Source organism: Tenrec ecaudatus, chromosome 13 (assembly GCF_050624435.1).
Source record: "Tenrec ecaudatus isolate mTenEca1 chromosome 13, mTenEca1.hap1, whole genome shotgun sequence".
NCBI classification, from domain to species: domain Eukaryota; kingdom Metazoa; phylum Chordata; class Mammalia; order Afrosoricida; family Tenrecidae; genus Tenrec; species Tenrec ecaudatus.
In genome coordinates, this window is record NC_134542.1 from 131,718,472 (window position 1) to 131,790,560 (window position 72,089).

The window sequence follows — 72,089 nt, forward strand, 5'->3', positions numbered from 1 at the left end:
TACCGTAGATGCTCAAGAAGTCGAGACCATTAGAACTATTTTACTTACAATTATTCTAATCTTAATTGCCTTACCCTATCTATGCATACTTCATAGAATAGATGAGATTCATAATCCTGCCCTCAGAGTAAAAACCATAGGACATCAATGTTACTGAAGTTATGAACACACTGATTATATAGACTTAAATTTTGATTCCTACATAATCCCTTCTGACAACCTTAAGCTTGGGAAAATTTGATTATTAAGTTGGATAATTGCGTTGTTCTGACCATACTTTCTATCCAAATATTAATCTCATCAGAAGACGCCCTACACTCGTGAGCAGTTCCATCTCTAGGTCTGAAAACTGACACAATTCCAGGATGTCTAAATCAAGCTACTCTTACATCTACATACCCAGACCTACTCTATGAATAATTCTCTGAAATTTATGGTTAAAGCAATACTTTTATAACCATCGTTATTAAGAAGCTAATTTAGCATTAACTTTTTCAGTGAAGAGAGATTTTCCCTCTCCTTAACGATATGCCACAACTAGATATACACCCTGATTTTTTACTATTGTATCAATACTTATTCCCCTATATATCATTTCTCAAGTTAAATTCTAAAAAATTATTATTCTCCAAGACCCTAGTCCTAAAGTACTTAAAACTACAAAAGAGTCTAACCTTTGAAACAATAAATGAATGAAAATCTATTTGCCTCATTACCACTCCAGCGCTAATAGGACTACCCCTTATTATTGCATTTCCAATTTTATTATTTTCAGTGTCTAATTGTTTAATTAATAACTATGTAGTTGCCCTCCAACAATGAATTATTCAACTAATCTTAAAACAAATAATATCTATTCACAGCAGGAAAGGACAGATATGATCTCTTATGCTTATTTCCCTTATTCTATTTATTGGGTCAACAAACCTCTTGGGTCTCCGTCCTCATACATTTACTCCCACAATTCAATTTTCCCTTAATTTAGGAATGGCCACCCCACTATGAGCTGGAGTAGTAGTACTCAATTTTCCCTTAATTTAGGAATGGCCACCCCACTATGAGCTGGAGTAGTAGTACTCAGATTCCGTCATAAGACTAAAACTTCATTAGTCCACTTCTTACCTCAAGGAACACCTATTCCACTAATCCTTAAATTAATTGTTAGCAAACTCATAACCTTAGCTGTTTGCGTAACTTCCAATGTTACAGCTGGCCACCTATTAATTCGTTTAATTGGTGGGGCTATGCTTGTATTAATATCTATTAGTACTAACGTCTTTATTATTTTACTAGTCTGCTTCTTCTTACAATTCTAGATTTTGCTGTGCATTAATTCAGGCATATGTATTTACTTTTCTAGTTAGTCTTTATCTATATGACAACATATAATTCATGCTTACCATAGTTAACCCAAGTCCATGCTTACCATATTTAACCCAAGCCCATGCCTCCTTATAGGATCCCTTTCAGCACTTCTAATGACATCAGGCCTCATCATTTCATTCCATTTTAATTCCATATAACTTCTACTCATTGGTTTAACCGTGAATACATTAACTATATACAAAAGATTATGAGATATAATATGAGACAGTACATTTCAAGACCATCATACACCTATTGTTCAAAAAGGCCTACCCTATGGCATAATCCTATTTATTATTTCGGAAGTCTTTTTCTTTGTGTTTCTTCCTGAGCCATTTATCATTCTAGCCTAGCCTCCACACCAGAATTAGGTGGGTGCTGACTTCCCACAGGTATTTCACCTCTAAATCCATTAGAAGTTCCTCTTTTTAATACTTCTATTTTATTAGCTTCTGGAGTCACTATTACCTGAGCTTACCATAGCCTTACAGAAGGGAATCACAAACAAATGATTCAGACTCTGTCCATTACAATTGTACTAGACCTCTATTTTACTTTGCTTTAAGCTTCAGAATGCTATGAAATACCTTTTACAATTTCTGATAGTATCTACAGCTCTACCTTTTTTTATAGCAACTGAATTCCATGGCCTCCACTTTATTACTGGTTCCACATTCTTTATTGTTTGTCTTTTCTGCCAATTATTATTGTACTTTATCTCAAAACACCACTTCGGCTTTGAATCCACTGCTTGGGTCTGACATTTCATTGACATAGTTTGAATGTTCCTTTAGGTCTCAATCTATTGATGAGGCTCTTATTCTTTTAGTATAATTAATGCAGTTGACTTTCACTTACCTAGCTCTGGTATAAACCTGGAAACAAATAATTAACCATATAGCTACCCTTTCCATGAACTCTTTCCTGGGCTTCCCTTCTTGTCAGAATTGCATTTTGACTTTCTCAACTTAATATTCATGTATAAAAACTAGCCCTTACGAATGCAGGTGTGACCCTGTTGGTTCCACTCATCTTCCTTTATTCTTAAAAATAAAATTGATCACTATTACATTTCTTTTGTTTGATCTAAAAATTGATTTTCTTCCCCTTTCTTGAGCTTTTCTAACTCAAAACCTCAAACTCACACTAATAATAGCCTTGTTTGTAGTTTCCCTTTTAGCCCTTGGATTTGCTTGTTATGAATAAACTCAGAAGGGACCAGAATAAATTAAAAATGATAAATAGTTTAATAAATATGAACGATTTAACTCCTTAGATTATGAATAGTCTCATAACTACCATCATGTCTACCATCGATATCAACATTTTTTGGCTTTTATTATATCCTTATTAGGTTTACGAATCTATCCCTCACATCTAATATCTAGGCTTACACTTTTAGTATAGTTTCCAATACTTACGGATTAGATTATGTTCAAAACTTGAATCTTCTACAAGGTGAAAACTTATTTTTCCTACTTTTATATTAATTCCCTTAACATGACCATCAATAAACAAGACATTATGAATCAACATTTCACATCACAGTTTTCTCATTAAACTAGTTAGTCTTTTCTTTTTAATCAAACTTCTAATACTGGCCTAAACATGTCAATCTTATTCTTCTCGACCCCCATGCCACACCCCTCCTTTAATTCTCAAAACATGGCTTTTACCATTTATGCTCTTAGCCAGCCAATTTCATCTTATAAAAGAAACTCTAGTCCAGAAAAAGGTCTATAGCTCTGTGGTAGTTACATAATCTGTTGTCAATTTGAGATTCGTGAGTGAAGGGGTGGAGTTTAGCATGTCAATAATAGTGCAGCTTGCTGATCTCATTTGAAGGTGTTAAGGATATAAATAGCTCGCTGGAGGCGGGGCACATGCTCACTTCCTGGGAGACATTGCAGCTGCCAAGATACATGGAGCTATACTAGAGCCCTGGAGCTGAAGGCGCCACCTGGAGACCCCTGCCAGTACTGAGATACCTCTACCGCCACTGGATCCACATTACCTATCACCCACTGGGCTGTGATCATCCTGCATTCGGCATCATTGCATGTGTTTTGTGAGTCTGAAGAGGAATTCATGGATTGGTATCAGACATGTGGGCTAATACCGGACTGATGGTCTTGATCTGTAATGAGCTGGGCTGTTTTCCCAATATTCAGCTGGTCCTGTATATAAAGTGCTGTCTTATACACATGAGTCTTCCTAGATTTGTTTCTCTATTCCATCCAGGCTGACACAATTTCTATAATTTTCTTACAATTTCTTTTTCATCATAAATTTTTCTTTCATTGAATTAATCTTTTTTTTCCCTTTTTTTATTTTAACAATTTATTGGGGCTGATACAATTCTTTTCACAGTTCATACATATACATACATCAATTGTATAAAGCACATCTGTACAGTCTTTGCCCTAATCATTTTTTCTCTTTTCTTCTTTTACATTTTATTAGGGACTCCAACAACTCTTACCACAATCCATACATATACATACATCAATTGTATAAAGCACATCCATACATTCCCTGCCCCAATCATTCTCAAGGCATTTGCTCTCCACTTAAGCCCCTTGCATCAGGTCCTCTTTTTTTTCCCCCTCCCTCCCCATTCCCCCCTCCCTCATATTCATTGAATTAATCTTATTATATATTGTATTTAAAGACACATTAATTCCTACACCGATTGTTATTACTCGTTGAGGTAACCAAACCAAATGACTAAAATGCTATTTTAGATGTTTGAGTATTTTATTATTTTTTATTTAATCATTTTATTAGGGGTTCTTACAGCTCTTATAACAATCCACCCATCCATCCATTGAGTCAAGCACATTTGTACATATGTTGCCATCATCATTTTCAAAGCTTTTTCTTTCTAGTTGAGCCCTTGGTACCAGCTCCTTAGCTCATTACTCTTATTAGTAGCTTTAATTCATATCCAAAATATTTTAGGTTCACTTAATATATTGTTAATTCAATAGTATATTCAGTTTCTTCTATCATTATGATCACCTAAATTTCTGTGACCAGCCTGTATAATAGCATTGATAGTTATAATACCACTATATGGCCTCCTCCTATGATTACCAAATGCCCTTGTAGAAGCCCCTATTGCAGGCAATCTTTCTAAAACTGGATACTACAAATTACTATTCTTCTTGACTCAATAACCCAATCCACAGCATACCCTTTCATAATACTTTCTCTTTGAGGAATAATTATAACTAGTTCAATTTGCTTATGACAGACAGATTTAAAATCCTTAATTGCATACTCATCTGTTAGTAATACAGCTTTAACTATTGTCTTAATTTTAATTCAAACACCCTGGAGTTTCATAGGAGCTACCACCCTAATAATCGCTCATGGCTTAATCTCTTCCATATTATTCTCTCTTGCCAATACAAACTCTGAAGAATCCATAGTCATACAAAAATATTTGCCTAAGGGTTAAAAACACTTCTAATAGCCTCTAATAGCCGCTTGATGAATTTTAGCTAGCCTAACCAATTTAGCTCTACCCCCCACAATTAAGGTAATCGGTGAGCTATTTGTCAGTTCATCTTCCTTCTCCTGAACAAACATAACTATATTACTGATGGGCCTTAATAAACTTATTACTGCCTTATATTCTCTTTATATGTTTATTATAACACAACGAGGAAACCTCTCTTATCATATTAACTTTATTCCTCCTTCTTTTGCTCAAGAGAATATATTAATATCTATGGACATTTTTCCTATTTTACTTCTTAACCCTAAAATCATTATAGGATTCACATACTGTAAATATAGTTTAAACAAAATACTAGACTGGGAATCTAGCAACAGGAAATATCTCCTTATTTACCAAGAAAAATGTAAAAACGACTAATTCTTTATTCCACACATGAAAAATCGTTATCTTACTTTTAAAGGATAGTGGTAATCCATTTTTCTTAGGAAACAAAAAATTGGTACAACTCCCAATAAAAGTAATAAATGTATTCTCTGCCTTAATCTCTATTACGTTTACTATTTTAACTATTCCAATTTTTATAACACTTAATATCTATAACTCACATTCTTATCCAACCTATGTAAAATAACAATTTGATATGCATTAATACCAGTTTAATTCTAACGTTAATATTTATTTCATGAAACAATGAAACTATTATTTCTAACTGACACTGAATAACTATTCAAACCTTAACCTTACCTTAAGCCTCAAACTCGATTATTCTTCAGTATTTTTCCCTGTTGTCCTCTTTGTAACTTTATCAATCATGGAATTTTCAATCTGATGTATGCAATCAGATTCATGTGTTAGCTAATTCTTTAAATATCTCCTCTTATTCTTAATTACTATAATAATTTTAGTAACCGCTAACAATCAGTCTCGACTTAGCGAGTATAGCGTGCTTCTTCTTGGGTAATCATCTCAACCTCACCTTTAGGAGTTTCTTGAGACTTAATTTTAGTTACAGATCTAGAGGAAATAATGGGTGGTGAGGGTGTTTCCTGGGTGCTCTCAGCAATATTTTATAAGGCATCTCCCTCAGGCAAGGCTACTGATGTAGCCCCACCTGGCATTTCAGCTTGATCAATTTGGCTAATCTTCTCAGTTGTGGATTGTTTTATTGATAGTCAATTAATACCTTCAGCTGGGAGTGGTTGATCTATTGTTTCTAGGGGCTCAATATCCTCCTCTTCTGGATCATCAGCTCTTATGTTCCCATCCCATGTTTCAGGGTCCCAACTTTTTCTGATCAATGCCCTCACTTTGGTTTCAGACATTGCTCTAGATCTGCAATTCACCTGATGTTATAATGCAGCTGCTCTGGAACTGGTTCTCAGCAATATCAGCTCTTTTACTAGAGGAGAGAAGGTTCTCCTTTGTAGCACAGGTGGAAACTTTCAAATCTGTTAGTCTGCACCTGAGGCATGCTTCTGAGACTCTGAGACCATCCCTCTCCTTAATTACCCTTTCTATTTTAAGAAGGACCAGCCAACCAGCTTCCCTAGACTTGTCATAGTGACAAAACTCCCAGAAAATATCAAAGATACGTTCACTCAGAGCCTCTCCTTTCACCAGCACCTCATCTATCGGTGGTGCTACTGTAGGTATTAGCTCTGCTATTTCATACCATGGATTACTCAGAGTAGCAGACTTATCCATGTTTTGGGACATAGAAGTAGCATTATTAGTGCTGTTAAGACTAATCAGGCTGCAGAGCCAATTTAAGAAGCCCATATTTATGATTTTATTTCTCTAGGAGCACTCCTGGTACCAAAATGTGTTAGACAGGGTTCTCTAGAGAAACAAAATCTGAATGCTAAAACTAGATAGATAGATAGATTTATACAGATAGATAACTATATAACATAAGAAATTAACAAATTATAAAGCAGTACAAATGGCTGAATGCAATTCACTCCCGTGAGACAGTTGTGAGACACTGGCAGTCCTTCAAGTCTTGAGGGCCGCCGGGTAGTCCTCTATCAAGCAATTCAGGCTATCCGGGCACAGGCAGCAAACATCAAGGCAGGTCACCAACAGTCAGCCAGATGACAGGGTCCGACAGGCCCCAGCTCAAGCAATGTAAATTCCAATGGTGTGACGACGCAGGTCTTGAAGGAACCGCAAATTACAGCAGCACAATCCACCGGCTAGGTGTCCCACAGGTAGTGTAGCTTGCAAATTGAGGCACAGAACAAGCAAGGCAGCCGCACACTGGTCCGATCATCAAAGAGCAAGAGACAAGAAAGGCGAGGCTTATCCCTCCGCCCTTCAATTAATCCCACATGTGTTTATTGTCCAGGTTGGCACTAACTACCACATTCTGAAATAGAAGAAAGTACTTTTGAGAAAGCAAAGATGAAGGAAAAGAAGTTCTCCTAAGGAGGATGCTCCTGGAGATTTTTTTTTCTCCTTCATCAAAAACATTTACAGTTACATTTTAGAAGAATATTAAAGGGAAAGATTAACCATGAGCCAGACATTACCAGGATTTGGAATCTGGAAGGGTGGTTGTCAGTTGTATCCTCCCATCATGCTTACTCAATCTGTATGCTGAGAAAATAATTGGAGAACTTGAACTCTATGAAATTGGTAAATGTTATGAGGAGTGTAGGAAGGCTTATTAATAACCTGTGATATGCACTGAGGAGGACTTCAAGCACTTGCCAACCAAGGTCCGGGATGCAGCCGTCAATACAAATTACAACTCAGTGTAAAGAATACCAAAACACACTCAAACCACAATTGGACCAGTAGGGATAGTTATAACTGGAAAAAAGGATTGACATTTTAAAAGATTCATCTTGCCTGGATCCACAATCAATGCTCAGGTAGGCAGTCGTCAAAAGATGAAATGATGCATTGCATCAATAAACCTGCTGCACAAGACCTCTTTAAGGACCTGATAAGCAAGGTGGTTACTTTGTGGACTAAGGTGCACCTGCCGCAATACATGGTATTTTAAATTACTTCCTTTGCATGTGAACGTTGGGCATTGCATAAGAAATACTGAAGAAAATTTGAGGTGTTTGGATCCTGGTGCTGGCAAAGAGTATTGAAAGTACCATGAACTGCCAAAAAATCCCAAACAAATATGTCTTGGAAGAAGTACAGCCAGAATGGTTCTTAGAAGCAGGGATGATGAGAGTTTGTCTCACATATTTGGACATGTTATTAGGAGATACTAATCTCAGAAAAGGATATCATGCTTGATAATTTAGAATCACAGTGAAAAAGAGGAAGGCCCCACACAAAAAGAATTGACATCATGAATGCAACAATGGACTCAGATGTAATGATTGTGAGGAAAGTGCCACATTGAACAGTGTGTAGTTCTGTTGTGTCTGGCTTCACTATGAATTGGACCCACCTCAATAGGAACTATCAACAACATGGCTTTGTAGCAATACCTATGCTTCATTATATTTATGAGCATAGCAGATTTTTCATGGAACAATGACAAACTTCCTAGCTACAATGAAATACCTTGAAAGACTGAATGACTGATACTGAGAACTCAGAATCAAAGTTTCAGGGGATATCAAGTCAACTGGTGCAATATAGTCCAAAAAGAAATTATTCTATATCCTAGTTTAGTGAGTCATGACTACTATCTAGGGTTCATCTATTGATCTCCCCTATCTGGAGTAAAGACAGTGATGAAAATCAAAGTAGCATGGAAAAAAACTGAAGGACTAATGGACCAAGTCTTCAAAACCCCAAGTCTTCATGACCCCAAGGTAAGGACTGGGTGCTACCCAGCAACTACTGCTAACTACTCTGGAAAGGAGGACAGTAGAGTGTCCTATATAGAGTGGAAGAAAAATATGGAACAAAACCAAAACAGACAAAGTAAAGAAGACAAGGCTGACTGGTCTGATGGAGACTGGTGGAATCAGACGATCTCATTTAGGCATCTTTTAGGCCTAGCACTGAGCTAAGCAGTGGGGCTAAATTTTAAGCCAAATGATAAGGTAGCTCTATGTAGGTGAGCCAAAAGTACGAGTGCCAGGATTCCAGCTCTTAGAAACAAGCTCATTCTGAACAAAAGGTGTTGAAACGTGTCTCTGAAATTATTGGGTACCAATAGACATTTTTTTCCAGTAATATATTTGTCTTGGTCTCATTGAGGTGGCTTTTGAAAAATCCAATCAAAGCAGGAGTTTAAGTCTGAGAGGTAAGTTCAGAAGGTTATGAGAACTCTTTTTTGATGTTATAAGGATTACCTTTAATCTTCTAACCACCCTGTCAGAATAAACTAATACGTCTGCTCCCTTGAAGATTTATATCCTCAATAGTCTTAGGAAGCAGTTCTACTCTGCCCTCATCTTCGTCATGGCAATGACTTTGTGTGGGGTTTTTGTTTGAATTTGATAGCTTTTCTAGAATAACAAGGGTGCTAATGGGAGCTGATTATGACATTTTAAGAAAATTGAAGACTGAATTCTTGACTAAAAGGTGGAAAAATTAAACCAATAAATTGCTTTCCATCACAAGGCGCTAGTTCATTGCTCAAGGGTATTAAGGACTATCCCATGAGAATTTTGTTGGGAAACCTTACCCTATCCATTCTACTGCCTTGTTCTTAACTCCTGAGCCTTCCTGCTGGCCTCAAATTAGAAAGCATTTAAGAGAATAAAATTCGCGTCATTTGAGGATACCAAAATTGCTATTTTTGTTCGGTTTAACAAAAAGATGAGTACAGAATTTATTGAGGAAGGATTTGAGAGATGAAACCCTACCTGAAGAAGCACATAGACCTACACTGAGAAGAGGGCGTGCCAGGAAACGATCGTTTTAAATGTTGATGCTTTTGTTTAATAAATTTTGTATAATTTTAAGAATATTTTCCAAATACTTTCTTATATGGTAAACAGAAGCAATAAAGAGGTACACACTATAAATACGATCTAGGTCAAAAGGGCAGTAATTGCCCAAGAACAGACTTCAGAAGATGTGCAGAATAAGAAAGGAAAATTGAAATAGGAAACACAGAAAGAAGGTAAGAAGAGATATGCTGCATTGTGGGACTTGAAATTAATGTCATGAATCAAAAAATATATAAATTGATGAATGGAAAATTGACTTGTACTGTAAAACTTTTCTCAATTCACAATTAAATGTTTTTAAATTAAAATCCCCAATTTTTTGGTTAGTAGCCAAGTGCATTACATTGCAAATCACTGGAACACAATATAAACACCTCCAACCGAGTTTCAGTGTTCTCCTAAGTTTTAGTGTCCCCCTGTGCTTCGGCCAGCAGGCAATGTCCGTGCACTTGAATTGGTCCAGTTAAAAGTTCCTTCGTGTTATCCTTTTATTTTATCCCTCCTTTTTCTTCAAAATTTGCTGGGGGAGACTTGAGATCTATTTCAACCTAATTATTTTTGACAGGCCAACCATACCAAATAGGATAAAATTATAACCTTCTCAGTTAATTGTTGTGATTATCTACTTAGCATAATGTGCTTGCCTGTCACATTCAGGAGGTTCATGCTGTGGCATTGCAGCTGGTAGTTAAGCACATGGGCTGTGCCTTAAGATTTTATTTTACAATATTAAATATGTATGTGTATTTGGGAATAGAAAGTAAGTGCCTGTGCAAGTGGCCAGTGGAGTGAATTATTTTCTGTAAGTAAATGAATGCCCACATACTCTCTCGCACTGATCATTTTAATTTTTAAAGGCCAAAAAAGAGAAGAGTGAATTAAGAATTTGGGGACTCGTTAAAAGATCATTAGCTATAAAAAAAGAGATCATTGGCTAAATAAATACTACAAACCAGGAGCTAAGTTAGGCTTGGGGGTAAAGAATTGTGGAGCAGGTTATTAATGGATTAGGTGGAACACAGTAGCTAAAGGGACCTAAGATATAATTGGACACATAGCCTTAATAACTTCTTTCTAGAGGCAGGAATGAAGTGGTCTACCACGGCACAGAAATAAAACTAAAAGGAGAACGTGAGATGGAAAAAAAGAATCAACAAATGGGGATAACATGTACCTTGGAGAAAAAACTTTTCAGGGGGTTGCTCCCATCTCACTCATTTTCAGTTCATGACTCTTATGCCTTTATTCTGTTTCAGACATACTTCTGGGAGGAAGGACAATCAGGACATTCATTATTAATTTTTTTCATGAAGGGATAATAATGTCGACATTACAATTTCCATTTCTATTAGCTAAGGACAAGGAGAATCAGGGCTCATCAGTATAAATAAGTCCAGGACCAGAAAAGCTCCTGTCTAATGGCCCTCTTGGTGTTTGCTGTGAGAAACCAAGGATCTTTTTAATGGATCAACCCTTGGAAATATAACCTTATTATAATTGGCTTCTATATTATTCATAATTCAAAGATAATTAAAGTATACGCAAGATCTTAGAGAGGGCAGCAGAAGTCAAACCCTTTCTTATGGCTTTCTGATAAATTACTTCCATGGTGTCTGACCTCAGAAAATGTCGAATATCTTTTGGACTCTGTAGTCTAGTAACCTTGCCTAATTTTCTTAGACTTGATAAGTGTTGTTATTTCTATCTTTTATTACATAGAAGTTGGTCTCAGATTACTTTCCCTCATGTGGGACAAAACAAAAGCTAAAGTAAATTCATGGCTGTGGCTATTTGTTGTTAATTTGGTCCCAACACATGGTAGTTTTATGCAATACAGAAACAAACAAATTAAAAAAAGCCTCTCCCCTCTTCTAGATCATTTTCATACTCCTTGTTATGTGTAAATCCACTATTGTGGTCATGGTGTCAGATGATCTATTATTGGGATTATTCAATATCCCCCTACCTTGTACTTTATCAAATGTGGTGTTCTTCTCTAGAGATTGGGCTTTCCTCATACCAGGTAAGTGAGCTGAAATCTTGCCCAGCCTTACTACCAAGAAGTATTCTGGCTGTAAAACAAATGTACTGGGGTCTAATCGGTCACATTTAAAGAAGTTTCTTAAATACCATGTAGAAGAGAGTGGGTTTATTGTGTACCCAACATAGGAAGCACACAGTACACTTTGTGGGATGTTGTAGAGTTGAAACTCTGAGTATGGAGATTGTTGAAGGCTACAGTTTACAATGGCCACCCTAAATCGATACTGACTTCTTTCTGAACAGCAGTGTAAAATTCTTTGCCCTAAGGAAGACTAAGTTTTCTACAACTTCTCTGGTGGCATCCTGGGTTGTGCATTGGGCTGCAAAGCACATTACAGTTTGAAGCTGCCATCTGCTCAGAGGGAAACAGATGAAGCTTTATTTCAGTAAAGATTTATCGTCTTGGACACTCTTGGAGGTAGTTCTGCTCTGTTCCCTAGGGTCATTGTGAGTCAGAATCTACTTTTATGTTAGTGAGTTTGTATATTTATCTGTTTGTGTTTACACTGGCCAATGCAGGAAGGGGCAGTCGCAAGCTCACTTGGTTCAACAACCAATGCCTATGGAAGCACTGATCAAGAAATTAAACCAAAATTGCTAAGTAAATCTTCTGCAACTCTGCAGCCAAACAAACTGCCATCAAGATGATTCTAAATCATGTTACTGTTGTTGTTGGTGGTTGCCCATTGTGTCAGCTTCGACCCAGAGTCACCTTAGACACGCAGAATGAAACACCCAGAGTCACCTTAGACACGCAGAATGAAACACCCAGAGTCACCTTAGACACGCAGAATGAAACACCCAGAGTCACCTTAGACACGCAGAATGAAACACCCAGAGTCACCTTAGACACGCAGAATGAAACACCCAGAATCACCTTAGACACGCAGCTCCTGGGCTTGGGGCCATTGCTGTACCCACTGTGCCACTCCGTTTTGTTGAGGACTTTCTTCTCTTTGCGGCCCCACAAACACACTAGCAGAATGTCCGTTGCCAGGAACTAATCTCTCCTGAGAACACGCCCAAAGTATGTAAGATGAAGTCCTGCCATCCTTGCCTCTAAGGAGCACGCTGGTCATTTTTTTCCAAGAGAGATTTATTGATTTATTTTAGAGTCTGTGGCACTTTCAATATTCTTCAAATAAATTGATTCTTTGATCTCCCTTATTCAACATGAACTTTCACATGTATACGAGGCAACTGAAAACACCATGGCTTGGGTCAAGTGCACCTTAATCCTCAAAGCAACAGCCTTGCTTTCCAATGCCCTAAAAAGGTCTTGTGCAGCAAGCAGATTCACCCAATGCAACTGTTTTTTTGATCTCTTGACTGCTGTTTCCATAGCATTGATTATGGATCCAAGAAAGACAAAACCCTTGACAACCTCAGCCTTTTCTCTGCTAATCATGATTTTTTTATTGACCCAGTTATGAGGGTTTTGAGCCTCTTGATATTGAGTTGTAATCCACACCGAAGTCGGCAATCCTTAATCTTTATCGAGTGCTTCGTTCAAGTCTTGCTCACTTTCAGCAAGCAAGGTTGTGCCATCTGTATGCCACAGGTTTTTAATAGGCCTTATTCCAATCCTGAAGCCCCATTCTTATTCATATAATACAGTTGCTTGGAACATTTGCTCAACACATGGATTGAATGTGTGTCGGGAGAGCATATAATCCTAATGCACAGCCTTCCTGATTTTAAACTACGCAGAATTGCCACGTTCTTTTCACACAACTGCAATCAAAATATTTATTTGAAGCAAGAATGGCAAGAATTAGTCTTACTTATTCTGATCACATTATCAGGAAAGTTCAATTGCTAGAAAAAGATGATGTTCATGGTAAAGTTAGGTCAGCATACATGTGGGAAATTCTTAATGAGATGGGTTGACATGGTGATTACAAGAATAAGCTCAGTCATATTAATGTTGGTGAGGATGATAAGAGGCCAGGCAAAGTTTCTTTTGTGCAAGAGTTGGGCCTGACTCAACAGTAACTAACAACAATGATTAGATGACCATTGTTCTGATCTCATATAATATCCTAAATTATTCTATGTTGCCTTTTATTACTAAGAACATTCATTCTTGAAACCTGGGGATTTAGCTTTAGGAGAAAGAAATTTAATGAAAAATATTAACCCACTGTGGATGATCTGCCAGCCTGTATATTAGTAATCAAATATAAATAATTTTTGACAGTTAAATACGTAGTTAATGGTAGTAGTTTATAATTGGGGAGAAAGAATGAGGTGACTTTGGGCTTTTTTTCATAGCAGCCCTTTAGGACAAGCTAGAATAGCACTTGTAGGTTTCCAAGATTGTAACTCTTTATGGAATTAGAAGGATCTAATTGTTGCCTGCGAATCAAAATGAAACTGTAATAGTTTATTGTATCTGTGTATACATTATAATGCCCTGGGAAATATAGCACATTTACTTCCATTTGTGTTGATTGGAAGATTTTAAAAGAGGCACTGGATTTACAGTAAAGAAATCTCTCTGCCCCACAGGCAAACAAGTCTTGAAATAAAGTCACTATACATCACCACGTGGTTTATTTACCACCAATACACACCCCTTTAATTAGGTGTTGACTGGGTCAATTTTGAGACAGCCTGAGTCAGGTCAACACTAGACAAAGAATGATGAGGAGCTGCTAGGCACGCAGCCAGTTGTACTCAATAAAATGGAAGTTCATCTTGTGGCGGAAGGAGTTATGTATGAGTTGCCTAGGAGTCAGGAGAAATGGGTAAAATGACCTAAAAACATGAAAAACTGGTCAATCAAAAATAGAATTTTAAAATATTTCTAAAGTAAAATAACTATCAGCACATTCTCATCTGTATGAGTACTGACAATAGTTTTTTAAATGAAAGTAATATTAGATTATAAAGAATGTGATGAGTACTAAATTCTTTGATTTTGCTTATCTTTTTATTCATTGCTTCCCAGTCAATTTCAACTCCGGGGCTACTTTATTATTTATTTATTATTTTAATTGAAAGATCATTTCATTGAGGGCACTTACAGCTGTTATAACAATCCATACATCAATTGTATCAAGTATATTTGTACATATGTTGCCTACCTGGGCTACTTTAAAGCCACAAAGTTGCGGTGAGCAGTGGAGCAAAAAACTGAATTTGCTGTGTGCTTGAAGATTCAAGCTCACAGGGACTTCAACAATTCATGGGGGGAAATGGTATTCAAAGATAATGACATTTAATAGCCCTCTCATATTCTATCAAACCAAAATAGAATAAGTTAAACTCACTACCATCAAGCGGATTCTGACTCCTGGTGACCTTGTAGGACGTGTTCAAACTGCCCTTTTGGTTTCTGAGGCCGTAAATGTCTGTAGGAGTAAAAATCCTTACCTTTCTCTCTCAGAGCAGCCAGTGATTTCAAACGCCAAGCAGCAGCTCCAAGCACAACCCATGATGCCACCGGGGCCTTTTTTAAAAAAAAAAACAAAAAACACGTTTTATTAGGGGCTCATACAACTCTTATCACAATCCATACATATACATACATCAATTGTATAAAGCACATCTGTACATTCTTTGCCCTAATCATTTTCTTTTCTTTTTTCTTTTTTTATTTTTATTGAGGCTTAAACAACTCCAAGACAATCAGTCTGGATGAGTGACACCTCAATAAACGGCAATGGAGGGCCACGTCCACCTCCTCTGGCTTCTCCATTGGCAAGCCGCTGTACGTCATCCTTCTTGATTCTGACGTCAACGGTTGCTCTCAGACCACTCTACATCTGTGATGGTTCAATAGTCGCTTGAAATGGCCACACAGAACTCAGAGGCAAAACTCACACTTAAGGGGGTTTATTAGGGAAGTCAATATGCTACCACAAGCCAGGATCAGCACACAGAACATGCTCTTCATAAGCCAGCGACGTCAATCACTTTGCTATCATGCAGAGTGCATTGGAATGTGGGGTGTTGCAGATGTGGTTAGGTCAAAATGTAACATTTTATCATTGATCTCCCTTTTGATCTACTAAAATTTCCCCCCAGTTTTTCGTATTTTCTCCTTTGTTATTGTTGTTAGTTTTGTTCTTGTGATGTGGTTTTCTGTAATTGAAATCCAGGATAGATGAATATATAGAGACAGTAACTGGATTAATAATTTCTCAGAGGGTAAGGGGAGCTGGGGAGCTAATAACAATGTGTACAAGGAAGAAGAAAATGTTCTAAAGTTGACTGTGGGGATGGTTGTACAACACTTCTTAATAAGATGGCACTACTGAAATATATGATACATTAATGATATGCCAATAAAACTGTTAAAAAATTCACTATTGAAAACTCATGAGGCACTGTTATATTTTATATTAGTCCATTGTGTCCTTTTCAAGGTTTCTGTCCAAGCACGGCAATGTTTGAGACAAAAATAGGGGGGAAATCCATGTGTTCAGAAAAGAACAAGATGTGAAGAAAATATTCAAAGATGATACTGAACATTATAGAATTTAGTTAAGCATGTAGGTCCTTGAAAGGGATTGGCATATTGAGTCAGATTATGAGATATGCAGAAACTCAGAATGATAACATATGTCCTTAGAGTCTTAAAACAAACAAGAATATAAGGTAGGGATCAGCAGATTTTTCCTGTAGAGGTTTAGATAATAAATATCTAAGATTTTTCATCCAAGAAGCAAAATATGAGGGTTTTCTGTAAAAAAAATATTTTGTTAAAAGCATTGTTATAAAACCACAGAAACTTTTACTACACGAAACTATCTAAAGGTGGAGCTATGTTTTAATCTACATATCCTTCATCTGAATGTAGCGTTTCCAGCTCTCTAACTTTTCTCTGAAGAATTCTGTACTCTTCTGTTGACAAGTTGAAATGGCAATATTCTTGATTTCTGTAAGACTCCAAGAACACCCCGTATCATTCTGAGTTTCTGCATTTCTCTTAATCATTCTGAAACTAGTTGTCTGTTTCTGCGTATCTCTTAATCTGATTCAAATTAACAACCCCACGAGGGACTCAAAGCATGCTCTTTGAGTTTAGAGAACAAAATCGAGCTGGAGGGGCAAGGCCAATGCCGTAAGATGGATGAGGTAAGCTTTCTCAAAAACATTCTCTATTTTGGAAAAAAAAAAATTTCCTCAGCCCAACTTTTTCTCATGAATGCTGTTTTCAATGAATTTAAGACATCTTTACAACAAGACCGTGTAATCATGTGTCCTTTGGAAAAACATGCTTAAGATTATTCTTCTGGAATCCCAAAATAGTGGCCATGATTTGCTGAGCTGACCTCACTCCTTCTAATTCAATCGGTCTAGCAGATTTCTCTGGAAGCCTCTCTTTTGATTCGACCCTCTTTGCAGGTAACCTAACATGACTCAACCAAATGCATTGCTGAGGGACCTTGTCTGCAGAGACATGTTTAAACATGTTATGTTTATAATAAACTCATATGTGCATGAACTGGAGTGAAAGGTGCACAGACCTAGAGTTCGAAAAAGGTCCCTTTCTAAGATGGGTTGACACAGTGGCAGCAACACTGGACACAAACAAAAAATAGGTGGTGCCTAACAATAACAATTTATTCTGACAGCCTGCCTTAGAATCTTGTTTGCGTCCCGTATAAGTGCCTGATGTTTCGCTGTCTTAATTGTGAGAAGTCATTAATAACTAAGGCAGTATTTTCTCTATAGTAAGTTTCATATGTGTAAGGAATACTCGTCAAGGGTGGAGGATCTTAACACAGATACGTTAATTCAAAATATTCCAAAGAAATATTTTTTTTCATAATAATGCTATAGGAACAAAGAATCAAAACAGACCTTTAATTGTTAAGTATTATTTTAAAACTTTCCTAAGTAATCAGGAAATTTTCACTTAAGCAAGAAATTTCTAAAGAAATAGCTTTGGTGGATGTACATATAACCTCCTCCCTGGGGGACAGACAACAGAAAAGTGGGTGAGGGGAGATGTCGGACGGTGCAAGATATGACAAAATAATAATTTTTTAATTATCGAGGGTTCATGAGGGAAGAGGGAGCAGGGAGGGAGGTGGGGGAAATGAGGAGTTGATGCCAGGGGCTTAAGTGGAGAGCAAATGTTTTGAGAATGATGAGGGCAACGAATGTACAAATGTGCTTTACACAATTGATATATGTATGGAATGTGATAAGAATTGTATGAGCCCCTAATAAAATGATTAAAAAAACAAATCGCCTTGGTATTAATTCTTATTATAGCACCAGCCCTAAATCAAGGTTTGCATAAACTTCAACATTTTGATGATCTCTTCTGAAAAGCATATATTGTATGTATTCTGATATCATTGTGAACCTTGTCGACCACATAAGCATATTTAAGCATTTGTATCACTAGACATCTTTCCCTACCTTATAGCCCTCGTGGTGTTCTATGAGAGGACATGGGGCTATCTGCCCCCATAAAGATTTACCTGCCATGGATCAAAATTGACTCAGCTGCACTGGGCTTTGTTTTGTTTTATTTGTATGACCACAATCAACAATAACAAATCAATTGTTTTATTATATCCTCTTTGTTCCTTCTTGTCTTTACATTCCCACTCCAGACATGTCCATGTTTTCATGTATATATATAAGCTGGTAATTTTTTTATCTGATAGCTCTCTATTGCTAAATCAATTCTCTGAATGTTCACGTAAGATCTCAGTGATTTGTACCCTATGAAAATACTTAAAATGTTGCTCCAGCATAAGAAAAAGAGGTTTTATTAAGTGCTAAGTATGTGACCTCAATCTTTTCTATCTGTTTGAAGGTGAGTTTCTTTTCTATGGGGAGATAATAAGGTGACTGAAGCAGAAAGTGTCCTTGTCTGGTAGGCAGGTAGTGTTTGAGCTGCTTGACCTGTCTTGGAGAACAGAAAGCCCAACAGAACAATATAACTGAGACCTGGAGAAAAGGAATAGTTAAGTAGATAAAAATGCACCTTCCTTCGTATTGGCTAGTGACTAAAGTTTTTTTCAAGCATGTTAAATTCTTTGATATATATATTATCAAGGAGAATGGCATACTAAAAAATAATATTTCACAAAGGATGATATTTTGACTCCTGCTCTTTTAATACATTTTTATAAAAAAATTAAAGACTATCTGTTACATAGAGCTAGATGCCTTTCCAATGTAGGTGTGTGTTTATTTTTATTGCATTTGTCTAAACAAAAATTATACTAAGCCAATAGTATAATGATTGGTTTATTTAATAGTAGAAAATTATTGGTTTATTTAATATATGGTTTACAAATCAATAGTGTTTTGACTGAGAAGTCAAAAATGTTTTAGAAATGAAAGAACTTCAAAATCTTCTTATAGACATCATCCTGCTAAAGAATTGTGGAACAATGTTAACATGGTAACAATTGAACCAAAATGTTCACCCAGCCTGACCCTGTACTTTCAGTTCTTGAAACTGACTGCAGGTAGATAATCCTTCAAAACAAGCCGTTGCTCAAGATTCAAAAGGATCTCAAGGCATAGCCTGGGTGAATCTTCCTCCAATTCCCTGAAACCAAGATATCTGTATCCTAGGGGAATTAATACTATTTCTCACATTATAAATGGAAAATGTGTGTTGTTTGCAAATGAGTAAAAATTGCCCCTATTTTCTATTTAATTTTTGACATTTAAGATGTATCTAATAATTTATCAGGTCTACGTATTAGAGAAACAGCACCTATACTTTCATTGTAGTAGAAAAATGATTTGTTAGATACTATTTGTAAATCAAAAAGCAGTTCTTTTAATTCAACCTATTTTCCTGTTACATATTTAAATGCAGTTTAAAAGGAGTTTGGTGGCACAGTGGGTGAAGTGGTAGGTTCCTAGTTTAAAGGTTGAGAGACAGTCTTTCCCAATTGACATTCAATCATTTCCAGGGTCAATGGTACTGAAGGAAGAATTCCAAGCTTTACTGAAGATACTAGGAATTCAGGGAATCAGATTGAAATATTTCAACAAGCTGATAAAGGACTAAAAGCACTCATTTGGGTAGACAAAGAAATTTGGGAGATAGCTACCTAACCTGGCCAATTGATTGGAAAAATACATGTTTGTACTCGTTATAAAGAAAGTGAGGAGAACCGGCCTCTCTTGACTTCTTGCTTGCTTTGATTTTGTGTCTCACTCTAGAGTCATGGCCATGTGGCCTGCTGAACATGGGAGTTATGGCACCCTTCCATGCTCCTGCTGACCTAGGTTCTACCCACCAGCCCGTGACCTGCTTTTTCTGCTGACAGCTGTGTGAGGGGTCTCTAGCTAGCATCTGACCTATGGACTTGAGTTGGGCTAGGCAGGATCACTTCCTTGATAAAAATTTCCCTCCTGATATGTTATTATATGAGGGGATAACCCCAAAAAAACCCAGAATTTGTTTCAAAGCTATGTATTTAACCTTTTTACAAAACAGCCTTATCACCTTCCATTGTCAAATCTGTGATTGCATACTAGGGAACATTTTTCAAATTCATCTATTTGGAAGACTGACAGCACCTCCCTAATTATTTTCTTCACCTCTTCTACATCATCAAATTGCTGTCCTTATATGTCCCTCTTCATTTGAGGAAACAAAAAGAAGTTGCATGGAGCGCGGTCAATTGAGTAAGGTGTGTGGGGCCAGAGAGGCATGCTGTTTTTTGCCAAAAGCTGGTGCACTGAGATGGCTGTGTAAGCAAGTGCATTCTGGTGGGAAAACCAGTAGTCCATCTGCCATGAATCGGGCCTTTTTTGTTGCACATTGTTATGCAATATTTTCAGAATCTCTAATGAGAAAGCTTTGTTAACAGTCTAACCTGATGGAACAAACTTCAAAAGCCCAATAAGTCGACATTTCTTGTCTGTTTGGGAAGTTGACTAAACAATTTCTGTTGCATTTTTCCCAAGCTGAAAAGAAAATTCCATAGCCACATACCATTCTCTAAATTGGCCACCACAAAAAAAAATGACGTTCTAGCGAAACTATTTTCACAAAAAATTCACTGTGACTAGACAGAATCTTCCCAGGGGACACCACTGGGTGCCCTACCCCAGAGCAAGTTTCTCCATGCTTGTCTAGGTGGGGAAGTGTGTACTAAGAAAGCTTCTCCAAGTAGAGCTTTTTCCTGTTTTGGGGGGGATACCCCTTTTATATATGTATTCTCTGGTTTTGTTTCTCCAGAAAACTCAGCTTATTGCATTCAAAAGAAAATTAGTCCATGCAATATAATGTAACTATATATTTTAACTTTTTAGTCTTTATAAAAATGCATGCATTAAAATGAATGTTGTAAAATTAACTGTAACTTTATGAGGTATCTTCTGTTAATATTTTGCTGTGTGTCAGATTTTTTACTTCACAAGAAGTTTTGAAGGGATAAATTATATTCTTGTATATTGGTTATTTCCTTAAACATTATTTTCTGGGCATCTTTATATTTGTAAGAAACATTATGAATATTTCAGACAAATGTTTGATTTTGCATGGTTTATATAATAATGTTGCATGGTGCAAAGCCTTGGTGGTGCCTTGGGTTAAGCATTGGGCTGCTAACTACAAGACTGGCAGTTCAAAACCACCTGCTGATCTTTATGATAAGATAAGATGATTGGCATTCTCGTTATCCCTACAAAGGGCCACTGTGAATTTGAATGGACTTGATTATAATGAGACTGTAGCGAAGTGGGGAAGGCTGTACATATAAATATTTTCCTACAATCTCTCCATATATACATAGATTATTTTATATACAGGTTAGTCATATTTTAAAGGTCATACATAATATACAGATATCATTATATACATATATCACTATGTGTTTTGTTGCTGTTTTTGTCATTGAAGACAGTTTCCTCAAAGAATAAATTATCTCTAATGCTGACTTCAGAAACTGGAAAAATCTTCAGTTTCTTCATCTTTTGCTCTATTGGTTGGTGCATCTGTTTGAACAGAGGTTATTGAACTTGCCTTCCTTGTATGTGGATGCACAGTGCCCTATCGCTGCAAGTGTACTTCAGTATAGATCATGAATGAAATGTTATTTTTGACAATGAATACAGCGCCACTGCTCTGCAATTTGCCACTTCAGGCATTTTGAACCATATGCTTCAAATGTATTCAGAATAGCCAACAACAGTCCCTCTCAGCTCACACATGCCCAGGCTATCGATCCATTTTTATGCCTTTCATTTTGTTGACTTCCAAATTTTCTAGATTTAAACTTTGTGCTTTCTATGTTTTAATTATTAATGGACATTTGCAACTCTTTCTTATCACAAGGATATTCTTTCAAAGAGCCTCTCTGGGAACTCAAATAACCCAGTTTTTTTTTTTTTATTTATAGTGTAGCTTTTTTTTTTTTGATAGTGTAGCTTGAACTGTTTGTACTACATAGAAAGTCCTAGAATGACATGGTATGAATTAAAATTACAATTTCAATCATATTCTATTCATGTTTTAGATTAAATAGCAATGTCATGTGGTTCATTACTCTCTCAAAAGTTTTAATGGTATTTTAGAAAATTGTAAATAAATAAGATTTATTCAAAATCTTAAGAGGGGTCTCACATTTATTACCTCCTCTTAGTTTCAAACTCAATATCAATGCTGATCAGTGGTTGCAGAGTCTCCCTGATCACTAGTCTCTTCAGGCCCTTCATATTCTCTCCCTTGATCTGTTAATTCCCCATCCGTGGCTGGCTAGGCACCTTTGCATTCAATTCAACTCCTGACATTACAGTCACACTGTTCCAGATTAAATATACTTACTCAGTATAGTTGTATACGCCTCTGAATGTGGTCCAATTAATCATTAAATTCTGAAACTTATACCTTTTGTACCTCCCTTGCAATGACAGTTATACAAGCCATCACCCAGGATTATTGCAAAATAATTTGAATTGATTTCTCTGTTTCCAAGTCTCTATTCTATTCTTAGCACAGCTGTCAGAGTGGACATTTGGGAGATAGTTTTAGTTCGAGGTTTAAAGAGCATCTCAAGCAATAGTCTCAGGGACCTTTCTAATTTCTTAGGATTTATTAAACCTGAGTTTGTTGAGAATTTGAAGTTCTAGTCCACAATTTTCTTGCCATGTATGAGGAACCATTTGCTGTGACTCTGATCAGGCGGTTCTCTGTTGATAGCTGGGCACCATTTAATTCTGGTTTCAAGGGAAAAGGCTGTAGTTCATACAGAAAATTAACCATGTAGACAAATAACTTGTCTGATATGAGATTTCCTTCTTTTGAATTTTATTCCAGAAAAATAGAGGCCATTATTTGTATCTGACATTACTATTTGAAATATCTTAAGAATCCAGGTACTGCTGACCAAACTAGGATGTTAGGTCATTAACTTCATTAAATAGATTATGCCAATTGACTGACTTGTCCCAGAGGATTATGACAGTAGGTCCTTAAACCAAGAAATCTAATCCCACAAAATGATTGGTAATGCATAAGAGGTACAAAATCTCTAGCCCTTTTTTGTTTATATAGGTACATTCTTTTTCTTGTGTTCAAATTATTGACATCATTAAAATTATTCAAACTGTGCATACTTGAACATGGGTTAACCATATTCGATGCCATGCTTACCATAAGCAAAAAGTGGGTATCAGCTAAAGAATGATCCCACCCCTTGCCAACACACATACACAGTCCTAATCTTTGTTGGACTCTTGTCATTTCATAAAAGTGACCACATAAACTATATGTTCTTCATTCTCTTACTTCACTCAATATAATGTCCTCAATGCTTATTCACATTTTAATATATTTCTAGAACTCAACATTCTTTATGGATGCATATTATTTCCTTAAGGATCCCTGAAGACAGTCTAGTTACAAGCTGGTCTGCTAACTCCAAGATTAGTAGTCTAAGATTGCCAGGCTCTCCTCAAGAGAAAGAGAGGACTTTCTACTTCCATTATGAATTACAGGCTGAGAAACCCCAATGGACAATTCTACCGTCTTACAGGGTCATTATGAGTTGGCATTGACTTGACAGCAGTGAGTTTGTGCGGTTTTATTATTTCATCTTATGTATATTTCACATTAAAATGCATTTAGATATTGATAGGTACTAGGTTATTTCTATGTTTCTGCTATTACAAATAGTGCTGCAATGAACAGTAAATAGTGAAGTAATGAACATGTGTATGGAATTGTTTGTTTCTTATTTTTTAAGGAATTTCCATCTTGTTTTCACAGTAAAATAGGGATGGCACTACTTTACATTCCCACCAACAGGTTTCAATCTTCCCACATCCTCAACAAACACGTATTGTTTTCTCCTTCTTTTAAAATCACTGCCATTTAACAGGGGTAAGGTGTTATCTCATTATTTTGATCAGCGTCTCTTTATACCATCACTATGCTTTGGAATGGAGTAGACAGCACTGGTTTTTGAGAATGGTATTTTGAGTTAATCATTTGACTATTAACTACAAGATCAGTGGGGGAAAAAAACAAAACACCAGCTACCTCATGGGACATCAAACTTAGTAAAGTAGAGAAGGTCAGTGAAAAAGAGGAAGATTCTCCATGAGGGGAAGTGATGATACAGTCCTGGGAGCACATATCATGCTTCGTAAAATAGGGACTCATCAAAAAACATAAAGAATGGTGACAAGATGGATTGACACAAGGGTGCGACGCTGGGTTCAAAGGTATTTACAATTGTGAGGCTAGACCAGAACCAGGCAGTTGTGTTTAAGGTCACTATGAGTTGGAAGCAACTAACGGAAAGTCTACAATTCTGACTTTTTTTCTGCTCTGGACCCATTTTGAGTATGATCACATTTCATTTTTATGAATCTGCTCTCCAGGTTTTAAAAAAATTAATCACACACACAAAGGTGGGGAGGGGGACTTCTGTAATTCGAATAACTTTGGCTAAACTTTTATGGTTTGCCAACTTCCATATTTAAAGTTTCCCTGCTTTCACTATCATTATAAAAAAAACCTAGACGCTAGTTCCCAGAAGATGGAGCTGATGTAGGATCACCTGTGTGAACAGCTCATTTTGAGATCATCAGATTTGCAGGTAAGGTAGCCATGTTGGTTGATGGGGATATGAGATGAGGTCTCCCAGAACCCCAGCTTCCCTTTGGCCAGTTACAGAGAGCCCAGCTCTGATCTTCATGAACATGATGCAGCAACTCCTGCTTTTTTAAATTTCCATTTCTTTTTTTCTCTCCTCTTCTTTTTCCCTTCCTCCTCTACACCCCCATTTCTGGCTCACTCGTGTGGGGAAGTGGCCCAGACTGTCATACCTCAGGGGCATCACACGGACTCCTGAGGGCATCTGGAGGTGGGATATGAGAACCATAGCAGTAGCAGAGGGAGGAGCGCTCCTATTGGTGATAATTCCTAGCCAAGACCCAGCTCTCTCCAGCTAATAAACAGGGCCATTCAGTTGGAGAGAGTCTAGGGGGAAACAGAGGAGTGCTTGGAATACCCCATGAGCAGGTTCTAGGAAGTAATTGGAGGTGTTTCTATTAGGTTTTGAGAAAGGAATCACAGAGATCCTCAGTCTGCCAAAAGAAATGGAACCTGGCATTTCCAGATTTCCTGGCAGCTTTCTTGACACATGCCAGGTAGCCTTAAAAACTTGTTTCCAGACTAAGCTGATCACCTTCTGAATGAAAGCCTCCCTTGCTAGGGCATCCACTAATAGCACATTTAAAACTTAGGACCACATGTAAAGAGTGGACAGTTCTTAGCTGTCCAGGAACCCACTGCTATACGCATAATAACAGGTGGGGTCCATATTTCCTAAATCGTCCATAAGAGACTCTTGTAGATTCAGTATACCTCTCCCATCCCCCAGTCATAATAACCTCCAGAACTTGTTCCCTCCACCTCAGCAACACACAACCTCCATTAGCTTACCAAGTAAAATCACATTTCCCATAACCTCTTCACCAAGTCATTGAAAATTACTAAACCTAAGGGAAGCCTTCCTATGATTAATACCACCACTTAAAAAAGCTACTCCAGCACACCTAAACTCTAACTATCCCTCTCACACAACTAATGCTTCCTCCTCTCCTATGTACAATATATTTATCCAGCATCTACCTGATCCTTCCCTAACCTAAAGAGTCAGCAATCCCCTACACATCACAGAAGATAATGCTCCATCATCAACACACCCAAGATGCCATGCAAGGAACAGCCAATGTCTGCATCTGCTGTAAAAATTCGAGAGAGAAAAAAGTCAAATACCGAAGATGAACCATACATGATGGTTCACACAGAAGAAGCAGCCCTTGAATTGCCCGTGAAAGAATGCTTTAGAATATTTGTGCCATTCAGGAAATTAGGGGATCAATCCCGAACACAAATGAGAAAATAGAAATACTACAACCCTCACACTGAAGGGAAGTCCAGGAATTAAGGAATAGGAAAAAGGTACAGGATATTGATAATAGAGTGGCAGAGCTGGAGAACCATATCAGCAATCTCAAAGATAATCAGGCTGAATTCAGAAAATGAGAGAAACAGTCCAGCCAAAGAGGAAAAGAATTTGAAGAAAGCCTGAGGATGATGTGGGACATCATTAAATGAAACAAGAATCCCTTTTCCTGAAGTTCTCCATCAAATTTGAATGAGATATGAAAGTTTTCTCTAATAAGAATACATTTAGAGAATCATGAAAACAAATCTAGCACAACAAAAAATACTTCTCAGTTCTTTATGGACAGAACAATAACAAATGCAGGCTACAAACACGGGACTGCCACCGTGTGTAACTCCACCCAGAAACCAACACACTGAAAAGAGTAGCCAAAACATTACAGACCCAACAAAAAATGAAGACAAGACTAAACTTGGCACACACACACACACACACACACAAATACAACAACCGATAAAGGAGAACATCAAACACAAATAGTAGATGACAGCTACTAATCCCTAATTTAATTATACTGAATGTTAATGGTTTTAAAGCATTTATTAAAAGACAAAGGGTAGCAAACTGGATTACACTATAAAATCTATCAATCTGCTGCCTTTAAGATACATATCTCAAACTCACAGACAAAAATAGACTGAGAATCAAAGGCTGGAGAAAAATTACAAGCAAATGGCAATAAAAAACAGCAGGGGTGGCAATACTAATTTTGGACAAAATATATCTCAAGGAAAATGACATATGAGAGATAAGAATGGTCATTATGTAATGCTCAAGGAATCAGTAGACCAAGAGCCCATTATCTTAAACATATATGTGCTCCAAAAGACCCTTGAAATTCTCAGAGATTAAAACCAAATTCTCAGAGATGAAAAGAAAAATTACCAGATCAACAATTATAGTAGGTGATTTTTATACGTCGCTTTCAAAAGAAAGATAGATCAATAGGAAACTCAATAAAGAAACTGAAGAGCTGAGGAATATAATCAAGCAACTTTACCTAATAGATATTTTCAGAGCTCTTCAACCAACATATTAAATTTTTAATATGAAAAACTGTCCAACAGCAGAGATTTTGCCTTTACAGCAGTTTCACCAGAGTCCTCCAGCGTCTGCCCATAAGCAGACCTGTAATTGACACAGGTCAAACCAGGCTTTGTCCCACCTAGTAAGACAGGTTAGTTGATCAAATTCTGGGATCTCCTTCAGTCAAGTCCCCAGTTCCTGCCAAGTTGATTTTTGGATATAGGCTTTGCAGAAGGTGACTGGCCATACTACTCTTGAGGGGCCTGCTTGCAGTCAATCCCATGTAATGCCAAAGTTCCTCATCTCAGGTTTTATTTTTAAGGGGTAAAAAGCTTATTAACCTAAATGAAGCTTTAATGAATGGAACTATTCCTAACTGTATTCTGGGAGAAAAGCAGGGAACAACTTTGGATAAAAGAAGAGAAAAAGATCATCCCTTAAGATCTTTGATACAGATGTGACTGTGTGGAACCAGATACATTTGCCAGTAGATTGATATATTGTAATATTTAGTAATTAGATTAAGTTACACGAGTATTAAGAATTATCAAGGGCTCATGGGTGGTGGGGGAGAGAGGGGGAAAAAAGAGGACCTCATGCAAAAGGCTTAAGTGGAGAGCAAATGCTTTGAAAATGATTAGGGCAAACAATGTACAGATGTGCTTTATACAATTGATGTATGTATATGTATGGATTGTGATAAGAGTTGTATGAGCCCCTAATAAAATGTTTAAAAAATTAAAAAATAAATATGTGTCAAAAAAAGAATTAGTATTAAGAATTAGCTTGTAGGAAATACCATTCCTTAGGTCATGGTAATAGATCTCTCTATTGATGTGCTGTAGACAGTGTTCCCAGTAATTTCTAATGGCATTGTTTTTCTCGAACATAATTCCCATTATTCCTGAATATCATCACATCATCTATGAACAGTTAAGGATAATGTCCTTTATCCAGGGTTTCAAAAGTGATGGCTATTTCCTACACGGCCTCCCCCATCCCCTCCCCCCCCCACAAAGTACACAGGTAGACAAATAGCATACAGAGTCCAAGTATTCCAGTGGCCTTTCTATACCTTGAAGAACTAGTCCAAAATTTGAAAACCATGTTTTTAATTTCCAGGATTTAAGTATATGTACATTCTTCTCCAATTCACAAGGCTCATACTCAAAAATAGACCACTTCCTGGGACACAGGACAAGCTTGAGAAAATTCAAACATATAGAGGTCATTCAACCACTTTCTCTGACCACACCATACATTTGGGAATTTACAATAGAAAGAACAAAAAAACAAAGACAAACTCCTGGACATGCGTATTAAAAACCGTGATACTAACCAAAATTCTCTAGAAAACATTGAGAATGATAATACACTATACAAAAGCCTATGGGACACAGAAAGGCAGTTATCAAAGGTCACATTATTGCAATGAATGCAAACATGCTAATAGAGTAGAGAAGAATACTCGGCATCTTATTAACTCAGCATCTTATTAACTCAGCACCTTTAGCAGCTAGAACACACCCGGTAACACAATCCTTGTAACAGCAAAGGAAAAGAAAGTATAAAATTCAGAGCAGCAGAAGAACAATGGAAAGACTCAATAGAACAAAAGTGGGTTCTTTGACGGGATCAACAAAATCAATAAACTGCTAGAAAACTAGACAAAGGGAAAGAAAGAACAGATGTCAATATCTAGAATTAGGGATGAAACGGGAAGTCACAACAGGCCCCAATGAAATAAACAGACTAATTATGCAGTACTACAAAAGACTGTATTCCATCAAATTCAATAATTTGGAGAACATGGACAAATACCTGAAAAGTCCCTCTCTCTCCAAATTTACGCATATGGACATTAAGAACTTGAACATACCCATAGCAAAAGAAGAAATAGACAAAGTCATCAAGATATCCCCATATAAAACCAAACCCTAGTCTTGATAGATTCACAAGAGAATTCTACCAAGTCTGGTCAGAGAAGACCAGACACCAATCCTACCAAACTCTTCCAGAACATAGAGAGGGACAGCAAACTGCCAAACTAACTCTATGAAGTCAGCCTAACCCTGATACCGAAACCAGGTAAAAACCTGGTTAGAGAACTGTACACCTATATTTCCCATGAATATAGATGCAAAAATCCTCAAAAAATCCTGACCAATAGAATCCAACAGCATATCAAAACAATAATACATCATGACCAAGTAAGATTCATACCAGTGATGCAGGCATAGTTCAACATTTGATAATCAATTAATACAATCCACCACATCAACAATAAAAAGGACAATAAACATATGATCATATCAATCTATGCAGAAAGGAATTTGATAACATCCAACATACATTCCTAATAAAGACTAATTACTAATAAAGAAGATAAGGTTAGAAGGGAAAAACCATCAATACAATAAAAGCCATATACAAAAAGCCAGTAACCAATATTACACTTAATGGAGAAAAGCTGAAAATATTTCCAATGAACAAGAAAACCCAATGGGAATACCCACTATCCCCACCTCTGTTCATCATTTTGCTATAAATCCTATCCAATGCTATAGGGCAATGGCAAGATATGAAGGATGCACGATTGGGTAAAGAGGAAGTAAAACGTTCTTTATTTGCAGACGATATGATCTTATATACTGAGCATCCGAAGGGGTCCACAATAGTATTGTTGGAAACAATACAGGAGTTTAGTAGAGTAGCAGGACACAACACTAACAAGCAGAAATTAGTTGGATTCCTATATACAAGTGATGGGAACTCAAAAAAAGATATCAAGGAATCAGTACCACTCACAATAGTCATGCCACAGGTGAAATACCTAGGTATAAACTAACCAAAAACAAAAAGACCTGTTTGAGAAAACTATAGAACATTACTACAATAGATGAAAAGGGATCTACATAAATGGAAGATTATTCTGTATTTGTGGATCTGAAGCCTCAATATAGTGAAAACGTAAATATTACCTAAAGCAATCTACAACTTCAATGCAATTCCAATCCAAATTCCAGCATCATTCTCAAAGAAATGGAAAAACTGATCACCAACTTCATATGGAAAGGGAATCAGTTCAGGATAGGCAAAGAACTCCTCAAGAAGAAAAACAAAGTAAGTGACCTTGCACTACCTGACCTCAAAACCTACCATAGAGTCACAGTTGTCAAAACAACCTGGTACTGGTATAATGGTATACACTTGCACCAATGGATCAGGACCTAAAACCCAGAAATTAAAATATGTGCATGTAGACAATTGATTTTTGACAAAGGCCCCCAAAACATTAAATGGGAAGCAGATACCCTCTTTAATAAATGATGTCGGAAAATCTAGATATTCATGTGTAGAAGAATGAAACAAAACCCGTATCTCACTCCATGCACTAAAACAAACTCAAGGTGGATTAAAGAACTAGATGTAAAATCCAGAGCTATTAGAATCATCAATGGGGAAATTTAGTCAAAGCTAGGAGTCCTGTGCAGGTAATACATGGGCTAGTAGAATTAACAAGGAACACTACTCTGCAAAATTTGAAATAGATGAATGGGACCTATTAAAATTAAAACATATACATTGAAAGACTTTATTTAAAAAGTACACAGTCAACAGACTGGGAAAAGATATTTATTAATGACATAACAGACAAAGAACTAATTACTAAGATCTACAGAGTTTTACAAGCTAACAACAAGAAAAAACTAAGAAGATGGGCAAAAGACCTAAACCAATGATTCATACAGGACGACACTCTAATGGCTAATAAACACATGATGAAATGTATCAGATCATTAGCCATTAGCTGGGAAACACAAATTAAAACAACAATGAGATACCACCTAACCCTTATTACTGTAGCCCAGTTTTTAAAAACTGAGAAGAACAAATGTTGGAGAGGGTGTGGTGGGATAGGAACTCCTATCCACTGCTGGTGGACTTGAAATATGTAAAGCCACTGCGGAAGGCCATATGTCGATAACTAAAGCAGTTAGTAATTGAACTACCTACGACTTAGCAATACCATTACTGGGCATGTGCCCCAAAGAAATAAGGAACAGATCCTGAATAGACGTTCCAATCCCCAAGTTCATCGCAGCACAGTTCATAATAGCAAGAAACTGGACACCGTCTAAATTCCCATCAATAGAACACTGGATTAAAAAATAAAAACAACTCTGGTACATAAACACAATGGGATACTATGCATCCCTAAAAAACAGATGAAACCATGAAACACCTTAAATCATGGAGCAATGGAAGAAATTATGCTGAGTGCAGTTAGTCAAGCACAAAAGGCCAAGCACTGTACGAGTACGCTGTGGGAGGTACAATCAGCAAAACAGACAGAAGCTCAAGTTTGCAGGGCATACAATTTTCTGGCTGGGGATCAGACAGCCTGATAAAGAGCTGGACTAGTCCCAGTGAACCACACCTTATCTGCTCCAGGTAAATATAGTGTAGGTCACTCGGCCTGAGGGCATCTAAGGACAGTTGGGATCAAATAGCCTGGGGGGGAAGAGCAGGGGATGCCATGCCGATCTGGGTGAGGTCCTCTGGAGAGGGAGGTCACCCTGTCAGATGAATGAGGTTTACTGATGGGAGGGGCAGTGCAAGAGAGGGGAGAGGTTACGGACAATGCTCCAGAAGCTGCACTGGAGAGACTCAGGATGGGAACTCCACTGGGTGAACTGGACTCTATCCCAGACACACTTATAACCTGAGGCCTGGAAAACAGCTGTACCAAGAGCAGCGTACTGTTGGCTGCCGAAAAAAAGAAGGTCTTGGTACAACAACACCTGGTGTGCTGTATTAAGACACATATCATCCCGGCAACCCTGGGAAGGCCGTCCTGTTAAGTCAGCTTACAGACTATTTACATTACAGTGTATTTCAGAGGTGATCGCCATTGGGGCTTACACTCTTGAAGCTGTTGTTAGTTTTCCTTTATTCTTGAAGCTGTTTCATTAATTTTCAGAAAAAATGAAACCTAGGGATGCTTTGCCTAAAGGAAGAGAAAACAAAACTAGGGTTTGGGATAAGGGGATTATTGAGTGGTGGGAGAGACAAGAGGGAGATGATATAAAGAAGTCAAGAGAGGAAAAATATGGTATGTGTGTTAGTCTGGGTACTTTAGAGATACAAATCCACAGAAACTCATGCATGAGAGAGAGTTAAGTGTGCATCAAGAAAACATCCCAACCCACTGCTGTCCAAGCCCATAAGTCCAGCATCAACGCATATGTCCAACACCAATCCACAAAGTCCTCCTCCATCTCACAAAACACACACTATGATGCCGACTTCAGGAGGAAAGCCAAATCAGTGAAGATGTAAGCATCTCAGCACTGGCAGAGGTCTCCACATGGGTGCTCCAGCACCCAGGGCTGCATCGGGCTAGGTCCATGTGGCTTCTCCTCAGCGATGTCTTCAAGGAAGTGACCCTTGCCAGCTAAATGAGGGAACTTGCTAAGGTAGCTGCACCTTAGTCCGACCATCATAAAGCAAGAGACTTGAGAACTAGAAAGGCTAGGATCACCGAGCCATTTATCCCTCTGCCCTTCAATTAACCCCACATTTGTTTATCGGCCAGGTTGGCACAATAAACTACCTCAGTATGCTTTGGAAACATGTACGAGTGTGCAAGAAATTGTACAATTAGGTTTGACTTAATTGAATTATGGAACGAGAAGACTTGTATTGGTGCCCAAATTACACAAACAAACAAATAAAGACAGAATAACAATGTAGATCCTGGAATAGGTTCTGGGCTCACACTAGCTCTTAGCTCCAACTTAAGAGCAATCATGATCCTGTTGGATACTTACCTTCATGAAATGATCACTGAAGATAAGGTTGATACAGCAAAGTGTGGTGAAGACAGCAGTTGTGCCGGCTATCAATTGAAATAGTGTATGGAATCTTAAAGGTTTGTATTGAAGCAAGCAGCCATCGAATAGGAGAGCCAACTAAGTCCACATGGAAGAAGCACACCAACTTGTGTGACCCAAAGAAGACAATTACCAAACTCGAATATGGTGAGGAGAAAAATATCAGAGCAAAAATTGTGAACTCCCATTTTGTGGAGGGCTGTGGGAGATGGTGAGAGCCCCAAATTCATCTGCAGAGTTTCTGGTCAGACTGAGCCACTGTCAGATCCAAAGGCAAGAGTATCCATCAGCCTTACTACCAGGCAGAGACCATTGCAATCTTGATTGTGCTGGATTGAACTTTACACTTGACCAGTTGACCACCCTATAGACTTGAATTTGTTCTAGGTGCAAGTATTTCTTACTGGATCCAAGAGAGCAATTTCTTCCTGGCTTTCTTATTGCTTTTGGTGGACTTTTCCATCTTATGCATTATTAATATTTCTGAATGTGTAGGATTTTATTTTTACTCTTTCTATATTAGTGTGATTTTGTTTTTTTATTATTTTCTGTTGAGTCTCCCAGCTGTGAAGCACAGGAACAAATTCATAATTATAAAAATGTACACAAGGGGATACAGGGAACACTGGTGTGTGTATAGTGGGGGATGGGGAGGATAGGATAGTGAAAGAAAGGGCATTGTGAATGTAATGAAGATGGGAGAGGGAGGCAGTACTAGAATGGATTGTGATTGTATAAATCATCTTAAAGGTGATTTGACAATCTGAGGCGGGGAACAGAGGAATGCTTTAAAATTGATGTGGGGCTGATTGTGGAATTATCTGTGATATTATTGAACTATTGGATAATATGATATGAATGCTATTTGCAAATAGAACTGCTGGGGGAAAAATAAATCCTTAAATGATAGGAAGCAAACAAACAAACAAACCCCCCCAAAAAAAACTAGGTGTTCCAGAACCACTTTAGCTAACTCACATATTCAGTGTTTTCTTTCGTATGCGTGCATCTATCTCTTCCTTCCTTCCCTCCATATTTTCTTCTTTCCTTCAGCTCCCTCCTCCCTTTCTTTCTCCTCTTCTCTGCTTCTCCTAACTATAAAAGTTTTCTTCTTTTGGTGTGTGAACCATTTTTATTTTATAATAGTGGTCTCATGTAATATTTGTCTTCATGGAATTGACTGACTTTCATATGTATAATGTCTTCCAAATTGGTTCATGTCATGATATACTTGACAGTTCCATCATTGTTCTTTCAGGATGGAAAATATTCCACTGTAGATCTCTGAGTTTAGTTTCTACTTGTCCACAGATGGGCACTTTATGGTTTTCAACTTTTTGCTATTGTGTGTAGTGTTGCGATAAATAAACATGGGCGCTCATATACATGTTCTTGTTTTGTCTTGTTTATAAAGTTTAATTCGGGTATATGCAGAGAAGAGAGATTGTTGGTCACATGACACTTCTATTCACGTTTGCTTTGAGGCTGTGGCATGCTGCTTTCAACAGTGGTTCTACAATTTACCAGCAGTGAAAACGAGTTTTAATCCCTCCATATTCCCTTTATCATTTGTAGTTTTCTGTACTTTTAAAAAAGTTGTGATCAGTACCACTGTATGATGGTAACTCACCTTTGTTCTAATTTCCCTTTGTGCTACAGCTAATGATTGTGAGCATCTCTACATATGTGTGTTAGGCACTTGAATGTCATCTTTGGTGACCTTTCTATTTATGTCTACTGCCTATTTTTCAGTGCATTATTCATACCTTTCTTATTGAGGTGTTATCGTTTTCTAAGGATTTTAGATATTAGTCCTTCATTTCATACCATCAGCAAAATAAAATAAAAACTTCCCCAGTCCATGGCTTCCCTTTTCACCCTTTTGATGAAATCTTTTGATGTTCATAAGTATCTGATTTTCAGTAGACCTTGTCCTCCATTCTGTCCTCCGTGGCGTGTTTTTCATTATTTTTAGCACTACGATCCTTTTATTAGGGCCCTGAAGTCTTCTCCTATTATTTCATTAATGTCGTTTATAGTTCGGCCCTTATCGTTCTAGTGTTGCCATTTAGGTCTTTAACCCCTCTGGAGTTTGTTTTTGTATATGGTATGAGATCTGGATAAGTCCTGCTTTGTTATTTGGCAAAAGGAGATCTAATTCATTTGTTGAAAGATTATGTCCTCCTTATTCAATGTGTTTCATCCTGTTATCAGAAAGCAGGTGTCTGGAGGTGCTGCATTTTATTTTTAGGTTCTCTATCCCCAGTGGTATAGTAGTAATGTGCTGGGCTACAATTCTCATGGTCTGCAATTCGAAACTACCAACAGCTCTGCCAGAGAAGATGAGGCTTTCTATTCCAGTAGACAGTTACCGTCTCGGAGACCCACAGGGGGTGGCCATGAGTCACCATTGATTCAATGACAATGAGTTTGGTTTGGTTTATTCAGATCCATTGGTCTATAGATAAATCTCTTGTTACACCATGACCAAGCTCTTTTGATTAACATGGCTGTGTAATACATAGGTTTGATTAACATGGCTGTGTGATACATGGGTTTTGAAGTCAGAGAGGGAGAGGTGTCCTATTTTATTTTAACAATGTATTGATATATGGTCCAGCTGTCTGTGAGTTGATGGGAAAAACACTTTACTTTTGTGCAAAATGATACATTGCACATCCTGGTTATAGTAATTAAATGAAATTATATTGTAAAGATCTTATCAGAGTGCAAAAAGGGAAAGCTCACAGAGAGCTTCCAATATGGCTGCTCCTAGAATTTCCATCCTTCTTCAAGAAGGAAATAGTAAAGACCCTCAGGGAGAGACAAGCTCTCTACCATCCTTCCTTTTCTCTTTCTCCTGGGCTATCTTGTTGGATAACCAATTTCTAATCTGGACCCATGTGTAGTGTTTTGTTTTCACAAGATTGCATTCAGATATCTTATTTCTGTGATGCATCACCTCATTTCACTAAATTATTGATTAAAATCAAGGAAAACATAGTCTCTGACCTTTTGGATTTTTACTGTCGAAATCAAATCAGGGAATCAATGAAACGAAAAGAAAATAGATCTTAAAAGCATTTGAAGCTGGCATCTTCAATGAGGAACCTGAATTTTAGGAGTGAGGATATTTACTACCATTGCCTATGACTAGCTACTTCATTCAAAGGAAACACGCAAGCATAATTTTCTGTTTGTATATCCTTGCAGTGCAACAGTTAAATTTTCCTTACAAGTTAACATTCTCAACCCTCTGAACTACTGTGATCATATGATATGTACAGAGTATTTGAAAATTTGGCTTGGTAACTTGGAATTATGCTAATATCTGTAGAAAAGTGTATAAAAGAGAAGTCAGAAATACATTTTTTACCTAAAAACCAAAGCTATCCATTAAAAATCTTCATATATGTTTTCCAGCTTGAGTAAAAGCATTATATAAGGCTATTTTTCTCTGTTTTTGCAAACGACCAGATTTTGTTGTCAAAATAATTATTGAAGTTGTTTGGGAAAGATGCTTACAAAGAATATTGGTATATAAGTAGGCCTCAATTTGATATTTCCATGATACATTAACTGCATTTATCACCATCTGGTCTTATTATGTTTTTACATCTTATCATTAGTAATATTACGATATACAATGTTTAAATGTATAAAAAGGACCATACAGACAGCACTCATGAATTTTCCAACTAGAATCACCATTGCATTCACAGAGATAACCTAGAACCTTTTACAAGTGGAATTATTACTGCAACTTACAAAATCTCGAGGTCCATTTTAAAATATATGTGCATATTTTTTAATATGTGTATAAAAACATACTTGCAGATTTATATGGAACATTTCTAATTTCCAAAGAAAGGTAAAAATCACCTTTATAAAGATATTGATATAAAAGGCACTGATCGTGAAAACAAATATATATGTACCTTAGACTTACATCAGAACTGATTTATGATGAAGTTGTCCAAATGCAAACTATTAGTAAGTTGGGCTCTACCTATATACAATTACCCAGGCATAAACACTGTTGGCTAAGGGTTAGTTTGGGAGTAGGCATTGTATCATGCCTTTGATAAAAGTTACAACAACTGACCCTGATAACAACTGTGTTAGTCTGGGTAGACTAGAGAAACAAATTCATAAAGACACTCATATGTGTATTAGAAAGAGCTTTATCTACAAGATCAATTGAATATTGAGAAAACTTCCCAGCCCATTCTTATGGATTCAGGAGGCATCTCAGCACTGGCAGGGTTCTCCGCATGGCTTCCTCTGCTGTAGCTCCTTGTGTCTTTTCTACAGGAATGACTCGCAGGAAGTGAGTGTGTTTCTCCTCCAGCGAGCTATTTATCTCCTATGTGCCTCCAAATGAGGTCATTAAGCTGCAATCTTATAGACAACCTAAACTCCACCCCTTCACTCTTAAGTCTCAAATTGAAAACAGATGGTATAACTACCGCAACAACTCAGTAATTTAGGTGCTTGTAAAAATGACATGGGGCAGCATCTAATCGCCTCTAAATTCACAAGGGAGAAAGAGGGCCAAAATTTGCATCAACAGTTCAAGGCTTCCTAGGAGAAAAGAGTTACACATGACATACTTCCACCATATGGCCTTCTTATCAATTCTCACACCAACAGCACTATCTCCTTCACTGCTGAGCTTGATAATTCATAGCAATGGCCACACAGAACTCAGCTAATACAATTATTAGGTGTATTAGGAAAGTAGCTGGTTTTAGTTCATGATCAGAAATTATTCATGATACACTTCTTCAATCAAGACAGCCTCTTCTACATAGTGCCCGCATTCATGCCTTTTTATTTGTCCCTTGACCGCTTGACCCAGCCTCTGAAATGCGCAGGAAAGAGTTACAAAGCTCCTTTTGCTCTGCCAATTAAGGGTCCAGAGGTACCTACTTCACTGTGTACCTTAACCCAAAGTTGCTCAGCTCTAGCTGTATTCTCATTAAAACAGCAGTCAGAAAGTGTATTTACTATCGTTATTATGGGCAGTAGGTTTTAAATGGATGAAGACTTTTGGAATATCAAGTGTGTAACGAGGTCTAATTTCTTAGAATTTGCTTATGTTGCTGTTAGTTGTTGTTCGATTGATGCCTACTGATGGCAAATCCATGAGTTTGCCATGGAAACTGCAGGATTTTTTGTTTTGTTTTTGCTCTAATCTTAACGGAAATGCATTGCCAGGCCTTTTCTTCTGAAGTAGCAGTAGAAGCCACAACTTTGAGGTCAGTACTAGGAAAAAAGACCCCAGTGTCAAATGTATGAGGGGTATTCAAAGAGTTTATAGTAAAATTGAATTAGAAGATAATGGACATTGTCTGTGAACTTTCTGAAGCCTACTCGTACTGCTAGAGGATGAGCACTGAGGGTGGAAGGCATTCTAATTCACAGTGGCCACGACAATGGACCTGACCATGCTAATGCTTCTAAGGATGAAATAGGGTCAAGAAATGTTTTATGCTGTTTTACATTGGAGCATAATGAGTTGGAGCCTACTTGATGGCAACTAGCCAAAACAACAACTCGACAGACCGCTTTTTCAAACCAAAACCTATCTCGCTATAAGACACATCTGATAGGGGTTAATTTTCTACTTGTTGTTACCATAGAGAGGTGGAGACGGTCATATCCATTGCTCTTCTTAGTCAGATGTAAAAACCTCTGATCCCATCTGTCAGTCAAGCCTGGCTTTGCCTTTGGACTGTTGGCTTCATTATCAAGACACTTTCTGGTGCGAATAGTAGGTCCTTCATAATCGATGTCTTATTATTATTATTATTACAGTTCAGATTGTGGGTGATTTGTCTGACCTAGGTTGGACTCCAGCTTAGTTTAGTTCTGTCTCCATTCCCTGGGACATTTGCTTCCCCTGGTGGATCTCAGGAATATCAAACAGAGACAAGTGACAGGTGATGGCTCCTGAGACCAGAATTGGAACCATGGGACGTTCATCTACATTATAAGAAAGAGCTTTATATCAAGAAATATTTATATATCAAGAAGGCATCTGATATGCGCAGTCCAACTCAAACCCATAGGTCTGATGCTAGTCCATAAGTCCTTCTTCAGATTCACACAGCCATGTGCCACTCATGCAGAATGGTGAGCCAGGACAAACTGTTTGCAGGCTGGTTGTGAAAGAGTCACGTGGATCCCAAGTCAGTGGAAGCATGGCAGGATCCTGACAGCTCTCAGTTGTCAGTAGAGTCCCAGCAAACAGGAAAGTGGAGCAGCACAACAAGGTGTTGGCATCAGGCTGCAACTTGATTGACAGATTTTACTCCGCCCATAGCCATGAGTGACATGATCCCTAACTACCACAAAGTGCCACAGCCCAATACACCTGGAAAGAAAAAAAACATTATTTTTTAATAAAGGGAGGAACTGCAAATTCCCAGGGCACAGACATGATTATATCATTCTAATATAGGAAGAACATACTGTGGTGCCAATCATGCGGAAACAGACATTCGATAAACTGATCTTGAATACAAAGCTGACACTCTCAGGACCTGGCTTAATTGACCTAAAGTGCATATGCAAATGAGAGCACTAATGCCAGGGAGAGCTAATGAAGGTAAGATGACATTATTATATAAACCACAAACAATGATAAATAATATGATTGTCTTTATCACTTTTATACTATACTTTTTATTATTTTTACATTATTAATGTCCTTTTGATTCAAGTTAATCAGTTAATTCTAATCAAATTTATTAGAAATTTATTAAAATGTTACTCTGAGTTGGCCCTCCCCAGTAGTAATTAAATCTATCTTATTACAACCTTCTTGTCCACTTGGGTTCCTAAATATCTATAACTTAGGTTCCAATGATTTCTAAGTTTGGCTAGCATAATTTCTTTTAAAAAAATCATTTTATTAGGGGCTCATACAACTCTTTTTTTTTAAACATCTTATTAGGGCTCATAAAACTCTTATCACAATCCATACATAAATCAATTGTGTAAAGCATATCTGTACATTCCCTGCCCTCATCATTCTCAAAACATTTTCTCTCCACTTAAGCCCCTGGCATCAGGCCCTCATTTTTTCCGCTTCCTCCCCGCTCTCACCTCCCTCATGAGCCCTTGATAACTTATAGATATTATTTTGTCATGTCTTGCCCTGCCTGACGTCTCCCTTGAACCACTTTTCTGTTGTCCATCCCCCAGGGAGGAGGTCACACGTAGATCCTTGAAATCGCTTCCCTCTTTCCAACCCATTCTCACTCTACCCTCCCAGTATCACCACTCTCACCACTGGTCCTAAAGGGATCATCTGCCCTGGATTCCCTGTGTTTCCAGTTTGTATATGTACCAGTGTAAATCCTCTGCTCTAGCCAGACTTGCAAGGTAGAATTCAGATCATGATAGTGGGGTGGTGGAGGGGGTGGAGGAAGCCTTTAGGAACTAGAGGAAAGTTGTGTTTTTCATCACTGCTACATCGCACCTTGACTGGCTCATCTCCTCCCCTAGAGCCCTCTGCAAGGGGCTCTTCAGTGGCCGACAAATGGGCTTTGGGTCTCCACTCTGCAATCCCCTCCTCATACACTATGGCAAGATTTTTTTTATCTGATGATGTCTTATACCTGATCCCTTCGACACCTCGTGATCTCACAGGCCGGTGTGCTTTTTCCATGTGAGCTTTGTTGCTTCTGAGCTAGATGGCCGCTTGCTTACCTTCAAGCTATTAAGACCCCAGATGTTATATCTTTTGGTAGCAAGCCACCATCAGCTTTCTTCACCACATTTGCTTATTCACCTGCTTTGTCTTCATTGTTTGTGCCAGGAAGGTGAGCATCACAGAATGCCAATTTAATAGAAGAAAGTATTCTTGCATTGAAGGAGTATTTGAGTGCAGGCCCAATGTCCTTCTGCTACCTTAATATTAAACCTATAAATATAGGCACATAGATCTATTTACCCATCCCCATTTATAAATATATTTGCATATGTGCATCTCTTTATCTAGACTTCTATAAATGCCCTTTGCCTCCCAGCTCTTTCCTCTATTTCACTTGACTTTCCTCCTATCCCACTATCATGCTCAGTCCCCACTTGGGTTTCAGCAATTCCTCTTGGTTACATTACTCTTGATCGTGCCCTATCAGGGTTCCTATCCCCACCTCACCATCAATTTGGATCACTTGTTGTTCCCCTGTCCTTGGGTTTGTCAACACCACTTCCTTTCCCCCACCTTCCCCTATTGCATGTCCCCACAGAACTGTGGGTCCCGTTGTTTTCTCCTCCAGATTGTTCATCCAGACTATTCTAATTATACAGATCTGCAGAGACAATAGCATTCACAAAAACAAGACAGAGAAAAACCAAGCAAAATATACAACAATACAGCAACAAACCACTGACAAATAACAAAACAAAACAAGAAATAAAAGCTTGTAGTTAGTTCAAGGATTATTTGTTGGCCTTTAGGAGTGTTTTCCAGTCCAGTCTGTTGGGGCACCACGCGCTGGCCCTAAAGTCCACCTTTAGCATTCCCTGGGGACCTTGCCACTCCATTCCTTGCTGTTCCGCTGCACTCCCCCAGTGCTTTGCCTCAGTGTGGCGGGATCAGATTGGGCACAATTCCCACACTGTGTCTCCAGTACTGTCCTCCACAAGGCCATGGGTCAGTGAGGGGCATCATGTCTCATAGTGGGGCTGGCCATGTGGTCCTCTCTGTGGACTAGCTACTCTAATTGGGGTCATCATCCTCAAGGCCTGGTGGGCCAGTTGTGCTCCACTCTCTCTTCCTCCCCCTTCATCTGCTCCCTTGTGTTCTGATCAGATATGTCCCTCTCCTGGAGCTGCAGATTCATTTCTATCCTTTGAAATAGATTTTTCTGGAGGGAGGGGCAGGCATCCACTTAGTATTTGGTCCTCCAGACCTCTCCACTGGTACCCTATTCCACGCCAGAATGTTGCATTCACACCTTGGTGCACTGGGTTAAAATCTACTCCTTCTTTCCCTGTGGAGATATAAACAATACCCTCCCCTGGGGTGGATTAGTGCCCCATGCCCCGCTACCCATTTCTTCCTTATTTTCATCATTTTTCCCTTCCCCCACATCCTCCCCAATTGTCTACCATGTGCATCCCTGCATTTGAACTGGTCCCTGTCACACTACACGGTCCTCACCCCAAAGTTTGTATACAATAGCTTTTTCCCTATGCCCCCTTTGCATTTTTTAATGCTTACCTCAGCAGACATATGTTGTACTTGTCCTTTTGTGCCTGATTTACTTCGCTTAGCATGATTTCCTCCAGTTCTTCTCATGCAGCGATGTGCTTCATACGTTCATCGCTGCTTTTTAGCGATGTGTAGAACTCCATTGTATGTATATACCAGCTTTTTAATTGAATTGTCAGTTGATGGAAATTTGGGTTGCTTCCAACTCCTTGCAATTGTAAACTGTGCCACAATGAACATTGGAGCACAGATGTCTGGGCTTGGGGTGTTTCTTGCCTCTCCTGGGTATATGCTCAGTAAGGGGATTGGTGGGTCGTATGGTAATTCAATTCCTATCTGTTTTAGATATTGCTAGATTGATTTCCATAGTGATCATACATACTTACAAGTCCACCAGAAGTGGATGAGAGTTCCTGTCTCCCCACAGGCCCTCTAACACTTGTTGCTTTCTGATTTTTTGAATTGGGCTACCTTGAGGGTGTTAGGTGGTATCTCATTGTTGTTTTAATTTGCATTTCTCTTATGGCTAAAGATCGGGGACAATTTCTCATACGTTTGTTGGCCATTTGGATTTTTGCCCCTGTGAAACTTCTGTTCAAGTCCTTTGCCCACCTCTCAAGTGGGCAATTAGTTGTTGTTGTTGGTTTTTTTTTTTTTTTGAAAGCTAGCAGAGTGTTGTAGATTTTAGTAATAGGGCCTTTGTCTGATGTGTCATTGATAAAGATGTTTTCCCAGTCTGAGGACTCTCTTACTCTCTTAGTGAATTCTTTCAATGTACACAGGCGTTTTTTCTTCAGTATTTCACATTTGTCAATTTGTGCCTCCTCTGTGTTTGTGTCCTTCCCTATTTCTGATAGCCTGTGTATTCCCTGTGCCAAAGTTCTCAAGTTGGTCTCAATTCCCTCATTGATGGCCCTAATAGTTTGGGGTTTGACTTCAAGGTCTGTGATCCACGTTGAGTTTATTCTTGTGTGTGGAATTAGATAAAGGTCTCATTTCATTTTCTACATGTGAATATCCATTTTTTCCGGCACCACTTGTTAAAGAGGGCATCTGCTTCCCATTTGATATTTTTGGGGTCCTTATCAAAGATCAGTTGTCTGTATGCTGATGATTTTATTTCTGGATTTTCAATTCTTCTCCCTTGGTCTGATTATCTGTCACTGTACCAATACCATGCAGTTTTGACAACTGTGGCTGTATAGTCAGGTAAAGCAAGCCCTCCCACGGCGTCCTTCTTCTTGAAGAGTTCTATGCTAATTCTGGGCTTCTTCTCTCTCTAGATGAAGTTGGTAATGAACTTTTCCATTTCTTTGAAGAAAGATGAGGGTAATTGTATCGGATTGCATGCATTAAACTTATATAGTGCTTTTGGCAGAACTGACATCTTGACTATATTGAGTCTTCCAATCCATGAACATGGGATATTCTTCCATTTGTTGAGGTTGCTCTTGGTTTCTTTAATAGTGTTCTGTAGTTTCCCCTGTATAGATCTTTTGTTCTTTAAGTCAGGTATATCCCTAGATACTTCCATTTGTATTTGGTTATTGTGAAGGGTACCACCTTTTTAATCTCCTCTTCTGTGGTCTTATTCGATGTGTATAATAGTCCGATGGACATCTGTTTGTTGATCTTGTATCCCGCCACTCTCGCAAACTCCTTTATTGCTTCAGTACTCCCCTTCTGGAACTTTTGGGATTTTCCATATATAAAATCGTATCATCTGCAAATAATGATAGTTTCACCTCTTCTTTCCCCAGACTAATACCTTTGATGTATCTTCTTTGCCTTATGCTCTTAGATAAAACTTCCAGCACGATATTAAATTAGAGTCGGGACAAGGGTCATCCTTGTCTGGTCCCCTTTTTCAGTGGAATTGTGTTAGTCTTTTCTCCATTGACTACCACGTGGCTGTTGGTTTTTCATATATAGCTTGCATTGTCTTGAGGAATTTTCCTTCCATTTCTATTTTCTCAAGTGTCTTAAACAGGAATTGGTTTTGGATGTTGTCGAAAACTTTTTCTGCATCTATTGATATTATCATGTGTTTCTTATGGTTTTTCATGTCAATTTGATGAATAATACTAATAGTCTTTCGTATGTTGAATCATCCCTGCATCCCTGGTATGAATCCCACTTGGTCATGGTGAATGATTTGTTTTATATACTTTTGTATTCTATTGGCTAGCATTTTGTTAATGACTTTTGAATTGATGTTCATTAGGGATATTGGTCTGTAGTTCTTGATTCTTGGTGGATCCTACCCGATTTTGGTATCAGAGTTATACTAGCTTCATAGAAGGTCTTCAGGAGTTTGCCATCTTTTCCTATGCTCTGGAAGTGTTTGTGTAGGATTGGTGTTAGTTCTTCCATAAATGCTTGGTAGAATTCTCCAGTGAAGCCATCTGGTCTAGGGAATTTTTTGTTGGTAATCCCTTGATAACCCTGTCTATTTCTTCTATTGCTATGTGTCTGTTGAGATTCTGGACATCCATCGATATTTTGCTCTTGATTTCTTAGTGTTCCTTTTGTTGATTTCCAGCCTTATGGCACATTGGTCATGGAGAGAGGTCTGTATGATATCAATGTGCTTAAATTTATGTAGATTAACCTTATGCCCCAGCATGTGGTGTATCTTCGAATATGTGCCATGTGAGCTTGAAAAGAATGTGAATTTTTTTGTATTTGAATGAAAAGCTCTGTAAATATCTATCAGGTCAAATTGTCTAATTGTGATATTTAGATCTCTAGACTCCTTGTTGAGTTTCTTTCCCTGTGATCTATCTTTCTTAGAGAGTGGTGTGGTAAAGTCACCCACTATAATTGTTGAGTCTGTGAATTCTTTTTTAATCTTTTGGAGCATTTGGTTGACGTATTCAGCGGGTCTCTCATTCGGGGAATATAAATTTAGAATGCTTAGTGGGTCTTTGTCTACCATTCCCTTGAGCATTATGTAGTGTCCCTCCTTATCTCTTTTAATGGTTTGCACTTTGAAGTCAATTTTATCTGAGATTAGAATTGCAACCCCTGCTTTTTCGAATTGCTGTTTGCTTGGTATGACTTTCTCCCACCTTTGACTCTCAGCCTATTTTTTTCTGTAGTCTTGAGATGTGTCTCCTGTAGGCAGCAGATTGATGGGTTGTGTTTTCTAAGGGTTAGCATAATTTTTAACTGATGTCTTTCCTCCAGTGAATGAGCATGAGAGTGTTTTCTTATAACCATTGCCTAATTGTTGATTTCTGTCTATTAAATCTGTGGATTTTCATTATTTATGATTTTATGGTTTTCTTAATCTAGTTTTCTATTCTCTAATTATTCATTTGCAAGTAAAATGGTTTTGAAAAAGAGGAGCCTACCTGAAAATTTCAGGAGGAAGAATAGATTTAGGGAACAGTTCATTGTAGACTTCCAAACTCTCTCTGCTCTACTTCTGGTGTCCATTCCTTGGATCCAGTCTTATTTCACTTGAATACAACTTCCTCTTTTGGAAGCCAGATAGCCACAACTGCTACAGACTAACCATTAACAGGTCACGTGGTCCCTAGAAATGTCAGCAGTAGTTCCATTGCATCTTATTTGTGGTTATAGTGTGTGTGTGTGTGTGTGTGCACGTGTGTGTGTTTGGGTGGGAGGTTGGAGTAAGAATCTATTTCTAAAGAAATTATTGTGGATTACAACACACACAAAATTTCTCTAATTGTTTTAACTGGATCACATACTCCTCTCTGGGAATTAAGTCATTTTCATGGACTAGAAAAACCAAACCAAATTCACTGCCACCCGAGTCAATGTGACACATATAGATCCTCTGTGGGTTCCCAGAGTGTAACAGTTTGTGGATTAGAAAGCCCAGTCTTTCTCCCAAGGAGCTGCAGGGGGTTCCAACGGTTGACAATGAGAAACATAGCTCGATACGTAACCACTATGCAACCATGGGCTAAAAGTGGGAGTGAAATCAGCACTAGGGAGGCAAAAATAAAATCACTGACCTTCTCTACCTCATTTCTTGCTGCCATTGATTCTATCATGTTAATTGATATGAAAATGCAGCAGATAATATATTGAGTAGATTCAGAATTTTTTTCCTCAGTGCTATCTTTTTTTAATTAATCATTTTATTGGGTGCTCTTACAAATCTTATAACAAGCCATCATTCAATTGTATTAAGCACACTTGTACATATGTTGCCATCAACATTTCCAACACATTTTCTTCCTATTCAAGCCCTTTGTTTTTCCCTACCCTCCCACCTCGATCAATTATATATTATGGTTGCTATTTTATGTCTTACACTGTCCATTGTCTCCCTTCACCCACATTTCTGTTATTCATCCCCCTGGGGTGGTGGGCAGCTATATATCCAATCTTGTGATGAGTTTCCCCTTTCTCACTCTCCCCACCCCCACCCCTCTACTCTCATGATATCGCTACTCTCACTACTATTCTTGAGGTTTTTATCTGTCCTGAATTCCAGGTATTTAAAGCTCTTATCTGTACCAATGTTTGTACTCCAATCCAGATGGATTTGTAAGGCAGAACTGGGTTGTGGTGAGGGTGGGGTGAGGAAAGGTAGCATTCAGGAACTAGAGGAATGATGTGTGTTTCTTTGGTGCTATGCTGCACCCTGGCTGGCTCATCCCTTCCCTGTAACCCCTTTGTGGAGGCATGTCCAATATCTACAGATGGGCTTTGGGTCTCCACTCCAACCCTCCTCTTTCACATCGATATAATTGCTTGTTTGGAATTTTTTTTAAGCCTCACCTCTTTTTTTCATAAATCCCATCTCTAATCATAAATCCCATTGAATTACTAGGATAAACTAAATTAATTTCTTCCTTTGCACAGAACATCCGGTTTTTGCTTTTTGAGCTCTGATACATCTATAGAATATAGAATAATTGAACATTCTCAACTTCTTCAAATATTTAAAATATGATAAAACATGCTATTGCTGTGTGTGACAGACCTGGATGAGGTACAGAACGTTGTTGTCCACAGGATCTGTTTATGAAAAGTGCCATGTCCCTTTCCCCCTGCACCCCTATCATTACAGTGAGCTATTTACATATTATGGTCTAATTTTTAGAAGCTATAGATAGCCATATTGATAATAATGTGTGTGATGTTTTGTATGATTGATCATTTTCTTGTATATTATTTGATTTAAAGCTTTTAATAATTTTGATAAGGAAATGTTATCAATTAGAACTTAAAAAGTGCATTAGTTCTAATTTAGTTCTATCAATGAGAACTAAAGCACTTCTTTAGTCCTAATTGATAACTGATTGTGACTTCAATTACTTAACCGATTGTGACTCAAGTTAATGGTTGTTTCAATTTCCATTATTCTTTGTATACAGTCACTATGAGTTGGAAGTTACTCAAAGCAGTGACTTAAGTCTTAGTCAGGAACATTAATGAGAAGAAACAACGGAATCTTTGATATATTTGGAAAAACAGTATAAGGGGAATAGTGATTTTTTATTCCAAATTTTATGTTTGAGATAGATTATATTTGATCCCATCTGTCTGCAAAGGAGAGGGGATTACTGAAATTCTCTATTTAAAGAGTCAGCAAAAATATTTTTACATTTTAAAAGATTCTAACACGTATGTGTGAGCTCCAAATCAATTATTTAACTCTGCTTTTGATATTTACTAATAAATTATTGTTGGAACAAATTATACTTCAGGAGTGTTACTATATGCATGTATTAGAAACCATAGGTCCTGTAACTGTTCCATAACTCATCTTGAAAAAATTACAGGGGAAGGCAATATATTATCACATCCATACATTACATAGCCTTGCTGCACTAAGGTACAGCCATTAAATAATTTGCCATATCATTTTGTGCCTACAAGTGAAAATATTTTATTTGCCTATACATTCTTAAGCTATAGAATCTAAATACTGTTATGCATATAAACTCATGTCATCTGCCCTATTTAAAGTATTATGTTTCTTTCTAATAAAAAGATGTTAACAACCACCAATTCTTGACCTAAGTATACCATTATTAACTGGGAAAAATATGTGTCCTTTACTTACAATACCGAATTATAATAATTCTTGTTATGGCAAGCATAAACATTGTTCGAATCTTTTTCTGTATAAATAAGCATGAAGTCTAATTTTGCTGAAGCCTTACTTCTTTACTTTATAAACTGTTGATAATTGTTAATTCATGATCCTAAGTACAGATACATTGTGATAAAAATGAAAAATAGGTGATTTGTGTTTTCTTAGTCTCATTGAATTCAAAAAGATTGAGATTAAAAAGGTGTGAACTTTTAAAAAGTTTATATCCAAGAAATAAGAAATTTAAAGAGCTAAAAGTCATTTCATCTACTTAAAGAATGATAGCAGATGTGAGCAGATGATGCTGTATTATATGCACCCTCTGAAATTCTAGGGAGGCTTTGGCTACTCCCCTTTTTAGCCTGCACTGTATTCATATAGTCTTTGAAACCAACTTAGAGAATGTGAACACCAGGCTCTTCCTATGAGCAATATGTGCAGTAACAATCCCAATGCCACCAAGCCAGTTCGAATTCACTGCAGCTATATATTGGCTTTCTGAGACTGTAAGATTTTTTAGGAGCAGCCAGCCTGCTCTTTCTCCCAGAGAGCATCTGGTGGGTTTGAACCACTAACCTTACAGTTAGAGGCACAATGCCTAATCCACGGCATCTCCTGAGCTCCTTAAGAGTGCAGCCAATGAAAATCCCCTCAGAATGCAGTTGACACATTGAGGTCATCAATAGTCAGACACATGAGGTCTTCGATAGTCAGACACATTATTGACACCCGAGGTTGTCAATAGTCAGAATCTATTCAGCCGCAATAGGGCTCATTGTGGGGTTGTTCCCGTTTCCACATTGTCTTTAAAGGTTATAGTGAAAGTCTTCTCACCTTGAAGCTCTGAATACAGAGCATATTGGAAGATTGCATGTTGTCTGCATAGGATGGCTATTTCTGGTAACTATATGAAACCCTGAAGGGTTGGCTATTGGACTCTCCTTCTACAACTCAGACTATGTTGCTCACCTGATAGAAAATTCTACTGTTTGGGTTAATAAGTTCATATATTTAGGGTTTGAATGCAACATAAATTTGGAATGTCTGACTTTCACTTTGAAAACTGGTTAGATCATGAAACATTCAACTTTTAGGTGCAGTTCTCCCTCATTTATTTACTTTTCTGTTCATTTTTTAATTATTATTTAGTGATCCCCTGGATTATTTTAGAGTCATATGAAAGGTTTAGTTTTCTAGACTTCCCTGGTTTATTCAGGATTTCATAATAAATTTCCCATTAATACTTGGCTCAAACCTCCTAGCTGCTCCTTGAGAAAAAAATGAGACTGTACACTCCCATAACGATTTACAGTCTCAGAAACCCTGTGATGACTATGAATTGGTAGCAATTTGATAGCAGTGGTTTTAGTAGTTGTAGCTAATATTAGAACTTAGATCTAGGATATTTAATTCATTATTTTAAAAGCTCACTATACTATATTTATTGGACAAAGAAAAGATAGCTCAACAAAATATTCCTCTCGATTAGTCAGAAGTCTATATTTTTTCTTATAAAGAAGATATTGCAATGCACTTGACATAATGGATGTTTGGATTTTTATAAGAGTGGTAAGTGCCCTTAATAAAATGATTTATTTTAAAAATGAAGCCTCAAGACAAAAATCTAAGACATGCCATTTCTTTGTTGTTTTAAAATAAGTAGCTTTTGGAAGGCCAGTCTATTTACTTTGCCAAACCACTATATGATCTTTTCAGAATTATGAAGGTAGTATTTAAAAAATTACTGTGTATTGGGTGGGGGTTTAAAGTTTGGATCACCATTTTAAAAATTAAACAATTCAGTAATTTAAACAAATCATCAATCATCCCAATAGCTTACCCTGCCCACTTCTTCCTTTCACCTTAATACCTATCAACTTAATTCCAATTAATGGTAGCCTTATAATAGGAGTCTTGGTGGTATAGCCGTTATGTGTTGGGCTGTTATACACCAAGCTCAGCAGTTTGAAACCATTATCATGCACCAAGGGAGAAATATGAGGTTTTTTACTCCTGTGAAGAGTTATATTCTCAGAAATTTACAGAGTCATTTACCCTGTCTTGTAAGCTCATGAGTCAGATTCAACTTGACAACAATGAGTTTAGAATGAGTTTTTACCTTAATGAATACCTGTATCCCCATCTACACCAATGCTTCCCCTTCCTGCTCTTCCCTTCCCACTCCTGATAACAATACAGTGTTTATTTTAGCATGAACAAACATGATTTTGATTTTCTTTCTTTCATAACAATAGTCTTCTACAATATGTACCCTTTTATGATTAACTTTACTCAGCATATGAAATAGGTAAAGTTTATTGTGCCAACCTGGCTGATAAACATAGGTGGGGTTAATTGACAGGCAGAGGGATAAATGGCTCAGTAAGCCTCACCTTTTGAGTTCTCAGGTCTCTTGCTTTGTGATGGCTGGACCAGGGTGCAGGTGCCTAAGCAAGTTCCCTGCTTCAGCTGGCAAGGCTCACGTCCTGTAAGACATCCCTCAGGAGAAGCCACATGGACCTACCCTGATGCAGCCCTGGGTACTAGAGCAGTCGTGTGGAGACCCCTGTCAGCATTGAGATGCTTACACATTCAGTGATTCAGCTTTCCTCCTGCAGTCGGTGTCATTGCATGTGTTTTGTGTGATAGAGAAAGACTTTGTGGATTGGTGTTGGACATATGGGTTAATGTTGAACTTGTGGGCTTGGGAAGCACTGGATTGAGATGGTTTCTTGATGTGCATTTACCCTTTACATAAAACTCTCTCATACATGAGTTTCTGTGAATTTGTTTCTCTAAAGCACTTACACTAACACAGCATAGTATCTTCCAAACCTGTCACATGCTGAGTTGTTTCTGCTTCATCATTAGTCTTCAGTGATGCAGAGTATTCCATGGTGTGTAAGTACGGTTCTTTTATCCTCTTTTCCTTTGATGGGCATTTGGGTTGTTTCCATCTTCTTGCTGTTGCAAATAGGGCTGTGGTGGATATGGATGTGTTAGTCAAGGTATATAGCAAGGAGAGGGATTGCTGAGTCCTGTAGATATTTCTACTCCCTGTTATTTTAAGAAGTGCCACACTTCTTTCCACAGGGTTATTTTATAGTTTTGCAGTTCTACCAGCCATGTATAAGGTTTACAATCTTTCAGCACTCCGTCTAGCGCTTGTTATTTTTTGAACTTAGCTATTAATACTTCTCAGCTGGTATCTCATCGTTGTTTTTGAATTGTTTGCAATTTTTGGATAGCTGGTGATCCTGAACATTTTGTTATGTTTGCTGACCACCTGAATGTCTTTTCTGATGAACTGTCTGTTCATGTACTTTCCCCAATTTTCATCAAATTATTCATCTTCTTCTTGCTAAGGTGTGGCAATTTTCTACACCTTTTAGAAATATGTTCCTTGTACATTATATAATTTCCCCAAAAAAGTTATTCAGCCTCTGGGTTCTTTTTTTGCTCATTTGATGAAGCCTTTCGATGTACACATGCCTTATTTTTAGGACGTCTAAGTCCTCTATCTTACCTTCTATTGTGTGTGTTTTCTTTCAACATATTTGATAGTATGGTTATGCAATGTATTAGGGCACTTAAGTTTGTCCCAATTTTTTAATTGATGAAGTTTATAGTTCTATGGTTTTCATTTATGTCTTTCATTTGCTTTGAGTGCATCTTTGCTTTTCTGGTCATGTTTTATTCTTCTGCAAATGGATATGCAATTTTGCCAGCACCATTAGTTGAAGAGACTATTTCTTCCCCATTCAATATGTTGCAGGCCTCGGTCGAAAATCAGTTGTCTGTAGTAGATGGATTGCTTTTAGATTTTCTATTAGATTCCATTGGTCGACATATCTATTGCTGTGATTTTTATTGCTGTGATTGTACAGTGAGTTTTGGGTTTGGGAAATGAAAGGTTTTCTCCTTTGTTCTTCTTAAGAGTTATGTTGCTTATCCTGGGTTGCTTTCCTTTCCATGTAAAGTTGATGATCATTTTCTCCATTTCTTTAAAGAATGAGGCTGGGTTATGGATTGGAATAGCATTCACTTTCTATTTAAAGATTACTTTATATAGTATTGACATTTTCACAGTGTTGTCTTCCTGTCTATGGGTATGGAACTTTCTTCCTTTTATGTTGCTAATGGTTTCATGTAGTAATGCTCTGTAGTTTTCTTTTCATTAGTCTTTCATTTCTCTGGTTAGGCTTTTCCTTAATATTTCAACTTTTGCATGACTATTATAAATAATGCTGCTTTCTTGATTTCTTCTATTGAACTCTTTTCATTTATATAGTTATCAGAATGATCTTTGAATGTTGATTTTGGACCCTGCCAGGTTGCTTAAGCTTTCAATAGTTTCCAATGATTTTCTCCTTGACTTTTTGGAGAGTTTATAGCTATAAAATAATTTCATCCACAAATAGAAAAGGTTTCACTTATTCTTTGCTGGTTTGAATGCCTATGATTTCTTTTTGTTGTTTAATAGCTCTAGCTAAGATTTCCAGAGTAAGAATGGTGATAAAAGGCATTCTTGCCTGGCTCCGGTTCACAAGGGGGATGCTTTCAGTTTCTCTCTATTAAATGAGATCTTAACTTTTGGTTTTACATATAAGGTCTTTATTATTTTGAGGATTTTCCCTTTTATTCCTATTTTTCTGTGTACTTTTATCAGGAATGGGTGTTGGATTTTTTTTCAAATGCCTTTTCTGAATTAATTTATTTGATCATGCAAGTCTTTTTCATTGTCTTATTTATATGGTGAATTACATTGATTGTATTTCTAATGTTGAACTCTCCTTTTATGTCTGATATGAATCCTTCTTTAATTTGTTCTAGGATTACTTTGTCATGAAAATTTTCTGATTTTAAATATATATGTATATATATATTTGGATTCTATTGATTAGAATTTTGTTTAAGCTTTTTAGATCTATATTCATAAGGACTATTAGTCTGTAGTTTTCTATTCTGGCAATGTATTTTCCTGGTTTTGGTATCTGGGTAAAGGCTGCTTCATAAAATATGCTTAGGAGTTGTCCTTTTCTACATTCTGGATTAGTCTGTGTATAATTTGTTTAAACTTTTATTTAAATGCTAGGTAGAATTCCCTAGTGAATTCATCTGGTTTTGAACATTTTTGGGGGGAGGTGGCTTGCTTTAGTGACCCAATCTATTTCTTTTTCTGTGATGTGTCTGTTAAGGTTTTCTACACCAATCTATGTTAATTTAGGTAGGTATAGTTTTCTATATATTTGTTAATTTCTTCTAGGATTTCTATATTTTGAAGTACACTCTTTCATAGTATTATGCTACTATATTTTCTATTTTTGTCCATTCTATTGTGATATCACCCTTTTCATTTCTTATTCATAATATATGCTACTGATCATGCTAGTGGTATGCACTTAGTCAGAAGTGGGAATACGTTGTTGGATATCTGAGTGACAGTTAGTTGGAAAGAATCATAAAGACGATTTAAATGCTGTCCATACTGATAAATCTATGTATCAGGAGAGAGATCCAAATAATCCAAACTACAGAGCAGCATTTCACACAGTTCCACAATCTGCCTTCTGTTAATCATTATACTAGGAAGCTGCCTGGATTCTATGTGTTCCTCATGATGTTATTAAAGTGCTGATCAGGGGTTGGTGTGTACCTAGTCCTGAGTGGCTGTCCTCAGTTCAGATCAGAGAGAGTTAGTGTTAATCTTGTGTTGTAGCACCAGAGACTCCTGGAAGTCTTCAGCCATTGTGTTAGACAGGGTTCTCTAGAGAGATAAAACCAGATGGCTGATAATTATATATATATATATTTATGAAAATAATAGATATATAACACAAGAAATGAACTGTTAAATTATAAAGCAGTACAAATGCCTCAGTGTAACTCACTCCCATAAGAGATTTATGAGACACTAACAATCCTTCAAGTCTTGAGGGCCACAAGGTAGTCCTCTGTAGAGAGAGCCAGGCTATCCCAGCACAGGCAGCAAAAAGCAAAGCAGGTCATCAACTGTCAGGCAGGTCACCAATGGTCAGTCCCCAGCTCAAGACATGTAAATTCCAATTGCATGGTGAAGGAGGTCTTAAAGGAACCTCAAATAACAGCAACACAGTTCCCAGGTAGCATAGCTTGCAAATTGAGGCACAGAACCAGCAAGGCAGCTGCACACTGGTCTGATGATCACAGAGGGAGAGACAAGAAAGGCGTGGCTCGCCGAGCCATTTATCTCTCCATCCTTCAATTAATCCCACATGTGTTGATCAGCCAGGCTGGCACAATAAACTAACTACCTCAACTACCCTTTTATTTGTCCCCAAAATTATTCATGTTTCTGACTACTACCTGGCTTAGAAATTCATACAATCGTCTAATACTTGAGTGATGTCTCCAAAATATGAAGTAAACATACCTCTTCTCTGCATTGGCCTTCAATGACTTTCAGTAGCAAACAAGACACATACCAAATTCCTGGAATGGTGCGCAAAGTCATTTTTAGCTGGCTCTGTGTGTTTGCTCTCGTCTACTGCTGTTGTCCAGAAACCACCCTACTTTGCTACCATAAGCACGAGCTAGCCTGGAAGTGTTCTTCCCATTGATGGACTCTTTTGAATCCCCCTCAAGATCAGCATAGTTTCCCATGATGCTTCTTATAAATTAAATTGTATCACCTTAAAATATGTGTTGAAATAATAATCTGTATACCAGCAGATGTAATCCTGTTTGGAAATAGAGTTTTCTTGATTACATTAATGAGCTCACACTTGAGTAGCATGAGTTATAAATCAAATGCCTTTTGAGGCTTGGAAATATTAGATCCGACATACACATGCACACACACAAAGGAAAATGTTATGTGAAAATCACAAATGAGCTAGGGAATGCCTGCGGCACTAACAAGAAAGGAATCGACATGACCAGGACTCTAATTTGAAATACAGAACTGTAAAGAAATACATTTCTGATTTCTCACTTTCTTTTTAAATTTTTCTTATTCTTAATATATATTTCCCGGCATTTTTACATGTACAATTAAATGACAATATGCTCATCATATTGTTCAACCATTATCCTTATAAGTTCCTAAATGATAACATCTCCTTTCAGGGAAACTCAGTGTTCCCCAAGAATTGTGCCAATGTTTCTCCCTTGAAGTCAACCACTGTTGACTTGGATGTTCAAGTCCAGAAAGGTTGGGGGTCTGAGTTGACCAGAGCGCCTCTGGAGAGCCAGACTGTGCCAATGAACCCGGCACCATCCTCTCTAGGTGTATCTTGAAAGTCACTTTGTTGGAGGAATCTCACATCAGCAGGGATTGACATGCTAAAGGAGGGGAAGGGGATGTTATCTACTGAGTGGCTGCCATAGAAAGCTATCAGTAGCCTCCCTCAGAAATCTAGACAGCCCTATCAGAGGGATGAGGGACGCTGATGGGAAAGTCAAGTCCAGAGAGGAGGAAAGGAGCAGACATGTCTGGGGGAACACAAGTGCCTGAATGTTAGTAGAAAACAGGAGAGGACCACCCTTCGTCTTGGGTGTGGAGGGGTGACTAAAAATGATTTTAAGTACCATAAGTGGGGAGTATTCCTGATAATGTGTACTGAATAAGCCACATTGGCCTGAGTTTCTGGGAAAATCCAGGGAACCCAGGCATGTTCCCTGGAATACGAGGGCATTAAATTCTGGATTTTCAAGGTGCATAGCATATATTATTCCAGCAAACCTGTAACTGACATACTCAATGAATATTATTGTAAATTTTCCCTGGCAACCAACCCACATTGTTTGTGTAAACAGTGTACAGCCATGAAAGGATTGATTCTGTACAGGTGAATAATTCAGTTATTGCAATATGGAATTCACCTATATTGGTCCAATATTCCTCTCTCAACAGTGCCTTAAAAATTAGTACCAGGGACTAATCAATGAAAATATTAACGAAAGTTCATTATGCCCCCAGGGAGATGATCTATAAGACTCTCTACCATAAATTAACAAAGATGTTTTGAAAGGGAGTCAAAGGCAGATAATAGAACAAAACATAGATCCAGGAATGGGTTTTCACCTGAAATCCTGGCTCCAATTTAAGAAGAATTCGTTCTTCCATCATGACTGTTTGAAGCGCTACCTGAAGAAGTGAATGCAGAAAATATGAAAGCTAGAGCCAAGTAGGGTGAAGAAATAGGATGGTGTCTGGCTGTCAGGTAAAATAGTGCCTGGGGTCTTAAGGCCTGTTCTCAAACAAGCAACCATCTAAGTGAGAGGTCAACTAAACCTGTATGGAAGAAGCACACCAACACTGTAAATTGTAAATCATATGAGCTGAATCCGAAGGAGGGAATAGTATCAGGGTCTACAGTGTAAGAATATGGTTTGCAGAAGGCTGTGAATGACAGTGGAAGCCCAAGTTACATTTGTGGGATCTACGCTAGGAAATCCTCTGGAGTTTCCCTCTATTCAAAATAGAAGGATGGGAAGAAACTGGTAACTAAACGGAATGTATTGAGAGATGACTAAAGGAGATCAAAATGGTAAGCCTGGCTGTCAACCAGGGTGCAGTAGAGCACTGAGGAAACACACAATATTCCTCTGGTTCTTTAAGGCTTTCTCACCTCTCACTATCATGACCCAGTCCTGCATTTCAGTTCTGGCTAGACTGGAGCATGTTCACTGGTGCGGATACGAGCTCATGGCACATGGAATTAATGTCAGATTAACCCCTCAGGAACAGAAATGGGAGTAGTGATACCAGGAGAATGGGGTGGGGGGTGTGGGGACAATAGGAAGAACAGGAAACTGAGGGCAATGATCGACACATAACCACCACCACCACCCCACCCAGTGGAATGAACAACAGAAATGTGGGTGAAGAGAGACAGTGGTTGGTGTAAGATATGAAAATAATAATATTTTATGATTTATCAAGGGGTAAAGGAGGGGAGAGGAGCTGATACCAAGGGCTCAAATAGAAAATAAATATTTAGACAATAATATTGGCAACATATGTATAAATGTGCTTGATACAATTGGCACGTGGATTGTTATAAGAACTGCAAAAGCCCCAATAAAATAGTCTTAAAAAAATGAAAACATTGTTAGTTGATCACCCCACACTCCCACACTGACCCTCATCTGGCATTCAACTTTTCTGTGTTTTGTTGGGGATTTTTTTGTTTTTGTTTTCCACATTGAGGTTTATCTCACATGATGTATTTTGTCTTTGGCGGTAACCTTCTTGAATTTTTGTTCTGTTTTTCAGTATATGCAACTCGGGGTTGATGAACTTACAGAGACATCAAGTAGAGTAAGGTTTCCTCCAGGGTACAGTGGTGGTAAAGAGCAGCTGATTGATGTCAAGGAGTTCAAGAAGGAAAAGAAAAAATTTAAACTGATTGTGGTAGAAATTATTGTGATTGAACTCTGATATCTGCATTAGCTTCCAATAAAAGGGTTTGGGAAAAAGGAAGGAAAAACGTGCTTCTGACATAAGACCGGGTTATTTACTTCCTCCAAATCAGTCATTGAAACCCTATGAATTTTACTTTTGGGTATGTAGAATTAAATAAAGGTTCTTGATGATGGCAGTATGTGATTGATGTAATTGATCACGCTGGAATGTATATGTGAAAATTTTAAATTATACAGTGCTATCTATATTTTTACAGGAGAAGAAATTGACCAGTAACTAGAGAGTGGTTTTACTCTGACATATGTAAGATTATCATATGTCAAAATTCATTCCCACTCTCCGTATGTGATACCACCAAATTAATTTTATAAAAAATTCTTTTGGATGAGTCAGAAACTGTGATCTTTGTGACTAATGCAAAATTGTGTGGGCCTTCTTAGTTTCTAAAATATTCCCAGTTTATGTAGCTTATCCAGACTTTTATGCATTGCTTTGTCATAATTTAAACAGCATATCCTCCCGATTCCAAGGTATCGACTTAGTTTTGACCAAAACCTAATATGATTCTACTAAACTCTGAATTACTAATCTCTCCCCAACTATATTCCCTCTTATAATTATCAGGACAAAGCTTTTCTTTTCATATATTTGTGATCCACAGATACAAATAGCCTCAGAGATAATGATTATAATGTATCTTCATCACGATTTTCTAGAGAAACAGAGAAAGAATTTGAGGGGGGTAGAGATTTATTTCCTTCCTTCAAGGGATAGGCTCATGCTATTATGAGGAACAGGATTTTCACAGGCTGCAGACTTCTCCTAGTTCCTGAGATTGTGGGGGCTTGGAAATCATACCTCAAATTCTGTACCTCAGGCAACATGCTGGAGACATCTGCTTGTTTGTGCTCCAGCATCCTTAGGTTAATGAGTTCTGCCAAAATGTTCTTAGTCAGAACAGAGCTATTAAATTGACTGATTTGCTCCACTGCACTAGAATATACTATGGATTTTTTAATTTTTAAAAAATATTATTATATTATATTGTATTAGATTATATAATGGAAAAACAACTAGTCTAGTTCTTAACAAATTATAGTGGAAACCATAACCTAGCAGGTTGACATATAAAATTGACCACCACAATATGAGACAGAATTATCATAGGAGGAAGGGTAGATACCCAGAGCCACTTCCTTGTGCCTCTCTTATTTTCGAAAACTTTTTACTTGTTTAATAAACATGTCCTGTTTTTTACCATAAACCAAATGTTGTGGGAGTGGAGATGAGTAGGACACATTTTGTACACCATAGAATTTTTTACAGAGAAAGCAACTGGTAAACATAAAAGTTTAACATAGCATGAATGTGGAGTGACACATGTAAAATGGAAACACAAAAAGAACCAGTTTGCTGGCATCCCATGATGCTCACCTTCCCGCCACGATCACTGAAGACAAAGTGGGTGCCTAAGAAAATATGAAAAAAGCTGATGGTGCCCAGCTATAAATAGATATAGCATCTAGGGTCCTAAAGGCTTGAAGATAAACAAGCAGCCATCAAGCTGAGAAGCAACAACGCCCACATGTAAGAAGTACACCAGCCTGTGTGATCATGAGTTGTCGATGGGATCAGGTCTCAGACATCAAAGAACAAAAAATCATATTACTGTGAATGAGGAGGAGTGCAGAGTGAAGACCCCAAGTCCATCTATAGGCAATTGGACATTCCATTACAGAAGGGTCACAGGAGATGAATCAGTCAGGGTGCAGTATGGCACTGATGAAACATAAAACTTTCCTCCTGTTCTTTAATGCTTCCTCCCCGACACTATCATGATCCCAATTCTACCTTACAAATCCAGCTGGATCAGAGAATGTACACTGGTACAGATAGAAACTGGAAACACAGGGAATCCAGGACAGATGACCCCTTCAGGACCAATAATAAGAGTAATACTATACCAGGAGGGGAAGGGGAATGTGGGGGAGAAAGGGGGAACCGATCACAAGGATCTACATATAACCTCCCCCCTGGTGGACGGACAACAGAAAAGTGGGTGAAGGGAGATGTTGGACAGTGTAAGACATGACAGAATAATAATAGTTTATAAATTATCAAGGGTTTGTGAGGGATGGGGATTGGGGAGGGAGGGGAAAAATGATGAGCTGATACCAAGGGCTCAAGTAGAAAGAAAATATTTTGAGAATGATGATGGCAACAAATGTACAAATGTGCTTGATATAATGGATATATGTATCGAATGTGATAAGAGTTGAAAGAGCCCCAATAAAATGATTATAAAAAAAGAACCAGTTTGCTTAACACATTGATTCTAAAAATTTAACATGCATCAGAATTACTCAGAGGGTTGATCACAACACAGATGTTGGGATTCAGCAACCAAAGTACCTGAGGCAGTAGGTCTGGGTTGAGTTTCAAAACATGGCATGTCTAGGAATTTCTCAAGTCATCCTGCTGCTGCCATGGAGGTGACCATTTTAAGGCTATCACCTATCTTTAGGGGCACCAAGGAAAGCCATTTGAAGATGTGCTGCCCCAGAAATGTTAAAAGAATAGATGAGAGGTGACCTGGTGAAAGCTGTGCTAGGGAATTCCAAGCAGAGAAAATGGAGCGAGCAAAGATATGGAGCCTTGTACAATATATAACAGCATTACAGCATTTCTGAAGAACAAGAAGGGCAGTGGATGAGACAGGACCTTCTAGACATGTTAAATTATATAAAGCAATAAGCTATGGGACAGTTTTTCATTTTTGATCTAGGGTTGGAGGGGTTCCTGCTACATTTCAAACCTATGCAATCTGAAAAGAATCATACAAGTGCCAGGAACTATTAGTAATTCATTCACCATCAGCCCGTGGCCTTGGATTCTGCATCATTGCATGTTACTCTGTGAGTATGAAGTGGGACTTACAGACTGTATGAGACTTATGGACTTGAGTTGGACTGGGCTGAGAAGTTTTCCTGATTTATGATTATGTCTGGATACAAAGATCTTTCTTTTTTCTTTTTAAAGATAATTTTATTGGGATATTTTACAGCTCTTAAAAATCCATACATCAATTGTATTCAGCACATTAGTACCTATGTTTCCATCATTTTCCTAAATATTTACATTTTACTTGAACCCTTGATGTCAGCTCCTCCTTTTCCCTCCCTCCCTCCTTCCCACTTGTGACCCCTTGATAAAATATAAATTAATATTATTTTCATATCTGACACCAACTACTGTTTCCCTTCAACCACATTTCTATTGTTCATCTTGGTGTGTGTGTGGTGGGGGGCAGGGTTATGCATACATCCTATTGTACTTGGTTGTACAATTATAATTGGTTTTCCCTTCCTCCCCTCCTATCCCTTCCCCACCTTCTGCCTACCTTCCTGATATTGCTACTGCCATTTTTGTTCCTGAGGGGTTTATCTGACCTAGATTCCATGAGTTATGAGCTCTTTTCTGTACCAGTGTACATCTTCCAGTCTAGTCAAACCTGAAAGGCAGGACTGGGGTCATGAGATTGGGGGTTAGGGAGCCTCAAAGAACCAGAGGAATATTGTGTGTTTCATCAGTGCTATACTGCACCCTAGTTGACTCATCCCTTCCTTGTGAACCTTCTGTGAGAGGATGTCCTATTGTCTACAGAAGGGTTTGGGTCTCTGCTCTGACCACCCTCGTTCTCAACAATATGATTTTTGTTGTTGTTCTGGGTCTTCTGATGCCTATTAACTGATCCCATTGATACCTCATGATCACACAGGCTGGTGTGCTTCTTCCATGTGGACTTGTTGCTTCTCTGCTAGATGGCTGCTTGTTTAACTTCAAGCCTTTATGATCCCAGGTTCTATATCTTTTGTTAGCCAGGTACCATCAGCTTTCTTCATCACTTTTCTTACACACCCATTTTGTTTCAGCGATCATATAGGGAAGTGAGCATCACAGAATGCCAGGTTGTTAGAACAAAGTGTTCTTGGCTTGAGGGAGGGTTTGAGCAGAGGTCAAAGCCTGTCTAGTTCCTCAAGGTATTGCCATATAAATATATGTACATAGGCCAATACCTCTATTTTTATGAATGAATATATTTACATAATTGCACACCTATGTGTATACCTCTATCCATACCTTTTGCTTCCTAGAGCTTTCCTGTTTCCTTTTACCTTCCTCCTTTCCCATCATCATACTTGCCCTTCTTCTGCCTCTTAGTAATTCCTCTCAGCTAGATTGCTGTTGTGCCAGCACCCCCAGGATTTCTCCATGCTCCTTGTCGTTGATTTTAACTCCCTAGTTGTTCCCCTGTCTATGGATAGTTTGCTCACTACTCCCCCCACCCCCACACCCACCACCTTCTCCTCCCCCTCCCCACAAGACCCTCCAGTGCCATCAGTTCTACTGTTTTCTCCTTGGGCGTGCTTCCCATGCCTATCTTATATAGGTACTCAAAACAACAGTAACGAGACAAAACAAAAAGAAAACAAAAGATTGAATAAAAAAAAGAAAAAACCCCAGAAAGCATACAAAATTCCCATCTGTTCACTGACCTTTATGACTATGCTCCCACTACTCCTGGGGGGTTTCAGGAAATGGCCCTCCTAGCCTCAAGTCTATTTGGGGGGCTCCTCAGAGGCTTTGTGGCTTGGCTTTGCTCCTATTGCTGATCTGTTATGTTCTCTTCTTGGTTCACCCACTGTGGCGGGAGTGGCTGGGGAGGGGGACTGTGGTCTTCCATCACGGTATGCTCCAGCGAGGGGTCATCATGTCTTGAGCTGTTGTCCCAACAACAAGTCCTTTCTGTGTCTTAGCAGATCCATGCAGGGACATCCTCGAGGCTTGTTGTGCCAGTATGGAGTCTAATTCTTCACTCTCTCTTTTTCCTTCTTGGTTTGCTTCCATGTAGGTGTGGCAGGCTGGCCCCTCTCCCCAACCTGTAGGTTTGGTGCTGTCATCTGTAGCACATAGTTCTAGAGAAGTGGTCAGTTTGGCTCTGACTAGGACCGGCCCTGTAGACCTCTGTTCATGAGTTGCTGCATGTGGTGACCTTGCCCTCGAGGTTTGGCGTGCTGTGGTGGAGTCTGCACTCACACTCCCATTTCTATGGAGACATGAACAATACCCTTTCCCTGGGTGGATGAGTGCCCTGCTACCCCTGTGCCATCATGTCCCTCTCCACCCTCTTTCTATCCCCCCGCCACATACACTTTTCTCATTATTTGTGTTGGAATTACATGTATACCTTGGTTTGGGTCTGTCTCCCACCTAATTGCCTGTACCTCAACCCATATATTGTGAGATAAATAACTTTTCTACTATACTGTGTTAGTCTGGGTACTTTAGAGAAACAAATCCACAGAAACTCATGTATAAGAGAGAATGTTATATAAAAGGTTAGTACACATTAAGAAAACATCCTAACCCAGTGCTGCCCAAGCCCACAAATCCAACATGAACCCATTAACCCATATGTCTAACACCAATCCACAAAGTCCTCCTCCATCTCATAATACACACACAATGACACCGACTGCAGGACGAAAGCCAAATCAGTTAATGTGTAAACCTCTCAGCACTGGCAGGGGTCTCCACACAGCTGCTCCAGCACCCAGGGCAGCATTGGGGTAGGTCCATGTGATGTCTCCTCACCGATGTCTTTCAGAAAGTGAGCCTTGCCAGCTGAAGCAGAGAACTGGCTAAGGCAGCTGCACCCTAGTCTGACCATCACAAAGCAAGATACCCGAGAACTAGAAAGGCGAGGCTCGCCGAGCCATTTATCTCTCCACCCTTCAATTAACCCCACACGTGTTTATCGGCCAGGTTGCCACAATAAACTAAGTAACTCATATACCTACCATGCTAATTATACTTCTCTCAGTGGACTCATGTTGTACTTATGCTTTTTGATTGGCTAACTTCTCTTAGCATAATTTCCTCCAACTCTTCCTATGAGATGATGTGCTTCATGTGATCATCAGGGCCTTTTAGGAATGTATAGTACTCCATTGTGTGGATGTGCCAGAACTTTCTAATCCACTGTCTGTAGATGGAAATTTAGACTGTTTGCAATTCTTTGTGATTGTTAATTGCACCGCAATAAACATTGGAGCCCAGACAACTCGTCTTAGTCTATTTCTTAACTCTTTTGGATATATGTCCAGTAGAGGGATTGCTGGGTTGTAAGGTAATTCAATTTCCATGTGCTTTAAATATCGCCATATCACTTTCCACAGAGGCTGTATGTATCTACATGAGTTCCTATCTGCCCACATCCCCTCCAACATTTGTTGCTCTGATTTTCTGATTGGGGCTATCCTCATTGGTGTTAGGTGGTATCTCATGGTTGTTTTAATTTGTATTTCTCTGATGGCCAATGATCATATATTTATATTGGTCGTTCGGGTCTCCTCCCTAGTGAAACTTTTCAGATCTTTTGCCCACTTCCTCAGGGGGTTGGCTGTTATCTTCTTTTTTTTTTCAGGCTAGGAGGGGATTTTGATTTTAGTAATAAGCCCTTTTTATGATGGGTCATTGCTAAAAATACTCTCCCGGTCTGTGAATTCTCTTGTTACTCTCTTGGAAAAGTCTTTCGCTGCACACAGATGCTTTATCCTTAGAATATCCCATTTGTTGATTTCAGCTTTAGCTGTGTCTATATCCTTCCAGTTAGCCTATGCATTCCCTACACCAATATTCTTAGGGTTGTCTCAATTCCTACACTAATAGTCCTGATAGTTTGGGGTTTATTTCTAGACCTGTGATCCACCTGTGTTTGTTCTTGTGCATGGGGTGAGAAGGGTCTTGTTTCATTTTTCTACAGGTGGATATCCATTCAGCATCACTTGTTAAAGAGGGCGTCCACCTCCCACTTGATGCTTTTGGGACCCTTGTCGAAGATCAGTTGTGACTATGATGATGGTTTTATTTCTGGGTTTTCTAGTCTTTCCCATTGGTTGAGTATCTCTCATTATTCTAGAACCATGCTGTTTTGACCATTGTGGCTATGTAATATATAGTTAAAATCAGGTAAAGCAAGCTTGCTGACTTTGTCCGTCTTCTTGAGGAGTTCTCTGCTAATTCTGGGCTTCTTCCCTCTCCATATGAAACTGGTGATCAGTTTTGCAAATTCTTTGAAGAAGCCTGTTTGTATTTGAATTGGGATAGTGTTAAATTTATATAGTGCCTTGGGTAAAATTGACATTTTTATTATATTGAGCCTTCTGATCCATGAGCACGGGATATTCTTTCATTTGTGGAGGTAGCTTTTGGTTTCCTGTAGTAGGGTTCTGTAATTTTCCTTGTAGAAGTCTTCCGGGAGGTTTTCTTGTTAGATATATCTCTAGATATTTCAGGGTTTTTTGGGTTTTTTTTGTGCTATTATGATCTCCTCTTCTATGGTCTTGTATGGTGTATATAGTAAACCAATAGACTTCTGCTTGTTGATCTTGTGTCCTACCACTCTTCCATTTGCTGCCAGTACTCTATTGCTGCCAGTACTCTTGTTGTGGACCCTTTGGGGTTTTCAATGTATAGAGTTATGTCATCTTCAAATAGCGATAGTTTCACCTCCTCCTATCCTTTAATATCTTTCCACTGCCTTATGTTGTTAGCCAGGATCTGCAGTGCAATGTTCAATAGAAGGGAGGGCAAGGGACATTCTGGCTGGTCTCCTTTTTCAGTGGGACTGTTTTGGTCTTTTCTCCATTGACTATGATGTTTGCTGTTGGCGTTTCATAAACAGCTTGTAATAACTTGAGGTATTTTCCTTCCATTCTTATCTTCTTGAGTATGTATCTTAACTAGGAATGGGCTGTTGGGTGTTGTCAAATCCTTTTTCTGTGTTTATCCATATCCTCATGTGGTTCTTATTGCCTTTTTAATCAATGTGATGAATAATGGTGATGGCCTTTAGGATGTTCAAGCATCCCTTCATCCTAGGAATAAGCCCCACATGATCATGATAGATAATATATTTTATATACTTTTGTATTCTATTGGCCAATATTTTGTTATGGACTTTTGCATCTATGTTCATTAGAAATATTGGTCTGTAGTTCTCTATTTCTGTGGGATCCTGGCCCTGTTTGGGTATCAAAGTTACACTGGCTTTGTAGAATGAGTGTGGGAGAGTGCCATCTTTTTCTATGTTCTGGAATCATTGGTGGAGGATCGGTGTCAGCTCTTCCCTGAATGTCTTATAGAATTCTCCTGAGAGGCTGTTTGGTCCAGGTGCTCTTTCCATTGGCATTTACTTGATAACCATCTCTATTTCTTCTTTTGCTATCGGTCTGTTGAGCTTCTTGACCTCTCTCTGGGATAATCTAGGAAGGGATTGTTTTTCCAAGTATTTGTCCATGTCTTCCACATTGTTAAGTTCATTGGAATACATACTTTCATAGTACTTTGTGATTACTTTTTAATCTTTTGGGGATCCTTTCAGATTTCCCCAGTTTCATCCCTCATCCTGGCTATTGATGTCTGCTCCTTGCTTACCTTGGTTAGGTGTGCCAGAGTTCTGTCGATTCTGCTGATCCTTTGAAAGAACCAGCTTTTTGCTGCATTGATTTTTTGTATTGTTCTCTTGTCTTCTCACTCAGTTAACTCTACCCCGATTTTTATTATTTCTTTCCTTTTGTATTGCAGTGGTTGTTCTGTCGACTCTGTTCTAGTTGCTAGGGTTTTTGTGATAGTATGTCAGTCATAAGTCTCTCTTCCTCTTTGATATATGCATTAATCACTATCAAACTTCCTCTGATAACTACTTTGCTGTATATGATAGGTCACAGGTTTTGTTACGTTGTATTCTCATTCTCATTAGTTTCTAGAAACTTGCTAAATTCCTCTTTAATCTGGGCCAGTATCCAATCACGATGCAGAAGATTGCTAGTCATCTCTCATTTGTTTGCCCTTGTTTCTTTGGTCTTCCTTTTGTTGATCTCCAGCTCTGTGGTGTGGGGGTCTGAGAGGGACAAGTAAGTGATCTCTATGTGTCCAAATTTACTTAGGCCCTCTGTCCCAGCATGTGGTCTATTTTTGAAAATGAGTCATGTGCACTTGAAAAGAACACCCATTCCCCCCTTCCAAGATTGGCCTCCCTACCACTTAATTTTCTGATCCAAGAACAGGAGCACCAGACGGGCGATTCAACCTGGACACCATCATGATTTTGACCTTCCTCTTTCTTAAACATATATGAATGTCACTAGATTTGTTTTGCTAATCAACCTGACCTACCACAGCATTATTTAATGTGTGTCTGAAAAGTGAGAGTTTATAAAATTATTTTAAATATTCTGGGCAGATTTGGACGTACCATGGTTATAGTCTACGTGAAAATGATGCAGAAACTTGACAACTCTTCAGGTGGCTTAATGTTTGCTTGGTAGAATCTAAGAAATGGCAATATGCATCTGATTTTTTAAATATTGTTTATCATTTCAGGATATATGAACAAGTATATAGTATTTCAATGAAAATTAAAGGAATATTTTAATCTAGAAAACCTTAAAAACTTTTCTTTATGGTCTAAGATTTAATAAATAAATACCATTTATAACTACAATTGGAACTTCCAATTATATTTAAAAACGTTCTGGATTATAATACAAGCAAATTATGACACCAATAAAATGATAATTATATTTCAGGACAATTTGGACTTATTTTCATGAATATTGTGATAGTAAAATACATTATATAAAATTCATAAAAATAGAACATAGATAACTTAGAGATATTAGTAACATGAACTCATTATTAACTTTAGAGCAGTATCTAATCCATTTAATTTACCACTACTTAATCATGTCTCCTTTCTTCCCTCCTAGAAGTTAGTACTAGGCTTTTATTATTATTATTGGCTTACTTTACATTATACCTAGCCACACGGATATTTATAAACTCTATTTTCCACCTTTGACTTTTTGCAAATTAAGGTTATGGAATATAGATTGTAAGTTCAAAAAGTATTAGCACAAAAATATCAAAATGTTGAAGCTAATGTTTCTTGATATATCCTCCATCTAGATTTATACTATTCTGAAAGTAGTCTGTCCATCTCTCTGACTCTTCCTCAAAAATGTTGTGCTTTTAAATTTATATTACATCTGAAGGGCAGTTTTGGCAAACTCCAATGATCCTTGTGTGTGTTTGGGGAACAAAGAGATGGCACGAGGTGCTAATTCAGAGCTATAGAGTAAATGGCCTAAATTTAGTAGCAAGTTTCTCCATTATCTCTTACCACAGAGGTTGTCAATTTGATTTCTGTGTACTCCACATGGAAAACTCCACATTTATAGTTGCTGTATGTGTGTTGAGAAAAGATATTTACAATGAAGAAATTGTTGGTTTTGCAAAATTCTATCATGTGATTTCCAGCTTAATTTATATCACCAAGAGCATATTTTCAAACGTACTCTTCCTTCTTCTTTGTTTCCTATTTTTTCATCCCATTCACTAATAATTATCAATTCATCTTCATTGCATTTTGATCAATTTCTGACTGGTAGAATTCTTCTATTTATGCATCACCAACTTTAGTGTTTGGTGCATAAAGTTAAGCAACAGTTGTCTTGATTTGCTTTAATTGTGTGGGTAGATATTACGCTATCATAGAGAGCATTGTACTTCAAGAAAGATCTTGAAATATCCTTTTTTGACTATGAGTGGAACATCATCCTTCTTAAATCTGTAATTCCTGGCACAGTAGATCATGACTAGCTGCTTGAGAAGGTCCAATACCAGTTCATTTCAGACCACCCAAACCTAAAATATCAAGCTTTGTGTATTCGGTTTAATTTTTGACAACTTCCATTATCCGACAACACAAATGGCATCTGCACAAGGGATTTCTCCCGATGGAATACACAGAAATCAAGTCAAATATGTCTGTGGGGAGGTCGATAGATAAACTTAATATCAACTGCTAAAATTATACCAGGGGCTAACTGTAGAACAGATTATCAGTTGTTCATATGTGAGTTTAGAGAGAAGTTGAATAAGATTTAAATGTGTTCAAAAGAGCCACAATATGACCTTGAGTATATCTCACCTGTATTTTGAGAATATCTTAAGATGGAGTTGATGCATTAAACACTCATGACAGATGACATGGTGAGCTATGGGCAGACATTAAGAACATCATCCTGAAGAAAGCAAAGGGTCATCAAAAAGACACAAAAGAAAGAATGAAAAGGTCAAAGAGGATGTCAGAAGAGACTATGAGACTTGCTCTTAATAGTAGATTAACTATGGCAAATGAGAGAAATGTTGAAGTCAAAGAGATAAACTGAACATTTCAATGGGATGCTCAAAAAGACAAGGTAAAACACTATAATGGAATGTGCAAAGACCAACAGTTAGAAAATCAAAACGGAAGCACACACAGTGCACCTTAAACTGAGAGAACTCAAAAACAAATTCATGTCTTGAATTATAATATTGACAGATTCTAAGGGTAAAATAGTGTATAATGAAGGAAATACTAGGAAAGAATACTCGGAATTACTGTACCAAAAAGAACTAGACCCCATACATTTCAAAAAGTAACATTTAAGCACTTCAACATCTGTGAGCCAAGGATTATAAATAATCAAACAGCAATCCATGGAGGAAATGGTATCTGAGCTTACATTGTGACCACTCAATATGTAGAAGGCTATAGATGACAGTGGAAACCCAAAATCAATTTGCAAGATTCCTACATGGATAAAGCCTGAAGTGAATCCCCTCTGACCATAGCTGAGGGTTGTAATTACCCCAGTTATAAGACTGAGAGTATTATAATGTCAATTCTAGCAGAGATGGTTAGGATAAAATGTAATTATCAGTTGTTCTTCCTTTGGACCCCTAGTAAAGGTTTTCACTTTTTAATAATTTCTGCTTTCTTGTTAATAACACATTTTCTATATTTTGTTTTGTCACTGTTCTTATTTATTGGTGTTGTTTGTTTGCTTGTTTTCTGTTTGTGTTCTGCATGATTTCCTGTATATGAAATCTAGAATAGGTAGATTGATAGAGACAGTAACTGGATTGAATATTGCCTAGAGACATGGCCTGGGAGGATGGGAGCTAAGAACAATGAGTATGGGAAGAAATATTCTGAACTTTATTGTGGTGATGACTACACAACCCTTCTTATGATGATCGAATTATTAAATTATGTGATATGTAAGTTATATGCCAATAAAACCATTACAGATAAAGTAATGACATATGAGCAAGAGCTGAGGGTACCGATGTAAGAAGTGCAAGCTTCATTGAAGACATTAGTCTAGAACAAGACTCAAAGAGTTGATGGAATACCAATTTAAATGTTTCAACAAGCTGATGAAACACTGGAAGCACTCACTAATCAATGCCAGGAAATTGGGAAGACATGGTTACTTCGCCAACTGACTGGAAGCAATCTATATGATCCAACTAAATGCATACATTAGAAAACAATATTATTAACCTCACATGCAAGTAAAATTTTGCTGAAGATCAACAATTGGTTCAGCACTACATTGACAGGGAGCTGCAAGAAAGAAGTTCAGGCAGGATTCAGAAAAGCTCATGGAACAAGGGATATCATTGCTGATGTCAGATAGAACTTTAATGGAAGTCGAGAATACCAAAAAGATAGTTACTTGTGTATTTACTACTTTAAAAATATTTTTACTTGTGTCCTGGTCACACTGGACTGTAATCTGTATGGCCAATAGTTCAAAATCACCAGTAGTGCTGCGGGAGAAAGACTGGACTTTCTACTCCCATAAGCAGTTATAGTCTCAGGTCACTATCTGTCTGCATGGACTGGATGGCAGCGAGTTTGGCGTGGTGTTATTGACTATGCAAAGGGATTACACTGTGTGGATCCCAGCAAACTATGGGTTTACTTGAAAGAATGGGAACCCCAGAACACTTCATGGTGCTCTTGTGGAACCTGTAACTGGATCGAAGGACATTTGTGCGAACAGAACAAGGAACACCACATGGTTTAACATAAGGAAAGGTGTGCAGTGGGTGGCAAGTTGCCCCGTCACTGTTCATTCTACTGGTCTGAGGACGCCAGAAGCATGTGCTTCTAGATTTAGCAGTGGTGTGTACTTGACACAGAATACAAGAGGGTGTACCTGCAACTTCAGGCAGGAAGGCTCTGAAAGGTGCTGTTGTCATTAGTCCAGATGAGTGAGCGTGTGAGCTTGCTACACTTCTGATCAATGCATGGATCTGAGGAAAAGGGATGGAGGGAGGGAGCTGGAGTGGTCCAGGGGCAGGGGAAATGATTATAAGGTTCCCGTTCTTTCGAAAAGCTGTTTGCAAGTGCAAAAAGACCACACCACGACAGGCCACCTGACATGTGCTCTAATCCCTCACTTGCCACTTCTTTCCAGATTCATCTTCTTGGGATCCAATCCACTTCTCTATCCTTCCTCCGAAGTACAGAGTTCCAGGATTATCATCCTTCCTGCCTTTGATAGCTGTGTAGTGTGTCTACCCAGCCTGTCATCTTGCCAGAAATCTAAAAATTATCCTTTTGAGATTGGTTGATTTTTGCTCAGTATGTGATCTCTGACTCACTGGTTGGGTGAATAAGAAAGAACTTTGTATTTAAAAGGAACTTTTCTTTTTTTAAAAATCGTTTTATTAGGGGTTCATATAACTCTTATCACAATCTGTACATACATCAATTGTGTAAAACACATATGTACATTCATTGTCCTCAACATTTTCAAAGCATTCGCTCTCCACTTTAACCCTTGGCAGCAGATCCTCATTTCCCCCCCTCCCTTTCCACTTCCCCCTCCCTCGTGAACCCTTGATAATATATAAATTATTAATTTGTCATACCTTGTCCTGTCCGACGTCTCCCTTCACCCACTTTTCTGTTGTCTGCCCCCCAGGGAGGAGGTCACATGTAGATCCTTGTAATCGGTTCCCCCATTCCAACCCACCCTCCCTCTACCCTCCCAGTATCACCACTCACACCACTGGTCCTGAAGGGATCATCTGCCCTGGATTCCCTGTGCTTGCAGTTCCTATCTATACCAGTCACATCCTTTGCTCTAGCCAGACTTGCAAAGTAGAATTGGGACAAGTGGAGGGGAAGGGGGATAAGCATTTAGGAACTAGAGGAAAGTTGTATTTTTCATCGTTGCTGCATCGCTCCCTGATTGGCTCGTCTCCTCCCTGAGACCCTTCTGTAAGGGGATATCCAGTGGCCTACAAATGGGCTTTGGACCTCCATTCCACACTCCAACCCCCACCCCCTCTCATTCACTATGATAAG